Source organism: Coregonus clupeaformis, unplaced genomic scaffold, assembly GCF_020615455.1.
Source record: "Coregonus clupeaformis isolate EN_2021a unplaced genomic scaffold, ASM2061545v1 scaf1966, whole genome shotgun sequence".
Lineage (NCBI taxonomy): Eukaryota > Metazoa > Chordata > Actinopteri > Salmoniformes > Salmonidae > Coregonus > Coregonus clupeaformis.
In genome coordinates, this window is record NW_025535420.1 from 32,307 (window position 1) to 99,116 (window position 66,810).

At 43.8% G+C, this 66,810-nt stretch overlaps 2 protein-coding genes across 2 annotated transcripts; one reads left to right on the plus strand and one right to left on the minus strand.

Moving 5' to 3' along the window:
* Positions 1 to 8,900: 8,900 nt before the first annotated feature.
* Positions 8,901 to 22,115, minus strand: LOC121586629 (peptidyl-prolyl cis-trans isomerase FKBP9). The gene is made up of 10 exons (XM_041903509.2): positions 21,676 to 22,115; positions 20,769 to 20,914; positions 18,269 to 18,458; positions 14,333 to 14,478; positions 13,860 to 14,049; positions 13,314 to 13,459; positions 12,966 to 13,155; positions 11,266 to 11,411; positions 10,976 to 11,139; positions 8,901 to 10,552 (listed from the first exon to the last, which is right to left on the minus strand). Exons 1-10 carry the CDS (start codon positions 21,882 to 21,884, stop codon positions 10,376 to 10,378), a joined length of 1,704 nt encoding a protein of 567 aa, XP_041759443.1. The 5' UTR covers positions 21,885 to 22,115; the 3' UTR covers positions 8,901 to 10,375.
* An 895-nt stretch (positions 22,116 to 23,010) lies between these two features.
* LOC121585637 (cartilage-associated protein) lies at positions 23,011 to 35,521 on the plus strand. The gene is made up of 7 exons (XM_041901960.2): positions 23,011 to 23,613; positions 24,038 to 24,187; positions 31,595 to 31,766; positions 32,009 to 32,137; positions 32,369 to 32,514; positions 34,299 to 34,382; positions 35,029 to 35,521. The coding sequence occupies exons 1-7, from the start codon at positions 23,155 to 23,157 to the stop codon at positions 35,071 to 35,073; spliced, it is 1,185 nt and encodes a 394-aa protein (XP_041757894.1). The 5' UTR covers positions 23,011 to 23,154; the 3' UTR covers positions 35,074 to 35,521.
* The last annotated feature ends 31,289 nt before the right edge of the window (positions 35,522 to 66,810 follow it).

Consider the following 66,810-nt stretch of genomic DNA (forward strand, 5'->3'; position numbering starts at 1 on the left):
TCAGAAGTGTGTTATAATTGTGGACAGGTTGGTTACTTTGCCCGTGAGTGTAATGGGCCAGGAGGAAACACCAGAGGAAATTTCAGAGGAAGATACAGGGGCCAGTCAAAATCATTTGGAGGACCGGTGAACCCTTATAGGGGTCCGGAGCCAGGATTCTAGAGGTGCCCAGAAGATCCGAAAGGGGGGTGTCAGCTGGTAGCATCAGGACCGGAAAAAGATCCAACAATTGAGGGGAAAGTAAACAACCGACCATTGGAAGTGATGGCGGATAGCGGAGCTGCTTTCACCTGTGTTCGGCCTGAAGATGCTACACATCTCCCCATGTCCAATCAACTGATTCGGACAATCGGATTTGAGGGAGTGAAACAGCTGATTCCTCTAACGGAACCAATTGAGCTCGGCTATAAAAATCAGAACATTACAATACCCATACTGGTATAGGAACATACACCTATTGCATTGTTGGGAAGAGATGCATTGTGTAGATTGAATTGTACAATAATATGTACGCCAGACGGCTGTCTGGTAGAAATTCCAAAAGAAACGGTTACCTTTGAGAGCTATGGTTAAAGATACCGGGAATGGTCAACTCCATAGCAATCTTTCCTGGACACAGGAAGGCTTTGTAGCATTTGAAACGATCAAACAGAGGTTATAAGAGGCACCTGCACTCACACTACCAGACTACTCTAAGAATTTCTTGCTATATGTGTCTACTTCTACTGGAGGTAAATATGCATGTGCAGTTCTTTGTCAGCCGACAGGTACAGGGACGAATCCTCAACCTATTTCCTACTACTCTACTGCCTATTCAGAAGTAGAACTAGGGCTACCACTGTGCTACAGAGCAATGGTGGGAGTATATTCAATGTATGACAAAGCATCATCTGTTACGATGGGTTACCCAGTAACAATTCTTACCCATCATAGTCTCAGAAATCTTCTGAACTATGGAAAATATACATTGACTATGCCTAGGCTCAGAGACTATCATAGGCTCTTAGAGCAGGAAGATGTCACCCTAGTGAGGTGTGATAAGGTGAATCCAGCCGAGAATTTGCCAACTTCAGAGGATGGTGAGCCACATGATTGTGTTCAAGAAGCAGATACATATTTGAGGCTTAGATCAGATTTGCAAGCCCTTCCATTATGTGAGGCAGACCTGGAGTATTGGACTGATGGGTCTTGTTATCGTGTGGGAGATACATTGTGTGCTGGCTATGCAGTAGTTAAAGCCCAAGGAACTGGATTTGTTGTTGAAAAGGCTGAAGTAATACCACAGCCTGCGTCCGCACAACTTACTGAACTTGTGGGGCTAACAGAAGCGTGTTTGTTAGCAGAAGGAAAGCGAGTGACGATATATACTGACTCTGCATATGCACATAGTGTATGTCATTTGTTTGGAGCAGTGTGGAAAGGTCGAGGGTTTAAGAAAACGGATGGTTCTCCGATACAACATCACGCGCAAATAATGAAATTGTTGCATGCTATGATGAAGCCTAAAGAGATAGCGATAGCTAAGTGTGCAGCTCATAAAACAGATGTGTCAAAAGTCACACAAGGGAACAAAGCGGCTGATGAAGCTGCAAAAGCCGTCACAGGAGCGGAGAAATTGGGCAAGGTTTTTCTGGTCACGCATGGAGTGGACTTGGAAGACAAAATTACGCTTAAGGATGTGATTTTGATGCAGGAAGCTGCTTCTTCGATTGACAAACAGTTATGGCTAGACCGAGGTGCCGTCAAAGACCAGTAGCATCTTTGACGGCACCTCTAAGCAACGTCTTGGAGCAGTTTATCACCCACAAAGTCAAGGGATTTGTGAAAAAATGAAGTGTTTTGAAAAATCGCATTGTCAAAATTTGCCAGCATACGGGTCTAAACTGGATAGCGGCGCTTTCTTTAGCATTAATGGTGTGTCGCTCAAGTGAGTTGCGTGATCTACGTATGACACCCCATGAACTGGTCACAGGAAGAAGGATGCCTACGCCTTGTTTGCGAACAAGCGGAAAGGGTCCAAGTTTGGCTCTTTTGGAAGATGAAATGAGAGCGTATGTTACATATATGGGCAATTTTCATAAAAAGTTGTCCACATATGTTTCTGACAGGCAAAGAAAAGAAGAGGTGCAGGAGAAACTCGATGAGCAAAAAAGGAGTACAGTGCAACCTGGGGACAAGGTGTTCGTGAAGGTATTTAGAAGGAAGTGGTATAACGAACGTCGTGAGGGGCCATTTGAAGTTGTTCGTAGTACTGGAACGGCTGTCCAGGTTAAAGGGTCTCCAACGTGGTATCATTTGTCACATTGTGTTAAAGCGCCTAGAGAAGAGGTGCCACGCGCAGAGAGACAGGATGTTGAAGGCTCAAGAGAGCAGGATGAAGATAGGGAAGAACAGGCAGAAGGAGAGATTGTCCATGCTGTGGACAACGTTGATGATCATGTGTACACTTCTGATGATGCCAGAGATGACTCTGCAATGGATGGACAGGACAGGAGATTTGGGGACATTGATTGTCAATGCGTCCCAGAAACAACAGGGCATATTTCAGTGGAATGTGAAACCGCAGAGATCACCAAGGGCAACTCTGTTACAGGAGAAGCTGGTGATTCGGTTAGACAAAGTAGCCCCAGACCAGTTAGGAAAAAAGTCAGACCAAAACGTTACGAAAGCTAGGGTTGAAGTAACTCTAGGAAAGTCAGCTCAGCTCCCATGTCAGTGTACGAGAGAGAACAGTGGTGAAGGGAAATTTAGAGTTCAGTGGGAAGATAGCTATGGCAGGAGTTTAGATCTGTTAGGAGCAGTTGCATTGAGAAAGTATGCGTTGCTGAATGATAAAAGAAGACTGAAGATTGAGGGTGATTGCAGTCTCTATGTGTACAATTCCCAGCAGGAGGATCAAGGTGATTATAAATGTACTTTTTATAATCCACAGTTTGAAAGTGAGGGATTAGAGTCGGGACTGAGAGTTAATGTAGTGACACTAGTATTGATAGATGGAAATACAAGTAAAGAGCTCCAAGCTGTAGGGAAAATAGATGAATCAACAACAATGACATCAACACTTCAGCCTAATACAACAACAATGAGAAGCAATTCAACTCTTTTAACGTTGACAGTTATTAAAGCTATAAATGTATCACATTTGATTACAATGGCGCCTCGGAAAATCGCTCCAACACCAATTTTAGAAAAGACTGTGATTAGGGTTAGGATGGGTGGTACAGCTCATCTTCCTTGTAGATGTGAGAGACGGAGTGGGGGTGGTGACATTCCTCCCACGTGGAGAGATAATTATGGAGAAGAAGTGTTGTTATCAGGACCAGAGAAGTAGAAGCTGTGCCCCCTAGTCAAAGGAAATATATTTTGTACAACGATATGAAGTGGAAGAGGGTTATGAGTGATTGCTCACTTCTTTTGCGTAATACTACATGGGAAGATCAGGGAGAATATACTTGTACTTATTTAGAGCCAGCGTTCAAATTTGTTCCGGGTAAGAATTACTGGATAGAAGGCTATGTAACTCGTAAGGTGACGCTTATGATGAAAGATTTAAAGTCTGTTGAAGTTTCCACAGTCACCAAAGGAGTTCAGGAGCAGTATATTACAGTAGTCACTCCAAGAGTAAATAATACACAGAGGACATCTGCCACTTTGCCCTTGGAAATAATTAAGAGTGTTAATACATCAACTAAAGCCACTATTTTAACAGTAACTCTGAAAGAGATTAATGTTACGACGGCGATAACAAATTTCGGAAATGTGACACAGACACCAACAACAACTTTTCTGAAATTAAAGGATGTAGTAAATGTGACTCAGAAGTCTATGATACAGATGGAGATTGGTGTAAATGGTAGTAAGGACAGTGTTGAAATAGGAGAGCAGATGGTAGCAGAGAATGATGAAGATTCATCTGAAATAGTGCAGAATTCTATCCCGGAGGTACAGGATGAGTTCTTTAATTTTGATGGAACACCAGAAGATATATCTGATCAATACCGCTCGTTAGGGAAGAGAGAAACTAAATGGAAGGCATATGGATTTGATTCTTCTGTTTTGCAAATTACAGATGGATGGGCAGGTAGGAATCTATGGTTCCAGCAGTTAACTCATTCTGTAAGATCAGTGAGGAAACGGGAGGGTCCATGTCTGTTGAGAATTCCAGCACCAGGCACATGGGGTTCAATTTTAGAGACGGTGGCTCAACCTCTATCAACTGCGTGTCAATCTTATGCTTTATCATGGCTGTTGTATCAGCAACAATCATTAACAGATATAATTATGTCTTTGTCGAAGCACTTGTTTAGGCCTAGGTTTAATTGTTCTTGGTTAAATTAATTACCCTATGTGAATTTGTTAGATTGGAAGGAAAATAAGTTAACAGCGATTCCTGAAGCACTGGAGGTAAAACCTGTGAGGGCTAAAAGCTGTTTTTGTTCAAATAAAACATATGATGGACCGGGTATGTTTATGGGAATATCAGATTGTGATGATTATATGATGACTTTGGGTAAGCATGAACATAAGGTTAGTGATGACACATATAAAGTAACTTTTTCTGTTCCATTTAGTAAGAAGAGCAGGACTTTGATGGTAAAAGATCAGCTTTTGCCTGGCAATGTGACTATAGGGAATTTCGAGATATTTGGTGGGTTTGTGGTGATAAAGCCTATATATTCTTACCCTATGGATGGACAGGATGTTGTTACATGTCGACGTTGAAGCTTCCATATGAGGTTTATACCTTTCAAAAGGGGGAAGCACCGGACACAGCTCAATCTGATTCTAGGTCTGGAAATAGGGTGAAAAGGGAAATGGCGCAATTTCATAATCTGGAATCCTACCATTGGAGGATAAGTCTAGGAGAGAAGTGGGGACTTGGACTTTTTCCATGGTATGGTGTAACATTTTTGGCAGATCACATTGATAATATTACCTATACTTTGCAGGGTTTTGCAAACGAAACGATACAAGGGTTTAACCTTCTGTCAAATACTCAAAGAAGTCACAGACTGATGCTGTTGAAACATGACATGGCTCTTGACTATATTTTAGCCAAACAGGGTGGCTTATGTGTGGCTATGAACTTGACGGGGGACGATTGTTATACTTTGATCCCCGATAGTTCCGATAATATCACTAGTGTTATAGATGCATTGAAGAGTATAAGGGATGCGTTTGGTCGATCTGAAGGAGCTGGATGGTCAGCGAAGGCTTGGTTGCAAGATCAGTTAGGCCCAGTGGGAGCAGTGATAGTTCAGATTTTAGTAGCAGCTCTTGTAGCGCTGTGTGTGATGTTTTGCTTTTGTACTTTGTTATTGACTTTTGTGAAGGCTATGATATTGAGATGGGTTGGAGTTGTGATGCCTGGAGACAACACTCAGATGCCGTTGTTAACTGTTACTGATCTAGATGGGGATAAACAAGTGGGACTGGATGGAGTATTGATGGATAGATATCCATTTTGAATATCTGATTGTTCGATCATTTTTCACATTTCTTTGCATATTATTGTGATATTTAGTATTTTCTTATGAATCAAAGGGGGGAAATGGAATGTGATTCATTTTATATATCATTTTATATATCATTTTTGATATTGATGTTTTAATTTGCATGTGTTGCTTTGCAAAAGATACTGGTTGGTGTTTTCTTTTCTTCCAGAAGCATAGGGGAATGTGTAGAGTGGGATTCAAATACTCAAACATGGACAATATGAATGGACTGGAGAAAGTTGAACAAGGAAGGTGTGGAGATGTTCAGATTCCATCATTGACGTTGCATTGAAAGTCGACACTGCTGAGGAGCTGCAGTGTAGTGGACTACATTCCAGTGTTTGCACTGATATGAATACATATCTGCATGTGTAATACATAATTTGTGTCATATTCTTTCTGAATTAATTTTTTGAAGAATGATGTTTTCTGTGGTTGGGTACATGTGGGGACCTCAGATGTTTTTGTTTTTTTCGTGGATGCTTAGGGATATTGGGTCTAGGCAGGGACAGAGAGAATCCACAGGAGTGTCCGATGGGTCGACCAGCCTAAATGTGGATGGGTTTTTGATTGTATTTTGTTTTCTGAGGTTTTCATGTGTATTCAATTGCATCATAGCTTAAAATGCATTGATAAAGATTTATAAATTGATCTGGAGTACTTAGGTGGTCGCCTGGGGCAGAGGGGCCGTGAGAGAATTTTCCTGTCTTGATTGATTGATGGATATTTGGAATGAAAGCTGCCAGACAGGTTTTTCGCTCTCACACTCCATGAAAATGTGTCTACACAAAAATGTGTTTACTCTCCATAAATTGTGTTTTATTGCTAAAGTTACTCAAGAAGCCTGATGTAATAAAAATTGTTATTTGTCATAATCCTATTCTTTTTGTTTTCGAGACTTAATTAGTCTCGAAGGGGGGAAATACAGTGGGGGAAAAAAGTATTTAGTCAGCCACCAATTGTGCAAGTTCTCCCACTTAAAAAGATGAGAGAGGCCTGTAATTTTCATCATAGGTACACGTCAACTATGACAGACAAATTGAGAGAAAAAAATTACAGAAAATCACATTGTAGGATTTTTCATGAATTTATTTGCAAATTATGGTGGAAAATAAGTATTTGGTCACCTACAAACAAGCAAGATTTCTGGCTCTCACAGACCTGTAACAACTTCTTTAAGAGGCTTCTCTGTCCTCCACTCGTTACCTGTATTAATGGCACCTGTTTGAACTTGTTATCAGTATAAAAGACACCTGTCCACAACCTCAAACAGTCACACTCCAAACTCCACTATGGCCAAGACCAAAGAGCTGTCAAAGGACACCAGAAACAAAATTGTAGACCTGCACCAGGCTGTGAAGACTGAATCTGCAATAGGTAAGCAGCTTGGTTTGAAGAAATCAAATGTGGGAGCAATTATTAGGAAATGGAAGACATACAAGACCACTGATAATCTCCCTCGATCTGGGGCTCCACGCAAGAACTCACCCCGTGGGGTCAAAATGATCACAAGAACGGTGAGCAAAAATCCCAGAACCACACGGGATAGTGAATGACCTGCAGAGAGCTGGGACCAAAGTAACAAAGCCTACCATCAGTAACACACTACGCCGCCAGGGACTCAAATCCTGCAGTGCCAGACGTGTCCCCCTGCTTAAGCCAGTACATGTCCAGGCCCGTCTGAAGTTTGCTAGAGTGCATTTGGATGATCCAGAAGAGGATTGGGAGAATGTCATATGGTCAGATGAAACCAAAATAGAACTTTTTGGTAAAAACTCAACTCGTCGTGTTTGGAGGACAAAGAATGCTGAGTTGCATCCAAAGAACACCATACCTACTGTGAAGCATGGGGGTGGAAACGTCTTGCTTTGGGGCTGTTTTTCTGCAAAGGGACCAGGACGACTGATCCGTGTAAAGGAAAGAATGAATGGGGCCATGTATCGTGAGATATTGAGTGAAAACCTCCTTCCATCAGCAAGGGCATTGAAGATGAAACGTGGCTGGGTCTTTCAGCATGACAATGATCCCAAACACACCGTCCGGGCAACGAAGGAGTGGCTTCGTAAGAAGCATTTCAAGGTCCTGGAGTGGCCTAGCCAGTCTCCAGATCTCAACCCCATAGAAAATCTTTGGAGGGAGTTGAAAGTCCATGTTGACCAGCGACAGCCCCAAAACATCACTGCTCTAGAGGAGATCTGCATGGAGGAATGGGCCAAAATACCAGCAACAGTGTGTGAAAACCTTGTGAAGACTTACAGAAAACGTTTGACCTGTGTCATTGCCAACAAAGGGTATATAACAAAGTATTGAGAAACTTTTGTTATTGACCAAATACTTATTTTCCACCATAATTTGCAAATAAATTCATAAAAAATCCTACAATGTGATTTTCTGGATTTTTTTTTTCCTCATTCCTCAAAAAATTATAATTTTGTCTGTCATAGTTGACGTGTACCTATGATGAAAATTACAGGCCTCTCTCATCTTTTTAAGTGGGAGAACTTGCACAATTGGTGGCTGACTAAATACTTTTTTTCCCCACTGTATGTAGTATCTGAACAATTTATAATTTTGGCTGAGGTTTGCAAATGGTGTGTTAGATTAACTTTACTCTGCTTTGCTGAAATATCTGGAAAGCATTACTATAGGGGCCCCCTGAAACAGAGGACACTTGGATATGTGGAGGCCAGGGATTGGTCTATCCAAAACACCCATCTTATGTTACATAGGATATATACCAGGTTTTGAACAAAGGACGGGGAGAATAATCATATTTGAGATTGGGTTAGTTGTTCTCCAGATTCTGCAGAAATCTGTAAATTGATGCTGAAATCCTTGATGTAATAAAAGTTATAATCAAGTACAGTGTCAGCGGATTCCTTGTCATCACAGCATATCAGCATCGTTGTTTCGACACCACAAAAGCAACAGTGTAATGTTCGGAATCAGTCTTATGTTAGGTGAACTGTTGGACACACCTTTGGTCTAATAATTTTCACATCTCCTAACTGTTCCCTTTCAATTGCTACCATGGTTATATATATGCTTTCCATATTTATTTTGTAAGAAACATTTCAATTTCGCCCTAACCATATAGGCCAATAAACATGGATATGCCTCGGCCCTAAACTATGTGCGTGCACGTGCAGGCGGGCTTGCGTGAAAGACTCCAAGGTTGTTATACATTCCAAACTTAGAAAAATACGGTTTCTGTTCTGGTGTTTCTGTTCTTGTTTCGTATCTTCACTTCAAACCGGCAGTTTTTTCCCTCTCTTTTTATCTCATTATTCCTCCGTTCTCCCTCCCTTCCTGTTCCCCCCTGGCTGTTTTATCTTTTATTCCGGCCACGCATTTCCCACCATATGCAAGCCACACACACATTGTACCTAAAGAGAGACAGACAGGTCTTGTTGGAATGTGCATTTATTCAAATGCACCTTAGAAACGTCACACATTTACAGCATTATCATTAATTACTCTCACCAAACAGAGGCATCAGATATAAAACAAACTCAACTGTTGTAAACACACACACGTACGCAGCTCACACACCTCACCAACGCCGGTGCAGGTGAGATGTGTGCGTGTGCAGAGCATAGCGTAATTGGAACACAATCTATTGGTGGAAAAACAATGTGAACTACCTGATAGTGGCACTAACATGTAGGTAAATGTTGCATAGGAGACACAGTGTTGTGAGTGGGCAGCTGAATGTCTACAGATGTGTAGTACTGTACTGTGATTGGCTTAGACAGCAGAGAATACAGGAAGTGTTTGTACACATGAAAACAAGGAATAGAAACAGTTTTAGCACCTGAATCATCGGCAAACCTTTACTAAAACACACACATTAGCTGGATAGTACAAATTTCCATAGATGGTACTGTATAAACAATTCTGCAATCACCTAACTGTGCATCTATCATGGTGTTTGTTATTCCAATAAATAACAGTATTTTAATAGTACTGTAATTGTGCTCTATAAGATATGTTGGTAAAGAGTTATGGCAGTTTGTGATGTTGGTGGGACAGAAGATTTTAAATTAAAACAGTTTGACTGGAGATAGAACAATGACTTACTATTAAACATGAGGGATAGGAGATCCATGGATCATCTTTAAAAAGTAGAGAGTTTATATCACATAAAAAATTGTCAGGCACTTCTCTCACAGATGATAAACGTATTAAAAAAGGCAACACCGACAAAATAAAAAAAACACCATCTGAACAGTAACTCAATTATAAAAGAATAAACAAATCAGTGATGCCAGAGAAGGTGAACAAAGGTACATCATCATCAACAACAGAAACAGGTCAGGCTCCTCTAATAAAATGTGTCCTCCAGTAACGTTACTCTCAACAGCACACATTTTTGTTGTAGCCCCGGATAAACTCACCATATTAAACTCATCCAGGGCTTGATGATTAGTTGACACATTGTATCAGATGAGTTTGTCCAAGGCTTCAACAAAAATGTATGCTGTTGGGGGTACTTAAGGCCTGGAGTTTTGAAACACTGCTCTAATAACACAAACGTGGGACTTTGTCCCAATGCTCTTACATTGCTCATCTCCTCAAATGTTCTTCCTCATGCTTTCCTACTCTCCTCTCTCATTCCCTCCCCATGCCAACACCAGACTATTCTGGTCACAGAAGACTGGACAGGTCAAAGCTAACTAAAGCACCCTTTGATACTCACTCTTTGGTTTTCTCTAGACATCTGACCAGCTCTAATTCTATACATCTGACCCTGTGCCATCTCACCCCGCCACCCTCCAACAATATAATCCCTCTCACACACACACACACCCTCCTTGTCTTATATTGCCATCATATAAGCCCCCTCATACACACGCATACACACACACACCGCTCCTCTCTTATAGCTCGTCGTGTGTGGTCTCGTCGGCCTTCAGTTTGAACTCGTCCTCTGTGATCTTTCCGTCTCCATTACGGTCCTGGTTAGAAAACATGTTCTCGATGATGCGATATGCGTCGAACCCAGGTGCCAGACGGCCTTTACCCTCATTCACCTGACGCAGGATGTAGTCTGAGAACTGGACAGAGGGATGGGGGAGGGAGGGAGGGAGGGAGGGAAAGGGGTGGGTCGGTGTAGAGAGAGGCAGGGAGAATTGGGAATTTGTTAGTCAGTTGCCTCAGTTAATCAACTTGATTGTCTCCTCTCTTCCTGAACTGATCGAAATGAACTGGATGGGTGAAATACAAAACATATTCCTTCTGTAGGCTTCTCTTCCACCATATTTGCTTTCACTTGTCTTGTGTTTATAGATCAGTGCAGATGAAGGAGAGGAGACAATGAGAGGAGGCTATTTCAGACTACTGAGATGCAGCCATACGCTGTCCAGTTGTCTTCAATCAGAGCAGATGAAGGAGAGGAGGTGAGATGCAGGAGGATCCACAGTGTCATGTGTATGTCTATTAGTGTGTAGCTGAGGGCAGGGTTAAGCTGTGATGCGTACCTCTGAGGCCAACACCTGTAGGTCCTTGTCGGCGTCCATCTCAGTGAAGAGGTCAGCTGATACGTCCTCGTTCCAGATGAACATGTAGCCATCGGGAAGTCCCGCCTCCATCTCAATCATCTCAATGTCGAAGATCAGGACAGCACTGGCCGGCACTTCACCATCTATAACACACCATTGGACGTGAATGGGTTCATAACAGCTAGTGCACTAGTTTGTGTGTGTGCTTGTCTGTGCCTCTGTCTGTGTCTGTGTGTGTGTGTTTGTATGTGGGCGTGTGTGTAACTCACCCACTCCCCTCTCTCCGTAGCCCAGATGAGGAGGTATGACCAGGTGTCTTCTCTCTCCAACACACATCTCCTTCAGCCCCTCCTCCATCCCTGGAACCACCTGGTTGGCTCCCAGCACAATGTTATACGTCTTCCCATAGTTATACCTGGAGAGAGCAATAGTTACAGTGGGGAGAACAAGTATTTGATACACTGCCGATTTTGCAGGTTTTCCTACCTACAAAGCATGTAGAGGTCTGTAATTTTTATCATAGGTACACTTCAACTGTGAGAGACTGAATCTAAAACAAAAATCCAGAAAATCACATTGTATGATTAAGTAATTAATTTGCATTTTATTGCATGACATAAGTATTTGATACATCAGAAAAGCAGAACTTAATATTTGGTACAGAAACCTTTGTTTGCAATTACAGAGATCATACGTTTCCTGTAGGTCTTGACCAGGTTTACACACACTGCAGCAGGGATTTTGGCCCACTCCTCCATACAGACCTTCTCCAGATCCTTCAGGTTTCGGGGCTGTCGCTGGGCAATACGGACTTTCAGCTCCCTCCAAAGATTTTCTATTGGGTTCTGGTCTGGAGACTGGCTAGGCCACTCCAGGACCTTGAGATGCTTCTTACAGAGCCACTCCTTAGTTGCCCTGGCTGTGTGTTTCAGGTCGTTGTCATGCTGGAAGACCCAGCCACGACCCATCTTCAATGCTCTTACTGAGGGAAGGAGGTTGTTGGCCAAGATCTCGCGATACATGGCCCCATCCATCCTCCCCTCAATACAGTGCAGTCGTCCTGTCCCCTTTGCAGAAAAGCTTCCCCAAAGAATGATGTTTCCACCTCCATGCTTCACGGTTGGGATGGTGTTCTTGGGGTTGTACTCATCCTTCTTCCTCCTCCAAACACGGCGAGTGGAGTTTAGACCAAAAAGCTCTATTTTTGTCTCATCAGACCACATGACCTTCTCCCATTCCTCCTCTGGATCATCCAGATGGTCATTGGCGAACTTCAGACGGGCCTGGACATGCGCTGGCTTGAGCAGGGAGACCTTGCGTGCACTGCAGGATTTTAATCCATGACGGTGTAGTGTGTTACTAATGGTTTTCTTTGAGACTGTGGTCCCAGCTCTCTTCAGATCATTGACCAGGTCCTGCCGTGTAGTTCTGGGCTGATCCTTCACCTTCCTCATGATCATTGATGCCCCACGAGGTGAGATATTGCATGGAGCCCCAGACCGAGGTTGATTGACCGTCATCTTGAACTTCTTCCATTTTCTAATAATTGCGCCAACAGTTGTTGCCTTCTCACCAAGCTGCTTGCCTATTGTCCTGTAGCCCATCCCAGCCTTGTGCAGGTCTGAGTGAAGAACAGGAGGGCTTCTTAAAGAAAAACTAACAGGTCTGTGAGAGCCGGAATTCTTACTGGTTGGTAGGTGATCAAATACTTATGTCATACAATAAAATGCAAATTCATTACTTAAAAATCATACAATGTGATTTTCTGGATTTTTGTTTTAGATTCCGTCTCTCACAGTTGAAGTGTACCTATGATAAAAATTACAGACCTCTACATGCTTTGTAAGTAGGAAAACCTGCAAAATCGGCAGTGTATAAAATACTTATTCTCCTCACTGTAGAAGTGTGTGTGTGTGTGTGTGTGTAGAAGTGTGTGTGTGTGTGTGTGTGTGTGTGTCTTCATACTCACGTGGAGTCGATGAAGGATCCATCCATGAGCGAAGCGTTGTAGTGGTATTTAACAAAGTCTCCTTTCTTAGCCAGCATCTCACACACCTCTGGTTTATAGTTGGTAGTGATCACCACTGTGTCTGATGGGTTGTGGAAATCTATGATATGGATATCAAACACCAAGACAGCAGAACCTGGGATCTTAGTACCTGGTGGGGGAGAGGAGGAGGAGGAGGGAAGGGAGAAAAAAGAGGAAGAGATGATGAAATCACCTTTCTATAAACGATGGTACACTGAAAACCTCAACACACACGCACACACACACACACACACACACACACACAAACACACTATTTTATAAACATACCTGTGCCCTCCTCTCCGTATCCGAGGTGAGGTGGGATAGTGATGCGTCTTTTCTCTCCAATGCAGACTCCGATCAGACCCTCGTCCATCCCACCAATCACATAGCCCTTACCCACGTAGGTGTCATATGTATGGTTACGGGAGTAGCTGTGGAATACAACAGAGGACAATAATCATATGTACAGAATTAAATACGTTACAAACAGCTGCCAACACAAAACATTTGCCTACTCAGGAATTCTTCATTTGACATTTCTAAATCTAACTCTAAGTTCTAGATTCTAGATTCTACACCCTATTCAGTCTGAACTTACATTTACTAGTTTTCAAGTAAGATAAGAGTGCCATTTTTATTTTACTGTTTGGATTCATTCAGTAAATCTTGAGAAACTCGTTTGTCTATCTAGTTTAGTTTACGGTTCTACTGCCACCTTGAGGACAAAGAATTACAGATAAAGGGAAAACAATGCCCAAAGGCATAAGGAATCATTTTTTATATACACATTTATGAAGTCACACACACACACTCTGTCTCTCTCTTCCTCACCTGGAGTCGAAGAAGGTCCCATCCAGTAGTGATCCGTTATAGTGGTATCTGATGAAGTCCCCAGCAACACTCTTCCTGTGGCAGGGTTGAGGTATGTCCTGGTTGGTGATACTGACGCCGTCTTTAGGGTTATGGAGGTCTAGGAGGACTACATCAAATACCAGGGAGGCCTGCTGTGGGATATCACTACCTAGAGAGGGAGAGAGGGATGAGATGGAGGGATGGATGGAAAGAAGGGGAGGAGAGATTAGATAGGAGGGATACACTGATTACATCTCTAGGGTTATGGAAGTTCAGTAGGACCATGTCAAATACCAGGGATATCACTACCTAGAGAGAGAGAGAGAGAGATCAAGGGAAAGAGGGATCAAGGGAGAGAAGGTTACACTGATGATGCCATCTCTGGTCCAATAGTACTAGAGAGGCCTGGACTGGGATAACACTCAGAAAGAACTCCAGCAGCACCTACTAACCATCGCCGTTTGATCCGTATCCTAGCGACGGGGGCATGGTGATGATGCGTTTCTCCCCGACACACATGCCCAGAAGCCCCTGATCCATGCCAGCGATCAGCCAGCCAATCCCCACGTAGGTGTCATAGGTACGCATACGGGTGTGGCTACAGGAGAGGGAGAGGGGGAAAGAGAGTTGAAGGGAGAGAGGAGGGAAATGGGGAGAGAATGAGAAAATACTTATTAGAGGACTACAAACACAGCAGACATTTATTCATTGGAAATCGTCCAAATGTAACCCTCCTCTCCTCTATCATCTCCCTCCTTGCAGGGCCTCTCTTCATCCCTCTCCCTGTGTGTAGATGTCTTAGTAGTGTGTAGTGTGTGTTAGTAGTGTGTAGTGTGTAGTGTGTGTTAGTAGTTGTAGTGTGTGTTTGTAGTGTGTGTTAGTAGTGTGTAGTGTGTGTTAGTAGTGTGTAGTGTGTGTTAGTAGTGTGTAGTGTGTGTTAGTAGTGTGTAGTGTGTGTTAGTAGTTGTAGTGTGTGTTAGTAGTGTGTAGTGTGTGTTAGTAGTTGTAGTGTGTGTTAGTAGTTGTAGTGTGTGTTAGTAGTGTGTAGTGTGTGTTAGTAGTGTGTAGTGTGTGTTAGTTGTTGTAGTGTGTGTTAGTAGTGTGTAGTGTGTGTTAGTAGTTGTAGTGTGTTAGCAGTTGTAGTGTGTGTTAGTAGTGTGTAGTGTGTGTTAGTAGTTGTAGTGTGTGTTAGTTGTTGTAGTGTGTGTTAGTAGTGTGTAGTGTGTGTTAGTAGTGTGTAGTGTGTGTTAGTAGTGTGTAGTGTGTGTTAGTAGTTGTAGTGTGTGTTAGTAGTGTGTAGTGTGTGTTAGTAGTGTGTAGTGTGTGTTAGTAGTGTGTAGTGTGTGTTAGTAGTTGTAGTGTGTGTTAGTAGTGTGTAGTGTGTGTTAGTAGTGTGTAGTGTGTGTTAGTAGTGTGTGTTAGTGGTTGTAGTGTGTGTTAGTAGTGTGTGTTAGTGGTTGTAGTGTGTGTTAGTAGTTGTAGTGTGTGTTAGTAGTGTGTAGTGTGTGTTAGAAGTGTGTAGTGTGTGTAGTGTGTGTTAGTAGTGTGTAGTGTGTGTTAGAAGTGTGTAGTGTGTGTAGTGTGTGTTAGTAGTGTGTAGTGTGTTAGAAGTGTGTAGTGTGTGTTAGTAGTGTGTAGTGTGTGTTAGTAGTGTGTAGTGTGTGTTAGTAGTTGTAGTGTGTGTTAGTAGTGTGTAGTGTGTGTTAGTAGTGTGTAGTGTGTGTTAGTAGTTGTAGTGTGTGTTAGTAGTGTGTAGTGTGTGTTAGTAATTGTAGTATGTGTTAGTAGTGTGTAGTGTGTGTTAGTAGTGTGTAGTGTGTGTAGTGTGTAGTGTGTGTTAGTAGTTGTAGTGTGTGTTAGTAGTTGTAGTGTGTGTTAGTAGTGTGTGTAGTGTGTGTTAGTTGTTGTAGTGTGTGTTAGTAGTGTGTAGTGTGTGTTAGTAGTTGTAGTGTGTTAGCAGTTGTAGTGTGTGTTAGTAGTGTGTAGTGTGTGTTAGTAGTGTGTAGTGTGTGTTAGTAGTTGTAGTGTGTGTTAGTAGTGTGTAGTGTGTGTTAGTAGTGTGTAGTGTGTGTTAGTAGTGTGTGTTAGTGGTTGTAGTGTGTGTTAGTAGTGTGTGTTAGTGGTTGTAGTGTGTGTTAGTAGTTGTAGTGTGTGTTAGTAGTGTGTAGTGTGTGTTAGAAGTGTGTAGTGTGTGTAGTGTGTGTTAGTAGTGTGTAGTGTGTGTTAGAAGTGTGTAGTGTGTGTAGTGTGTGTTAGTAGTGTGTAGTGTGTTAGAAGTGTGTAGTGTGTGTTAGTAGTGTGTAGTGTGTGTTAGTAGTGTGTAGTGTGTGTTAGTAGTTGTAGTGTGTGTTAGTAGTGTGTAGTGTGTGTTAGTAGTGTGTAGTGTGTGTTAGTAGTTGTAGTGTGTGTTAGTAGTGTGTAGTGTGTGTTAGTAATTGTAGTATGTGTTAGTAGTGTGTAGTGTGTGTTAGTAGTGTGTAGTGTGTGTTAGTAGTTGTAGTGTGTGTTAGTAGTGTGTAGTGTGTGTTAGTAATTGTAGTATGTGTTAGTAGTGTGTAGTGTGTGTTAGTAGTGTGTAGTGTGTGTTAGTGGTTGTAGTGTGTGTTAGTAGTGTGTAGTGTGTGTTAGTAGTGTGTAGTGTGTGTTAGTAGTGTGCGTTAGTAGTGTGTAGTGTGTGTTAGTAGTTGTAGTGTGTTAGCAGTTGTAGTGTGTAGTGTGTGTTAGTAGTGTGTAGTGTGTGTTAGTAGTGTGTAGTGTGTGTTAGTAGTGTGTAGTGTGTGTTAGAAGTGTGTAGTGTGTGTTAGTAGTGTGTAGTGTGTGTTAGTAGTGTGTAGTGTGTGTTAGTAGTGTGTAGTGTGTGTTAGTAGTGTGTAGTGTGTGTTAGTGGTTGTAGTGTGTGTTAGTAGTGTGTAGTGTGTGTTAGTAGTGTGTAGTGTGTGTTAGTGGTTGTAGTGTGTGTTAGTAGTGTGTAGTGTGTGTTAGTAGTGTGTAGTGTGTGTTAGTAGTGTGCGTTAGTAGTGTGTAGTGTGTTTTAGTAGTTGTAGTGTGTTAGCAGTTGTAGTGTGTAGTGTGTGTTAGTAGTGTGTAGTGTGTGTTAGTAGTGTGTAGTGTGTGTTAGTAGTGTGTAGTGTGTGTTAGAAGTGTGTAGTGTGTGTTAGTAGTGTGTAGTGTGTGTTAGTAGTGTGTAGTGTGTGTTAGAAGTGTGTAGTGTGTGTTAGTAGTGTGTAGTGTGTGTTAGTAGTTGTAGTGTGTGTTAGTAGTTGTAGTGTGTGTTAGTAGTGTGTAGTGTGTGTTAGTAGTGTGTGTTAGTAGTTGTAGTGTGTGTTAGTAGTGTGTAGTGTGTGTTAGTAGTGTGTGTTAGTAGTTGTAGTGTGTGTTAGTAGTGTGTAGTGTGTGTTAGTAGTGTGTAGTGTGTGTTAGTAGTGTGTAGTGTGTGTTAGTAGTGTGTAGTGTGTGTTAGTAGTGTGTAGTGTGTGTTAGTAGTGTGTAGTGTGTGTTAGTAGTTGTAGTGTGTGTTAGTAGTTGTAGTGTGTGTTAGTAGTGTGTAGTGTGTGTTAGTAGTGTGTGTTAGTAGTTGTAGTGTGTGTTAGTAGTTGTAGTGTGTGTTAGAAGTGTGTAGTGTGTGTTAGTAGTGTGTAGTGTGTGTTAGTAGTGTGTAGTGTGTGTTAGAAGTGTGTAGTGTGTGTTAGTAGTTGTAGTGTGTGTTAGTAGTGTGTAGTGTGTGTTAGTAGTGTGTAGTGTGTGTTAGTAGTGTGTAGTGTGTGTTAGTAGTGTGTAGTGTGTGTTAGTAGTTGTAGTGTGTGTTAGTAGTTGTAGTGTGTGTTAGTAGTGTGTAGTGTGTGTTAGTAGTGTGTAGTGTGTGTTAGTAGTGTGTGTTAGTAGTTGTAGTGTGTGTTAGTAGTGTGTAGTGTGTGTTAGTAGTGTGTGTTAGTAGTTGTAGTGTGTGTTAGTAGTGTGTAGTGTGTGTTAGTAGTGTGTAGTGTGTGTTAGTAGTGTGTGTTAGTAGTGTGTAGTGTGTGTTAGCAGTTGTAGTGTGTGTTAGTAGTGTGTAGTGTGTGTTAGCAGTTGTAGTGTGTGTTAGTAGTGTGTAGTGTGTGTTAGTAGTTGTAGTGTGTGTTAGTAGTGTGTAGTGTGTGTTAGTAGTGTGTAGTGTGTGTTAGTAGTTGTAGTGTGTGTTAGTAGTTGTAGTGTGTGTTAGTAGTGTGTAGTGTGTGTTAGTAGTGTGTAGTGTGTGTTAGTAGTGTGTGTTAGTAGTGTGTAGTGTGTGTTAGTAGTGTGTAGTGTGTGTTAGTAGTTGTAGTGTGTGTTAGTAGTGTGTAGTGTGTGTTAGTAGTGTGTAGTGTGTGTTAGTTGTGGTTTGTTCATTGACAACTTATCTCATGTCTCACCTGGAGTCGAACAATGTTCCGTCCAGCAGTGTTCCGTTGTAATGGTAACGTACGTAGTCCGACACCTCTACCTTCCTAGAGCAGTTCTCAGGGGTGTAGTAGGTCTTACTCTGAACCCCATCGTCAGGGTTCCACACGTCCAACAACAGAACATCAAAATGGAGGATCGCGTCTGAAGGGATGACATCACCTGGAGGAGTAAGGGAGGATGACATTAGTTACACTCGTTCATTCTCTCATCCTGTCTCTCTCCACTTTCTTTCTCTCATTGTTAGACTAGACAGATGAACATGGAATTATCTCTTTGAAGAAGGCAATTAATCAGAGATTATAAACCATATAGGCCACAGACATTGTCATGAGGGAGGGAAGATGAGAGGAGGGGAAGAGGAAGGGAGGAGGGGAGAAGGAGGGGTAGGGAAGTTGAGGGTGGCTGTGATTAAATCCATACTGGTGAGTTGGCAGTTGTACTCTCTGCTGGCAGAGACTGTGGCCATGTCCGAATAACCCATCCTAGTGTACTACATACTTAAACTGCATACTCATTTCGGTGTTTGATCTAGTAGAATTCACTCGTCTTTTCCGACTCAGGTGTTTGTCAACAGCTGATAATTAGATAAATTGACGTGCTGTACTAAAAGGAAAGAATGGCGGGAGTCAACGCCATCACGCATTAGATGACGCATTCGGAGTACTATTTTTGAAATTTCACATACTATAACACTATCTGTTTTTAGTATGCTAGTATGGGTATTCGGACACGGCCTGTTTCTCCCTCCATCTCCCTGACACACTCTTCCTTTCTCCCTCTCTTTTCCACATACAAATCTATAAAGTAGACACCTACATTTATCTGTCCATACATGCCACCCCCTCTCTCTCTTTCTCTCTTCCTTTCTCTCTCTCTATCTCACTTGCTCTCTCTCTCTTTACCAGTCTCTACATGCCAAGTAAGGCCACACATTCCTGTTTTAATCTCACCTCATGTAAAATCAACCAGTCTGCTTGGTGACCTCTTTATTCATACTAACACACACTAATACACACACACTCATTTCGGTGTTTGATCTAGTAGAATTCACTCGTCTTTTCCGACTCAGGTGTTTGTCAACAGCTGATAATTAGATAAATTGATGCGCTGTACTAAAATGAAAGAATGGCGGGAGTCAACGCCATCACGCATTAGATGACGCATTCGGAGTACTATTTTTGAAATTTTGAGGAAGGCCCTCAAAATTGTCATAGACTCCAGCCACCCTAGTACGGTAATAGACTGTTCTCTCTGCTACCGCACGGCAAGCGGGACCGGAGTGCCAAGTCTAGGTCCAAAAGACTTCTCAACAGCTTCTACCCCCAAGCCATAAGACTCCTGAACAGCTAATCATGGCTACCCGGACTATTTGCACTGCCCCCCCACCCCATCCTTTTTACGCTGCTGCTACTCTGTTAATTATTTATGCATAGTCACTTTAACTCTACCCACATGTACATATTACTTCAACTACCTCAACTAGCCGGTGCCCCCGCACATTGACTCTGCACCGGTACCCCCCTGTATATATAGCCTCCCTACTGTTATTTTATTTTACTTCTGCTCTTTTTTTCTCAACACTTTTTTTTGTTGTTGTTTTATTTTTACTTTTTTTGTTAAAAATAAATGCACTGTTGGTTAAGGGCTGTAAGTAAGCATTTCACTGTAATGTCTGCACCTGTTGTATTCGGCGCATGTGACCAATACAATTTGATTTGATTTGATTTGACACACACAAACTAATACACACACACATACTAAAGCACAAACACACTCCTAATGCTGTGCATGTAACTGTGGGTAATGCCGGCAAAGCCACAGGTCTGGGCTGTGTTGTCTGTCTCACTGTGAATGAACGGCACTCCTACAACACTAAAGCAGAGTTCACCTCTATGTGTCAGTTCAAGAGGGTCAACAGATTAATCTGTCTACAATAAGGGTTTGTTCATGTCAAAACTCAGGCCACCATGCAGCGTACAGTAACATTAACAAGCAGCACTTCCTGGTCTGTGATGTCACTGTGACCTAATTTAACATAGACCACCCACTTCCTATCAAGCTTGCATTAATGCTTGGTGTTTATGAACACATCAGAACAGTAAACACCAGCTTCTACACACACACACACAGACCTACAAACACACAAACACACACAGATCCAACCGCCCACACACACTGCTACCTGTGCAGCTGAGCTATTAATCAAACAGACAAGAGACAACAATGTATACAACCATGTTATAAGCTATGTTACAGGCTATGTTATAAACTATGTTATTAGCTATTTTTATGTTATACGCAAAACACACAGGTTACAGGTAGAACTGGTAAGTATAATATAGTTATTGATTGGTTATAGGGGAGGAGTTGAGATGTCTTTGCTCCCAAACCTCAATTATAAGCTAAAACTCCATTATAAACTGTATATTCATGTTATAAGCTATGTTATAAACTATGTTATGAGCTTACCGTATCCTTCCTTCCCGTAGGCCAGTTGTGGGGGGATCTTGACCAGTCGTCTCTCGTTGACACACATACCCACCAGAGCTCTGTCCATCCCTTCAATCAGCTGCTTCTTACCCACATACACATTGTAGGTGCTGCTGCGATCATAGCTGCAATACACACACATTATGGGAGCTGCCAACATCTCAACCAAAATAAGACAGAAAGAAAGACAAGAAACAAGGAAAAAAACGTCATTCATTAATGTATTCATTCATGTATTCATTCACTCACTCACTTCACTGATTCACTCACTCTGTCATTCAGTCATGTATCTCTCTGTCCAGACAGTAGTACTTGGTTGGCTGTGGTGAGACTGTGGTTAACATGCCGCATCACTAGGCCTAGCCTACTACACTGGCCAACTGCGTCTCAGTTCTGCCACGCACATTAACTAATGGGCCTACTGGTCTCCTTCTCCTTCTGCCCAAGGGTTTACATTAATGAATGTTTTTTACGTGATAACTCTGCTGGCCATGCGTGACATACACTCACACACCAGTAGGTTATAGGCTACCTGTGTGTGCACGCCCTAGAGCAGGACAGGAAGGCCTATATGTGTACATCCTTGCAGTATGTTAACGGGCCACATATTATCACCCAGTGTATTTAGTAGCAGAATATAACTGTTTTATCTGTATTATAAATATATTTTCAGTAATTATTTAGTTCAGACTTGGAGACTGCAGGCAGTCTCTCTCTCTCTCAGTGAACGGGGGCTCTCTTTCTCGCTCTGCTTGCGTGGCTGTTTGGGCCGACCGCTAATAAAACGCACACTTTAGTTTATTGACGTGCACGCTACTCTCTGCAACAACAACTGCATGCAGGAACTACAGGAGTGGAGAAGAGTGGAAAATAAAAACTTTCTTACCTGGAGTCAAATTTCTTTCCATCGGGGAACATGCCGTTATAATGGTAACGGACATAATCCCCTACTTTCACGGCGCGCACGCACTGCTCCGGCACGAAAGTTTTCTCAATCACGATGTCATCTAACGGTACCGGAGGGGCGTCACAGGCGGCGAACGCCACCAGAACCGCCAGATATATCATCCCGTGCACGCACTGGTTCATCTTCATACGCCTCTCCTTTACCGACAAAAAGTAGGGTGGATAATAGTAACTTGTAATGGTTGTTATCGCTCTCTTTCTATTTTTCCCGGATTGTTCCGGTTCCTCTGGTCTTCTTCGTCCAGTTATTTTCTCCTTCCCTTGATCCCTGTCTGTTCGGGATTGAATGGAATGGGAGGATTTGGGTACCACGTATGGCGCAGGCGCAGTAGCGCACAGCAGATGTGTAGACGTGGAAACGCCAAACGGAGGGCCTATAGTCACAGCTTGAGACCAAATAAACTACATCACCACCGCAAGACCCCCACAAGACCAACAAACACAAACTACTACTGTAGAATTGGCCTAGTTTCCATTCATTCACACATGTAGCCTATAGGCTACAGTCTATAGGGCTATTACGCAAGGCTTGGCTATGGGGTGGTGGTGGGACAGTGTCTGAGTTTATTTCAGGGGGTGTTTCTGTGTGTCTCTCTCTCTCTCTGGAATGTCTCGACGTGGCAGGACAGGGGGAAGGCTGTAGGCTACAGAGACAATCCTAATTTGTGGGTGATAGGCCTATACACGAATATACACGTTTTATTGAATATAACCAACACTTTTATAAAACATACATAGCCGAACATAAATATAAAAAATAGAATTTTTTTTAAATAGACATACACAGCAGACTTTAAACTGCAGACTCTCTCCAAAGTCTACTACAGAACAAGCAGTTTCACTAGGCTACTTCTCATTGTCGCTGCGTCAGATTAATCACATTACATTGGGGGGCCAGTATGAAAAATATACAAATAATGTATGCACTAACTGTAAGTCGCTCTGGATAAGAGCGTCTGCTAAATGACTAAAATGTAAATGTAAATGTGTGGCCATTTGGCATCTGGTTTGGAGTGCCACCAATGGAAAACACTCCTTAACTTGATCTGTAACTTTGCCAATAATTTACATGTAGTTTGATGTAAACTAGTGCATTTACACTAAATTGATGTAAGCTAGTGCAGTGTAAACTAGTGCAGTGGTCTGGTTTTCCCAACCCGTGTTACTCGCAGATATCTCTAGAACAGCACTGATTTAGGGGGAGGTGCACCGAGCCCCGGTGGTTCGCCACCCCCTCACCCCGTCACCCTGCCCAGAGTAGCCAGGGGAGGGAGAGTTGTGTCCGGATACGTGGTGGGGGTAGAGGCGGTCCCTGTCCCACCCACACACTGCACAGAGAGCAGAATAGAGTAGAGACGTTGTTTAGCCCAGCCGTCCCACCTCTACCCAGAAACTAAAGATGGCAACCTCCAGCACTCCGCTAATCTCTCTGCTTCTATTCGCGGTTTCCGTTACAATAGTCTTCTGTCAATACGAGAAATACAGCTTCAGGAGTTTTCCGCGTCATGAACTAATGCCGTTAGACTCCGCGTATAAATACGCGCTGGACCAGTACACCGGAGAGAAATGGCAGGAGACAGTTGACTATCTCGAGGTCTCTCTCCGGTTGTACCGGCTGCTCAGGGACAGCGAGGCCTTCTGCAACCTCAACTGCAGCTCTGTGCGGCTGGACAACGAGGAGAAGTTTACCGACTTCCCGGAGCTGCGTGTGTTCGGTAACGTTATGAAGAGGGCGCAGTGTTTGAAGCGGTGCAAACAGGGGCTGCCTGCCTTCAGACAGACCATGCCCAGCCGCGACACCGTGGAGGAATTCGAGAAACGGGAACCCTATAAATACCTGCAGTTCGCCTACTTCAAAGTGAGTTAAATCAATTTGAGAGAGAGTGAAATCAGTGCTGCTCTCAGCAGTATTTATTTTGTATTTAACCTTTATTTTCAATGGAGCTGGAGAGGGTTGATCAAAATCTCTGGACGAGCTGCCTGTCTTTCAAAACAAATATAGCTGAATGCATTTGGTATATAAAGAAGTACTTGTATTTTAGATAAAATACATTGTGTGTGTTTTCAATAACTTTTAGAACTGTGTAATTAACAGGCACTCCTCTGCACTCTGTTATACTACTGTACTCTATTGAGTAATGTGTTCTCTCGCGGGGTTGTGAGGCCATCATACGTGCCACGACATGGGGGGAGGGGTTAAGCTAAGGAAGAGGGTCCTGTGCTTTTGTTCACTTTATATGAGTAGCCTGTGTGTGTGTATAACTGTCTCCTCTCTCCTCCAGTCTGATAACCTGGCCAAGGCAGTGTCTGCAGCCCACACCTTCCTCCTGAAGCACCCTGATGATGAGATGATGCAGAGGAACATGGCCTACTACAGGAGTCTACCTGGGGCTGAGGAACACCTCACAGACCTGGAGACCAAGTCCTACGAGGTACACACTCACTTGCGTACACACACGTACACTTGCATACACACATGTGCAAACACGCACGTGCACATCAAGAATAAACTGGTCTAATTCTCTCCATGGGTGGGGTTAGAGGTGGTTAGGGGACCAGACTGAAGTCACAGGAGGATGTAAAGGCTTTCAGAGCTCTAAGACTAAACATGTACAGTTGAAGTGGGAAGTTTACATACACTTAGGTTTGAGTAATTAAAACTCGTTTTTCAACCACTCCACAAATTTCTTTTTTTACAAACTATAGTTTTGGCAAGTCGGTTAGGACATCTACTTTGTGCATGACACAAGTAATTTTTCCAACAATTGTTTACAGACAGATTATTTCACTTATAATTCACCGTATCACAATTCCAGTAGGTCAGAAGTTTACATACACTAAGTTGACTGTGCCTTTAAACAGCTTGGAAAATTCCAGAAAATGATGTCATGGCAATTGAATCAATTGGAGGTGTACATGTGGATGTATTTCAAGGCCTACCTTCAAACTCAGTGCCTCTTTGCTTGACATCATGGGAAAATCTAAAGAAATCAGCCAAGACCTCAGAAAAATTATTGTAGACCTCCACAAGTCTGGTTCATCCTTGGGAGAAATTTCCAAACGCCTGAAGGTACCACGTTCATCTGTACAAACAATAGTACGCAAGTATAAACACCATGGTACCACGCAGCCGTCATACCGCTCAGGAAGGAGACGTGTTCTGTATCCTAGAGATGAACGTACTTTGGTGAGAAAAGTGCAAATCAATCCCAGAACAACAGCAAAGGACCTTGTGAAGATGCTGGAGGAAACAGGTACAAAAGTATCTATATCCACAGTAAAACAAGTCGACATAAGCTGAAAGGTCGCTCAGCAAGGAAGAAGCCACTGCTCCAAAACCGCCATAAAAAGCCAGACTACTGTTTGCAACTGCACATGTGGACAAAGATCGTACTTTTTGGAGAAATGTCCTCTGGTCTGATGAAACAAAAATAGAACTGTTTGGCCATAATGACCTTCGTTATGTTTGGAGGAAAAGGGGGTTGCTTGCAAGCCGAAGAACACCATCAACCGTGAAGGACAGGGGTGGCAGCATCAGGCTGTGGGGGTGCTTTGCTGCAGGACGGACTGGTGCACTTCACAAAATAGATGGCATCATGAGGAAGGAAAATTATGTGGATATATTGAAGCAACATCTCAAGACATCAGTCAGGAAGTTAAAGCTTGGTCGCAAATGAGTCTTCCAAATGGACAATGAGCCCAAGCATACTTCCAAAGTTGTGGCAAAATGGCTTAAGGACAACAAAGTCAAGGTATTGGAGTGGCCATCACAAAGGCCTGACCTCAATCCTATAGAACATTTGTGGAGGCCTACATTGAGCAAGGAGGCCTACAAACCTGATTAAGTTACACCAGCTCTGTCAGGAGGAATGTGCCAAAATTCACCCAACTTATTGTGGGAAGCTTGTGGAAGGCTACCCGAAACGTTTGACCCAAGTTAAACAATTTAAAGGCAATGCTACCAAATACTAATTGAGTGTATGTAAACTTCTGACCCACTGGGTGTCATGATTAAACTGGATTTGAACCCAAATGCAGACAACTACACCGAGCCAGAGAAGGTTTAACAGGTTTATTTACAATGTTCAATTTGTCCAGGTTTCCAATAATAGGGGAAGAGCAAGTCCAGGTTACAGGGAGGGTAACAGATCCAGGTCAGAGGCAGGTGTGGTACCGTAATGTCCTAGTGTCCGTGGTGAGTCCAAAAGGGAGGTCCGGTAGTGGAAAGCAGGATGGTGGTGGCAGGAGTGAAGCGGAGGCAGGAGTCAGGTTCCAATAATCTGTGGCACAGGAGAAAAGTAAATAGAACAGGCCAAAAAACACAAAGAGCGAAAACAAACAGGTTGAGTCGGCAGCGAGACTAACATGGTCGTCTTGACTATGATCTGACGTTGAGTGGCAAGTTTGACTGGGTCTTAAAGGCTGAGGTGATTATGGTAATGAGCTGCAGCTGGAACCCTGACTCCCACACACCAGACTTCACTCCTGCAATCAAGGACAGACAGAGGGGGAGGGAAGAGCAGAGAGAGAGCTACCTAGCAGCAGTAGGCCTAACAGTACCCCCCTCTCACGGACGCCACCTGGCGGCCGACAGGGTTTATCGGGATGTAACCGATGAAATTCACGGACCAGAGCAGGATCCACAATGAAGCTCCTGGGCACCCAGGAACGTTCCTCAGGACCATAACCCTCCCAATCCACCAGGTACTGGAAACCACGACCCGGCGGCGAACATCCAGAAGTCGCCGGACAGTGTAGACAGGACCCCCACCCCACGATCCTGGGCGGAGGAGGGGACGAGAGGGCGGGCACAGAGGGCTGACAGACACAGGCTTGATCTGGGACACATGAAAAGTGGAATGAACCCGTAGGGAGGCAGGAAGCTGTAGTTTAACCGGCGCAGGGGGTTAACAATAGACAGTATCTTGAACGGTCCTATAAAACGCAGCGCCATCTTCTTAGATTCTACTTTCAATGGAAGATCACGTGACTTAAGCCATACCTCTTGACCAGGAGAGTAACCGGGAGCCTGGGACCGGTGACGGTTGGCTTGCCTCTGCATGTACGACGAAGCTCGGGACAGAGCTACCCTGGCCTTCCTCCAGACCTTGAAGCAGCGGCGCATGTGGGACTGCACCGAGGGTACCGCCAGTTCCCTCTCTTGAGAAGAGAACAGGGGAGGTTGATAACCCAGAGCACACAGAAAGGGAGACAAACCAGAGGAAGCGTTAGTCAAGGTGTTATGAGCATATTCCACCCAGGGGAGCATGGAGCTCCAAGACCCAGGGTTAGACCCTGTGACACAGCGGAGAGTGGTCTCCATCTCCTGGTTCGCTCTCTCGGTTTGCCCGTTGGTCTGGGGGTGATATCCAGAGGACAGGCTGGATGTGATGCCCAAAGCTTTACAGAAAGCTTTCCATACCTGGGAGACAAACTGGGGACCCCTGTCAGAGACAATATCAGTGGGCAGACCATGAGAGCGGAACACATGTTCACCAAAATATCAGCCGTCTCTCTGGCAGTGGGCAGTTTAGGTAGGGCCCAAAAATGAGCAAACTTAGAAAAACGATCAATCACAGTAAGAATGACAGTCTTTCCAGACGAGGGGGAAGTCCAGTGACAAAATCCAAAGCAATGTGGGACCAGGGCCGGCTGGGTATTGGCAGAGGTCGTAGATGACCAGCGCTGGCCTGGGTGGAGTTCTTACTTCGTGCACATACCGTACAAGCAGCAATGAAGGCTCGAGTGTCCGCCTCCATCCTGGGCCACCAGAACTTCCGTCGCACAAAGTCAAGGGTCCGAGTAACTCCAGGGTGACAGGTAAGGGGAGACGAGTGAGCCCACTGAAGTACCTGGGAGCGAACAGACTCAGGGACAAACAACCGGTTAGGAGGACCGCTCCCAGGGTCAGCTTGATGATGTTGAGCCTGTCTAACAATCCCTTCGATGTCACATATAATGGCCGCAATACTGCAGGTAGGAGGCAAGATGGGTTCAGGGTTACTACCAGTATCAACAGCAGAATGAACATGAGACAGGGCGTCAGGCTTGACGTTGCGTGACCCAGGACGGTAAGACAGAGAAAAATTGAATCTCCCAAAAAATTATGCCCACCTGGCTTGACGGGGATTGAGCTGCTTAGCTGACTGGATGTATGCCAGATTCTTGTGATCCGTCCAAACGATGAAGGGTTGTTCCGCCCCCTCCAACCAATGCCGCCACTCCTCGAGAGCCAGCTTAACGGCGAGCAGTTCACGATTGCCAACATCATAATTCCTCTCTGCCTGAGAAAGCTTCCGTGAAAGAAAAGCGCAGGGATGCAGTTTGTTATCTTCAGGAGAACGTTGTGACAACACCGCACCTACCCCAGTGTCGGATGCATCCACCTCCACGACAAACTGGCGGTCTGGGTCTGGGCTGCATCAGAATGGGAGCCGAGGCGAAGCGATGTTTCAGTTCTTCGAACGCTGATTCGGCCCCTTCATTCCAAGCGAACGGTAGTGAGATGGAGGTGAGAGTGGTGAGTGGTGCCGCAATGCGGCTGTAGTCCTTGATGAACCTCCTGTAGAAGTTCGCAAACCCCAGGAATCGTTGAAGTTGTTTGCGGGTGGAGGGGGCTGGCCAGTCCGTGACTGCAGAGATCTTAGCTGGGTCCATCCGCAACTCCCCCTGAGCTATTATGTAACCCAAAAAAGAGGTCTCAGACACATGAAATTCACATTTCTCCATCTTCACAAATAGTTTGTTCTCCAACAACCTTTGCAACACCTGGCGCACATGCAGTTCATGTTCCTGGGAGGACTCTGAGAAAATCAGGATATCATCCAGATAGACAAAAACAAAACGATTCAACATGTCCCGAAGGACATCATTCACGAGTGCCTGAAAAACAGCAGGGGCATTAGACAAACCAAAATGCATGACCAGATATTCAAAATGTCCCAAGGGTGTGTTGAAGGCAGTCTTCCATTCATCACCTTTACGAATGCGCACCAGGTGATACGCATTTCGTAGATCCAGTTTCGTAAAGATGGCAGCACCATGAAGGAGGGGAAAAGCAGAATTAATCAAAGGCAGAGAATACTTGTTCTTAATGGTGATGTTGTTAAGTCCACGGTAATCAATACAGGGTCTGAGGGTCTTATCCTTCTTTCCAACAAAAAAGAATCCCGCTCCTACAGGTGACGAGGAAGGACGAATAATACCTGCCGCCAAGGAGTCCCGCATGTAGTTCTCCATAGCCTCCGTCTCCGGGCAGGAGAGATTGTACAGGCGACTGTTGGGGAGAGGGGCTCCTGGCTGGAGGTCAATGGCGCAGTCGTATGGCCGGTGAGGTGGAAGAGAAGTAGCCCTGTGTTTGCAGAAAACGGATGCCAGGTCATGATACACGTCAGGAACAGCAGAGAGATCCATGGACTCCAGTGGAGGTTGAGGCACAGTGCTGGCAGGGGTCTGAGCAGAACACAAACAGTTCACATGACAAAATGTGCTCCATGAAACAATTCTACCTGTCACCCAATCAATGTGTGGATTCTGTCTTATGAGCCAGGGGATACCAAGGACCAGGGGGGTCTGTGGGCAGTCAATTATGTGAAATTGAATGCTCTCCTGATGATTACCCGACACTGAGACAAACAGGGACAGTCTGATGAGTAATACGGGTCAACAATTGTCCATTTAGACCCTTAGCCTGCAGCGGACGGTCCATAGGAACAGTCTCTAACTCCATTTGTTGAGCCAACTCTCGATCCAAAAAGCTTTCATCGGCACCAGAGTCAACCAGCGCACTAACAGGGAAATCCTGGACCTGCCACTGGAGGGATGCCTGGAGCAGAATGCGGGGAGAAGAGGAAGAATCCGCTGTTCGGCTCACCAAAACCTCTCCCATTAATGATGAGCCGGCCCTTTTCCTGGACGAACTGGGCAGGAAGGAACGAAATGACCAGCTTCTCCACAATACAGGCAGGCCCGAACCTGAATACGACGTACACGCTCCTCTGAGGACAACCGTGCACGACCCACCTCCATGGCGTCGGGTTCAGTGCTCCTAGTATCGACTCGGGAAGACTCGGCCCTCTCCGTAGGGAAGAGGCGGGGAGGAGTTGGTTGACGACAGACAGGTTGCTTGGAACTAACACTCCTCTCCCGGCGGCGCTCCCGAATCCGATTATCCAACCGGATGGTGAGTGAAATAAGGTTATCCAGCGTAGGCGATTCATCATATGACACCAATTCATCCTTCAAAGTCTCAGACAAAGCATTAATGAACACTCCTTGTAATGCCTCGTCATTCCAACCACTCACTGCCGCTAACGTCCGAAACTCCACTGCCATCTCCGCCACACTGCGAGACCCCTGCCGAAGAGACAACAACCGTTTAGCAGCCTCCTTGCCCCGTACGGGGTGGTCGAAAACCTTCCTCATCTCAGTGGTGAAGGCAACGTAAGCGTTGCAAATGTCCGACTGACTCTCCCAGACCGCGGATCTCCAGGAACGAGCGGAACCGCTAGTAGAGTTGATAAGGTAGGCAATACGGGCTCTCTGAGGCGTAGGTGAGGGGCTGTTGTTCAAAGACTAGCGAGCATTGAGTCAAAAAATCACCACAGGTTCCCATGTTCCCGTCATAGCGCTCTGGAGCAGGAACAAAAGGCTCTCTGATCTGGGCTGGAGGAGCAGTTTGTATGCCATGAACGAGGGGTGCATTATTAATTTGGGTAGTAAGGACAGACACTTGATGGGTGAGTAATTGAATCTGATTAAACAGCATCTGACTGTTCTCAGAAATAGTCTTAAACAAAGTATCATGTTGGCCAAGTAAAATGCCCTGATTGGCTATGGCAGTCCGAATTTGAGTGCACTCTGGGTTAGTATCCGAGCTACAGTCTGCTGGGTTCATCATGGTCAGATCATACTGTCATGATTAAACTGGATTTGAACCCAAATGCAGACAACTACACCGAGCCAGAGAAGGTTTAACAGGTTTATTTACAATGTTCAATTTGTCCAGGTTTCCAATAATAGGGGAAGAGCAAGTCCAGGTTACAGGGAGGGTAACAGATCCAGGTCAGAGCAGGTGTGGTACCGTAATGTCCTAGTGTCCGTGGTGAGTCCAAAAGGGAGGTCCGGTAGTGGAAAGCAGGATGGTGGTGGCAGGAGTGAAGCGGAGGCAGGAGTCAGGTTCCAATAATCTGTGGCACAGGAGAAAAGTAAATAGAACAGGCCAAAAAACACAAAGAGCGAAAACAAACAGGTTGAGTCGGCAGCGAGACTAACATGGTCGTCTTGACTATGATCTGACGATGAGTGGCAAGTTTGACCGGGTCTTAAAGGCTGAGGTGATTATGGTAATGATCTGCAGCTGGAACCCTGACTCCCGCACACCAGACTTCACTCCTGCAATCAAGGACAGACAGAGGGGAGGGGAAGAGCAGAGAGAGAGCTACCTAGCAGCAGTAGGCCTAACACTGGGAATATGATTAAATAAATAAAAGCTGAAATAAACCATTCTCTCTACTATTATTCGGACATTTCACGTTCTTAAAATAAAGTGGTGATCCTAACTGACCTAAGACACGGAATTTTTACTAGGATTAAATGTCAGGAATTGTTAAAAACAGAGTTTAAATGTATTTGGCTAAGGTGTATGTAAACTTCCGACTTCAACTGTACCTTAGCCACTTTCTCAAAAGGATAATTGGCTGAGGTCTCAGTTGGGCTGGGTTAGGGAGCTCTGAAGTGCTGCACAGATACAGGTTCTGCTCTGGTGAAATAAATCTGGTCTAATCTAGATAACATTTATGTTGTGTTTCTGTATCAATGTGTGTGTGTTGTTGTTCCAGACGTTGTTTGTGCGAGCAGTGCGGGCGTATAACGGTGATAACTACCGTACCTCAGTGTCAGACATGGAGCTGGCTCTCAGGGATTTCTTCAAGGTCTACGACGAATGTCTGGCTGCTTCAGAAGGAGCCAGGGAGGTTAAAGACTTCAAAGACTTCTACCCCTCCATTGCTGGTGAGTCTATCTTTCTTTCAACCTCTCCATCTCAGGCTAGCCTATCCCTCCATGTCTTTTACCAGTCCAACACAGAGATTTTTACCTGTCCAAAGGTTGATTTAGACCAATAGATTTTAGTTTGGGCAGTGTTGATTTATGATTTCTGTTGATCATCTTGAACAGGTCACTCATGATGATAAATCCCCCCCCCCGACACCTCTTCTATCTCTCCCATTCCTCCTCCCCCCTCTCCCTCCCAGACCACTACACAGAGGTGTTGGAGAGGAAGGTGAGGTGTGAGGCAGAGCTGACTCCTGTGGTTGGAGGATTCATCGTAGAGAAGTTTGTAGCAACCATGTACCACTACCTACAGTTCGCCTATTACAAACGTGAGTGTCATATTACTGCATTGCTATTACATATACAACTGTTATAACTGTTATTATTACACATGCATGTGTTATATCAGTCTTATGACACGAGTGAGTACGTTACTACATTATTATTACAAACATGTATATTTAGGACTTCTGTGTTCTATGTGGTTATACACACACACACACACACACACACACACACACACACACACACACACACTGACTCTGTCATTGCCCCCCCAGTGAATGACCTGAAGAACGCGGTTCCCTGTGTAACCAGCTACATGTTGTTTGACCCCAGTGATGAGGTGATGAAGAACAACGTGGTGTATTACCAGTACCACAGAGACAAATACGGACTCAGCGACGAAGATTTCCTACCTAGATCGGTAAGACACACACACATACAGTGAGGGAAAAAAGTATTTGATCCCCTACTGATTTTGTACGTTTGCCCACTGACAAAGAAATTATCAGTCTATAATTTTAATGGTAGGTTTATTTGAACAGTGAGAGACAGAATAACAACAAAAAAATCCAGAAAAACGCATGTCAAAAATGTTATAAATTGTTTTGCATTTTAATGAGGGAAATAAGTATTTGACCCCCTCTCAATCAGAAAGATTTCTGGCTCCCAGGTGTCTTTTATACAGGTAACGAGCTGAGATTAGGAACACACTCTTAAAGGGAGTGCTCCTAATCTCAGTTTGTTACCTGTATAAAAGACCTCTCCACAGAAGCAAGCAATCAATCAGATTCCAAACTCTCCACCATGGCCAAGACCAAAGAGCTCTCCAAGGATGTCAGGGACAAGATTGTAAACGTACACAAGGCTGGAATGGGCTACAAAACCATCGCCAAGCAGCTTGGTGAGAAGGTGACAACAGTTGGTGCGATTATTTGCAAATGGAAGAAACACAAAATAACTGTCAATCTCCCTCGGCCTTGGGCTCCATGCAAGATCTCACCTCGTGGAGTTGCAATGATCATGAGAACGGTGAGGAATCAGCCCAGAACTACACGGGAGGATCTTGTCAATGATCACAAGGCAGCTGGGACCATAGTCACCAAGAAAACAATTGGTAACACACTACGCCGTGAAGGACTGAAATCCTGCAGCGCCCGCAAGGTCCCCCTGCTCAAGAAAGCACATATACAGGGCTGTCTGAAGTTTGCCAATGAACATCTGAATGATTCAGAGGAGAACTGGGTGAAAGTGTTGTGGTCAGATGAGACCAAAATCGAGCTCTTTGGCATCAACTCAACTCGCCGTGTTTGGAGGAGGAGGAATGCTGCCTATGACCCCAAGAACACCATCCCCACAGTCAAACATGGAGGTGGAAACATTATGCTTTGGGGGTGTTTTTCTGCTAAGGGGACAGGACAACTTCACCGCATCAAAGGGACGATGGACGGGGCCATGTACCGTCAAATCTTGGGTGAGAACCTCCTTCCCTCAGCCAGGGCATTGAAAATGGGTCGTAGATGGGTATTCCAGCATGACAATGACCCAAAACACACGGCCAAGGCAACAAAGGAGTGGCTCAAGAAGAAGCACATTAAGGTCCTGGAGTGGCCTAGCCAGTCTCCAGACCTTCATCCCATAGAAAATCCGTGGAGGGAGCTGAAGGTTCGAGTTGCCAATGACTTGGAGAAGATCTGCAAAGAGGAGTGGAACAAAATCCCTCCTGAGATGTGTGCAAACCTGGTGGCCAACTACAAGAAACGTCTGACCTTTGTGATTGCCAACAAGTGTTTTGCCACCAAGTACTAAGTCATGTTTTGCAGAGGTGTCAAATACTTATTTCCCTCATTAAAATGCAAATCAATTTATAACATTTTTAACATGCGTTTTTCAGGATTTCTTTGTTTTTATTCTGTCTCTCATTGTTCAAATAAACCTACCATTAAAATTATAGACTGATCATGTCTTTGTCAGTGGGCAAACGTACAAAATCAGCAGGGGATCAAATACTTTTTTCCCTCACTGTATCATACAGACATATTTCAGCACACACGCACACACACATACTGCATGCGTGTCCAGTATCTCCGCATGCAGGTTATTTGGCCCATGTCATTGATTGTTGTTTTAACCAGTTGACTGAATGCTGAGGTCTTCATCTGGGTTTGTTTGTCGATGTTGATCTGACGTGTTTTGTGTGTGTTTTAGGAGGCAGTACGGTACTTGAACCAGACCACCATGCAGCTAGAGATGCTGGAGTTCTCCAGACAACACCTAGCGAGCGATGACGAGGTACGTGTGTGTGTGAGAGAGAGAGTGTGTGTGTCTCCATTTGTGTCTCTAGTGTCACTATAGTTGGGTCTTACAGTACATGTGTCCAGAAGTGGGTCTTGGTTCTTAGCAGGGCTCTCTGTGTAACCTTTCTGTAAACTAGTGAAAACCCCCAGATTCTTCTCAGATCACATGACCTGTGTCCAGCAGTACAATGTGACCAGTGTTTACCAGACTGCCGTATCCGACCTCACCACAGGGAGGCGCTGATCACTCACATGCTGCTCACTCACAACAACATAGATGTAGTACCAGAGTTGTTAACTTGGGGGCAGCATGACTCGTCTCTAGATAAGAGTGGCCAATCCTCCTCCTGGAGAACCACTCTACTGCAGGATTTTGCGCCAGCCCAACTCTAACACACTAATCAGCTGTTCATCAGGACCTTGATTAGCTAAATCAGGTGTGTTAGAGCAGGTCTGGAACTGAAACCTGTACACCCAGTAGTTCCCCAGGACTGGAACTGGAGACCCAATTGGTGGCTCTGTCTGATCAGAGTGTAGTTAGTCTTTATTTACACTGCATATCCATCAGGAAACCATAGAGAATGGTTCCCCCTGGTTACAGTCTTCAGGTTCAATACTAACTCTGTGATGTGTGTGTACAGGGGGAAGTGATGGAGTTTCTAGATGAGTTCCTGGATGGAAAATAAAGAAGGAAAAAAAGATATAGAGAAAGAAAGAAAAGTCTGAACTAAATGACAGAAACAAGCGACGGCAGGTTTTCCCAGCATGCCGCCGGGCCTTGGCTCCTCCCACTGGGTCGTATTTATTCGGAGGTTCCGGAGGCTCTGATTGGCTAAAAGTAGTTGGATAATTTTATGTGCATTTAATATGACCTTTTAAATAATGTTTTTTTTAATAGTTCTGGATCATGTGCACTAACATGTACAGTGCAGAGGTACGGACAGTGATTGATATTGTGGTATTAAATTGGTGATGATAATGATAAAAATAATAATGTGGCCATTCTCTGTTATGTATGTTCACTCCCCTCTGTCTATTGTCCATGTTTTTAATCAAACTGTTCACTGTCTTACAAGGAAAGATATAAAGATATTCACATGGTTCTTTAACAATAAAATCACATGGTGAAACCAAGCCCTCTTTAGTGATCATTGCTTTCTGTTTAGTATGATGTTATTAAAGTCATAGTGACAGAGAATAGAGGAGAATAGAAAGCTTGACTACACACACACACAAATGTAATCTGTTAGAGTTACTATTTACCTGTCCCAAAATGTAATCAGTAAAGTAATTTTTTGATTACCCAAACTAAGTAACGTAATCAGATTATTTCCAGTTACTTTTGGATTACTTTCCCATTAAGAGGCGTTAGAAGAAGACAAAAATAATCCATCAAACACATTTGGTGTGTCATAGTGGTCTCCGACTTGTGGTCAGAGTCGCTCAGGTGGAACAAACTTAAACTTGCTACTTTTTCAATGCGGAATTGAATGTCATTGAAAAAACAGAAAGGTATCATCTGAATGTATAAGTAATCCAATAAGTAATCATTCCGTTTTTTTAAAGTACTGTATATGTAATCTGATTACAACATGTTTTCTGGTAATGTAACTGATTACAGTTACCGTTTTTTTGTAATCAGTTACTCCACAACAGTGCTTCTCAATTATTTTCTGTTACGCCCCCCCTAGGAAGAAGTAAACATTTCGCGCCCCCCAACTCTCCGCCGCGACTGTAAATAGTATAATTTGTCTATAAAATTGTTATAAGTACACCTCTGCATAACATTGTATCCTTATTAACATTAAAGAAAACAAAAAAAGAAAGAAATATAGATCAACTTACAACAAAGAATAACTTTATTAACATTGTTTTTTAGTCTGTAACAGAAAATACTTAAAGTGCATCAATTTGCCTGAAATTAAAAAACAATTTAAAATCCTTATTTAAACTGTAAATATTTTTTGACCATCTGATACTGAAAAAATTAAATAAAATATAATCAGTAAATAATAATAAATTCAAATTGATCAGCAACATTAACTCAGGAGCACAATATATTAAACACTTTGACCTATAAAACAAAAATGAATAAAACAATTTGTGCTGATTTTTTAAAAATCAAAATGAGGAAGTCAGGATTAATGGCTACAATGAGCACGTTTTGCAGTGCACAGCTTTTCGAAGCAGGGTTTGAAGCATGATACTGCAACTCTCAGCTCCTGCTGAATGTTTAGCTGGGACCTGTACTTGGTCTTCAGTGCAGCAACAGCAGAGAAGCCAGTCTCACAAAGATAAGATGTTGCAAAAGGAAAAAGAATGCCCATGGCCCTCTGCCCTAAGAGTGGATACTGCCTCTCTACACTCAGCCAGAATTCACTCAGTGTCTGTGATGTGAACCTCATTCTCAATGTGGAGTCAGACGTCATATCAATGAACTGGTCCTCTGCAGAGCTGAAACCAGTTGGAGCTGGTGCATTGAATGGATCTCTCACCCAGTCATATTGGGAACTGTTTTCAGGGAAGTACTTTTTAAAGAATCCCATCAGTGATGAAATATGCTCCTTAATATATGGAATCACTGAGGTGGCATCATAGTCAGTAGTGTCAACAAATTCATGCAGGGTCTCAAATGAATCAGTATTTCCTTCATCAAGTTGCCTGCCCCACATTGCAAGCTTTCGAGTGAAAGAGCTGATCTTGTCTGTGACCTGAGGGAGGTGTTTATCTTTCCCTTGAAGCTGTAGATTTAGTTCATTTAGCTTTCCAAATATATCACTCAGGTAGGCCAGCTTTGCCAGGAAGTTCTCATCACTAAATTTTTCTGCGAGGTCATACTTGTGCTCCTGCTCCGAAAACATTCTTATCTGCTCTCTGAGCTCAAAAACTCAGGACAATACTTTTCCTCGTGACAGCCACCTTGCTTCACTGTGAAACAGCACAGCTTGATGTTCAGCTCCCATCTCCTCACAGATAGCAGAGAAGACTCTTGTTTTTAGTGGTCTGGTCTTTATAAAATTGACTACACCTACAATGTCAGTCATAACCTCACTTAATTCAGAGGAAAGGTGCCTTGATGCCAGTGCTTCTCTGTGTATAACACAGTGTGTCCACTCAGCATTAGGTGAGGCCTTCTTGATGAGTGCCCGAAGTCCTTTTCTCATCCCTGCCATGGTCTGTGCACCATCACTGCAAACACCAATGCAGTTCTCCCACTTTAGCCCATTCTCAGTCAGGAAGCAGTTCAGCATTTTGAATAGCTCTTCAGCTGTGGCTCTGTCTCTGACATATTTACAAAAAAGTAGATCCTCACACAGGGAGTTTGTCATGTCAAAACGTACATAAGCGATAAACAAACAGTCTTTGTTGCTGTCAGTTGCTTCATCGAACTGTAAGGCAAAACGTTTGTCTTTGAGTTTATCTACCAGCTGTTCTTTAAGATCGTTAGCAATGTCATTTATACGTCTGGCGACAGTATCATTGGACAGAGGGATAGTTTTTTATTTTTGCAGCACTTGCGTCATCCAGCATGACAGAGACCATGTCTAATGCTGCAGGCAGTATCAGCTCCTCTGCTATGGAGTTTTTTTTGTTGCACTGAGCAATTTGGTACGCCACCTTATATGATGCTAACAGTGCTCGCTGGTTCACTGAAGTAGCATTCACAAAGCGGGACGATTGTTGGCAATATTCTGCACGTTTTCGCTGAAAAAACTCAAGCGGCTTAAGCGTGATTGGGGTGTAATGTCTTTAAGTGACGCCTTAATATATTTGGCTTCATGCTGTCCGCTGCCAACATTTTTAGACACAGTAAACATACCGGTCTTTCCTCGTCTCCCACCGTAGTCACTGTGAAGCCAAGCGCTACATACGCTTCGTCATATTTCCTCGTCTTAGCTTTCGGGAGACTTACGTTTGTCTCATTATCTCCGTCTCTCTCCGCCTTTCTTTTCATCCCTGTTAAATATTTTTCCATGGTGTCTCTTAAGGGTTTGTTATCTGCACTTCATATCTCCTGCTCTGTGCTGTGTGCTCTTGTTCGGTGCAAAAAAAACCTACTCCCTGCGGCAAAAAAAAAGCATGTTCCACGGGGTCACACGCGCCCCCTATTCTGTCTCTCACTGTTCAAATAAACCTACCATTAAAATTATAGACTGATCATGTCTTTGTCAGTGGGCAAAAGTACAAAATCAGCAGGGGATCAAATACTTTTTTCCCTCACTGTATGGCAAAGCTATTCTTCATAGTGCCAGTGAATTGAAGTTGAACATCGCATCAGTTTAATTAGGCCTATGTGCAATAAAAAGTATTGTGCCTATAGCTTATTTAATGAAACCCTGGCTGGCTGTTTATGTCCTAGGTCAGGGCTCTCCAGCCCTGGTCCTGGAGAGCTACCTTCCTGTAGGTTTTCGGTCCAACCACAGTTGTAAGTAACCTGATTCAGTTGATCAACCAGCTATTTATTGAATCAGATGAGCTAGATTAGGGTTGGAGTGAAAACCTACAGGATGGTAGCTCTCCACGAACAGGGTTGGAGAGCACTGTCCTAGGCAATAGATCGCAAAGCAGCATCCCCGCTAATGGCAAGTTCACTTTCTCATCAATAAATACAGTCAAGTGCAAATACGATTCAGCAGCTCAAATCAGCAGGATGGGGGGCATTGTTATTAGGAAGGACGTCTACCATTTGGTATTTGGTATTTTATTAGGATCCCCATTAGCTGTTGCAAAAGCAGCAGCTACTCTTCCTGGGGTCCACACAAAACATGAAACATGACATAGTACAGAACATTAATAGACAAGAACATCTCAAGGACAGAATTACATACATTTTTTAAAGGCACATGTAGCCTACATATCAATACATATACACAAACTATCTAGGTCAAATAGGGGAGAGGCGTTGTGCCACGAGGTGTTGCTTTATCTGTTTTTTGAAACCAGGTTTGCTGTTTATTTGAGCAATATGAGATGGAACGGAGTTCCATGCAATAATGGCTCTACAGTGAGGGAAAAAAGTATTTGATCCCCTGCTGATTTTGTACGTTTGCCCACTGACAAAGAAATGATCAGTCTATAATTTTAATGGTAGGTTTACTTGAACAGTGAGAGACAGAATAACAACAAAAAAATCCAGAAAAACGCATGTCAAAAATGTTATAAATTGTTTTGCATTTTAATGAGGGAAATAAGTATTTGACCCCCTCTCAATCAGAAAGATTTCTGGCTCCCAGGTGTCTTTTATACAGGTAACGAGCTGAGATTAGGAGCACACTCTTAAAGGGAGTGCTCCTAATCTCATCTTGTTACCTGTATGAAAGACACCTGTCCACAGAAGCAATCAATCAATCAGATTCCAAACTCTCCACCATGGCCAAGACCAAAGAGCTCTCCAAGGATGTCAAGGACAAGATTGTAGACCTACACAAGGCTGGAATGGGCTACAAAACCATTGCCAAGCAGCTTGGTGAGAAGGTGACAACAGTTGGTGCGATTATTCGCAAATGGAAGAAACACAAAATAACTGTCAATCTCCCTCGGCCTGGGGCTCCATGCAAGATCTCACATCGTGGAGTTGCAATGATCATGAGAACGGTGAGGAATCAGCCCAGAACTACACGGGAGGATCTTGTCAATGATCTCAAGGCAGCTGGGACCATAGTCACCAAGAAAACAATTGGTAACACACTACGCCGTGAAGGACTGAAATCCTGCAGCGCCCGCAAGGTCCCCCTGCTCAAGAAAGCACATATACATGCCCGTATGAAGTTTGCCAATGAACATCTGAATGATTCAGAGGAGAACTGGGTGAAAGTGTTGTGGTCAGATGAGACCAAAATCGAGCTCTTTGGCATCAACTCAACTCGCCGTGTTTGGAGGAGGAGGAATGCTGCCTATGACCCCAAGAACACCATCCCCACCGTCAAACATGGAGGTGGAAACATTATGCTTTGGGGGTGTTTTTCTGCTAAGGGGACAGGACAACTTTACCACATCAAAGGGACGATGGACAGGGCCATGTACCGTCAAATCTTGGGTGAGAACCTCCTTCCCTCAGCCAGGGCATTGAAAATGGGTCGTGAATGGGTATTCCAGCATGACAATGACCCAAAGCACATGGCCAAGGCAACAAAGGAGTGGCTCAAGAAGAAGCACATTAAGGTCCTGGAGGGGCCTAGACAGTCTCCAGACCTTAATCCCATAGAAAATCGGTGGAGGGAGCTGAAGGTTGAGTTGCCAAACGTCAGCCTTGAAACCTTAATGACTTGGAGAAGATCTGCAAAGAGGAGTGGGAAAAAATCCCTCCTGAAATGTGTGCAAACCTGGTGGCCAACTACAAGAAATGTTTGACCTCTGTGATTGCCAACAAGGGTTTTGCCACCAAGTACTAAGTCATGTTTTGCAGAGGGGTCAAATACTTATTTCCCTCATTAAAATGCAAACCAATTTATAACATTTTTTGACATACGTTTTTCTGGTTTTTTTTGTTGTTATTCTGTCTCTCACTGTTCAAATAAACCTACCATTAAAATTATAGACGGATAATTTCTTTGTCAGTGGGCAAACGTACAAAATCAGCAGGGGATCAAATACTTTTTTCCCTCACTGTATATAATACTGTACGCTTTCTTGAATTTGTTCTGGATTTGGGGACTGTGAAAAGACCCCTGGTGGCATGTCTGGTGGGGTAAGTGTGTGTGTCAGAGCTGTGCGTAAGTTGATAATGCAAACAATTTGGGATTTTCAACACATTAATGTTTCTTATAAAAAGAAGAAGTGATGCAGTCAGTCTCTCCTCAACTCTTAGCCAAGAGAGACTGGCATGCATAGTATTTACAGTGCCTTCCAAAAGTATTTATCCCTCTTGGCATTTTTCCTATTTTGTTGCATTACAACCTGTAATTTAAATTGATTTTTATTTGGATTTCATGTAATGGACATACACAAAATAGTCAAAATTGGTGAAGTGAAATGAAAAAAATAACTTGTTTAAAAAAACTATAACAAATAAATATGGATAAGTGGTGCGTGCATATGTATTCACCCCCTTTGCTATGAACCCCTAAATAAGATCTGGTGCAACCAATTACCTTCAGAAGTCACATAATTAGTTAAATAAAGTCCACCTGTGTGCAATCTAAGTGTCACATGATCTGTCACATGATCTCAGTATATATACACCTGTTCTGAAAGGCCCCAGAGTCTGCAACACCACTAAGCAAGGGGCACCACCAAGCAAGCTGTCACGTCTCCTCCCGTTGCTCCCCTCCGGCGCTCTGATTCGCCGGTCTACTGAGCCACCGGTCTGAGCACACCACCTCGGCAACACCGGAATGGAAACCCAACGCACCCTAATCACTTCCAGCACACCTGCACCTCATCATCACATCACCACCCCTATATAGCCCTGGACTGTTCAGTGTTGTGTTGTGTGTGATTGTTAGTGTCTTGTTGTGTACTCGCTCTCTGTTGTTCTCTTGCTCAGTGTTAAGTAAACCTTTACATAGTTGATTCCTGCGTCTGCGTCCTACCTCTTCGTATCCTCAGTACTCGTCACACAAGCGGCACCATGAAGACCAAGGAGCTCTCCAAACAGGACAGGGACAAAGTTGTGGAGAAGTACAGATCAGGGTTGGGTTATAAAAAAATATCAGAAACTTTGAACATCCCACGGAGCACCATTAAATCCATTATTAAAAAATTGAAAGAATATGGCACCACAACAAACCTGCCAAGAGAGGGCCGCCCACCAAAACTCACGGATCAGGCAAGGAAGGCATTAATCAGGGAGGCAACAAAGAGACCAAAGATAACCCTGAAGGAGCTGCAAAGCTCCACAGAGCTAGGCTTTACGGAAGAGTGGCCAGAAAAAAGCCATTGCTTAAAGAAAAAAATAAGCAAACACGTATGTGGGAGAATCCCCAAACATATGGAAGAAGGTACTCTGGTCAGATGAGACTAAAATTGAGCTTTTTGGCCATGAAAGAAATGCTATGTCTGGCGCAAACCAAACACCTCTCATCACCACGGGAACACCATCCCCACAGTGAAGCATGGTGGTGGCAGCATGCTGTGGGGATGTTTTTGCTGTGGGGGGCGAATAGTTATGCACACTCAAGTTCTCTGTTTTTTTGTCTTATTTCTTGTTTGTTTCACAAAAAAAATTATTTTGCATCTTCAAAGTGGTAGGCATGTTGTGTAAATCAAATTATAAAAACCTAATCCAAGTTTGCTAATCCAAGTTTATCATTTAAAAAGGCTAATTGATCATTAGAAAACCCTTTTGCAATTATTTTAGCACAGCTGAAAACTGTTGTGCTGATTAAAGAAGCAATAAAACTGGCCTTGAGACTAGTTGAGTATCTGGAGCATCAGCAATTGTGGGTTTGATTACAGAATCAAAATGGCCAGAAACAAATAACTTTCTTCTGAAACTCATCAGTCTATTCTTGTTCTGAGAAATGAAGGCTATTCCATGTGAGAAATTGCCAAGAAACTGAAGATCTCATACAACGCTGTGTACTACTCCCTTCACAGAACAGCGCAAACTGTCTCTAACCAGAATATAAAGAGGAGTGGGAGGCCCTGGTGCACAACTGAGCAAGAGGACAAATACATTAGAGTGTCTAGTTTGAGAAACAGACGCCTCACAGGTCCTCAACTGGCAGCTTCATTAAATAGTACCCGCAAAACACCAGTCTCAACATCAACAGTGAAGAGGCGACTCCGGGATGCTGAGCTTCTAGGCAGAGTTGCAAAGAAAAAGCCATATCTCAGACTGGCCAATAAAAATAAAAGATTAAGATGGGCAAAAGAACGCAGACAATGGACAGAAGAAGATTGGAAAAAAGTGTTATGGACAGACGAATCGAAGATTGAGGTGTTCGGATCACAAAGAAGAACATTTGTGAGACACAGACCAAATTAAAAGATGCTGGAGGAGTGCTTGATGCCATCTGTCAAGCATGGTGGAGACAATGTGACGGTCTGGGGGTGCTTTGGTGGTGGTAAAGTGGGAGATTTGTACAGGGTAAAAGGGATCTTGAAGAAGGAAGGCTATCACTCCATTTTGCAACGCCATGCCATACCCTGTGGACAGCGCTTGATTGGAGCCAATTTCCTCCAACAACAGGACAATGACCCAAAGCACAGCTCCAAACTATGCAATAACTATTTAGGGAAGAAGCAGTCAGCTGGTATTCTGTCTATAATGGAGTGGCCAGCACAGTCACCGGATCTCAACCCTATTGAGCTGTTGTGGGAGCAGTTCGACCATATGGTACGTAAGAAGTGCCCATCAAGCCAATCCAACTTGTGGGAGGTGCTTCAGGAAGCATGGGGTGAAATCTCTTCAGATGACCTCAAAAAATGGACAACTAGAATGCCAAAGAATGTCTGCAATGCTGTAATTGCTGCAAATGGAGGATTCTTTGACGAAAGCAAAGTTTGAAGGACACAATTATTATTTCAATTAAAAATCATTATTTCTAACCTTGTCAATGACTACATTTCTTATGCATTTTGCTATATTTCCTATTCAAACTCATTTCATGTATGTTTTCATGGAAAACAAGGACATTTCTAATTGACCCCAAACTTTTGAACGGTAGTGTATATATACAGTTGAAGTCGGAAGTTTACATACACTTAGGTTGGAGTCATTAAAAGTCGTTTTTCAACATCTCCACAAATTTATTTTTAACAAACTATAGTTTTGGCAAGTTGGTTAGGACATCTACTTTGTGCATCACAAAAGTAATTTTTCCAACAATTGTTTACAGACAGATTATTGAACTTATAATTCACCATATCACAATTCCAGTGGGTCAGAAGTTTACATACACTAAGTTGACTGTGCCATTAAACAGCTTGGAAAATTCCAGAAAATGATGTCATGGCTTTAGAAGCTTCTGATAGGCTAATTGACATAATATGAATCAATTGGAGGTGTACCTGTGGATGTATTTCAAGGCCTACCTTCAAACTCAGTGCCTCTTTGCTTGACATCATGGGAAAATCAAAAGAAATCAGCCAAGACCTCAGAAAAATAATTGTAGACCTCTACAAGTCTGGTTCATCCTTGGGAGCAATTTCCAAACGCCTGTAGGTAACACGTTAATCTGTACAAACAATAGTACGCAAGTATAAACACCATGGGACCACACAGCCGTCATACCACTCAGGAAGGAGACGCGTTCTGTATCCTAGAGAATAACATACAGTGGGGCAAAAAAGTATTTAGTCAGCCACCAATTGTGCAAGTTCTCCCACTTAAAAAGATGAGAGAGGCCTGTAATTTTCATCATAGGTACACGTCAACTATGACAGACAAATTGAGAAAAAAATCCAGAAAATCCCATTGTAGGATTTTTAATGAATTTATTTGCAAATTATGGTGGAAAATAAGTATTTGGTCACCTACAAACAAGCAAGATTTCTGGCTCTCACAGACCTGTAACTTCTTCTTTAAGAGGCTCCTCTGTCCTCCACTCGTTACCTGTATTAATGGCACCTGTTTGAACTTGTTATCAGTATAAAAGACACCTGTCCACAACCTCAAACAGTCACACTCCAAACTTCACAATGGCCAAGACCAAAGAGCTGTCAAAGGACACCAGAAACAAAATTGTAGACCTGCACCAGGCTGGGAAGACTGAATCTGCAACAGGTAAGCAGCTTGGTTTGAAGAAATCAACTGTGGGAGCAATTATTAGGAAATGGAAGACATACAAGACCACTGATAATCTCCCTCGATCTGGGGCTCCATGCAAGATCTCACCCCGTGGGGTCAAAATGATCACAAGAACGGTGAGCAAAAATCCCAGAACCACACGGGGGACCTAGTGAATGACCTGCTGAGAGCTGGGACCAAAGTAACAAAGCCAACCATCAGTAACACACTACGCCGCCAGGGACTCAAATCCTGCAGTGCGAGACGTGTCCCCCTGCTTAAGCCAGTACATGTCCAGGCCCGTCTGAAGTGCATTTGGATGATCCAGAAGAGGATTGGGAGAATGTCATATGGTCAGATGAAACCAAAATATAACTTTTTGGTAAAAACTCAACTCGTCATGTTTGGAGGACAAAGAATGCTGAGTTGCATCCAAAGAACACCATACCTACTGTGAAGCATGGGGTTGGAAACATCATGCTTTGGGGCTGTTTTTCTGCAAAGGGACCAGGACGACTGATCCGTGTAAAGGAAAGAATGAATGGGGCCATGTATCGTGAGATTTTTGAGTGAAACCCTCCTTCCATCAGCAAGGGCATTGAAGATGAAACGTGGCTGGGTCTTTCAGCATGACAATGATCCCAAACACACCGCCCGGGCAACGAAGGAGTGGCTTCGTAAGAAGCATTTCAAGGTCCTGGAGTGGCCTAGCCAGTCTCCAGATCTCAACCCCATAGAAAATCTTTGGAGGGAGTTGAAAGTCTGTGTTGCCCAGCGACAGCCCCAAAACATCACTGCTCTAGAGGAGATCTGCATGGAGGAATGGGCCAAAATACCAGCAACAGTGTGTGAAAACCTTGTGAAGACTTACAGAAAACGTTTGACCTGTGTCATTGCCAACAAAGGGTATATAACAAAGTATTGAGAAACTTTTGTTATTGACCAAATACTTATTTTCCACCATCATATGCCAATAAATTCATTAAAAATCCTACAATGTGATTTTCTGGAATTTTTTTCTAATTTTGTCTGTCATAGTTGACGTGTACCTATGATGAAAATTACAGGCCTCTCTCATCTTTTAAGTGGGAGAACTTGCACAATTGGTGGCTGACTAAATACTTTTTTTCCCCACTGTACTTTGGTGAGAAAAGTGCAAATCAATCCCAGAACAACAGCAAATGACCTTGTGAAGATGCTGGAGGAAACAGGTACAAAAGTATCTATATCCACAGTAAAACGAGTCATATATCGACATAACCTGAAAGGTCGCTCAGCAAGGAAGAAGCCACTCCTCCAAAACCGCCATAAAAAAGCCAGACTACGGTTTGCAACTGCACATGGGGACAAAGATCGTACTTTTTGGAGAAATGTCCTCTGGTCTGATTAAACAAAAATAGAACTGTTTGGCCATAATGACCATCGTTATGTTTGGAGGATAAAGGGGGTTGCTTGCAAGCCGAAGAACACCATCTCAACCGTGAAGCACGGGGGTGGCAGCATCATGCTGTGGGGGTGCTTTGCTGCAGGACGGACTTGTGCACTTCACAAAATAGATGGCATCATGAGGAAGGAAAATTATGTGGATATATTGAAGCAACATCTCAAGACATCAGTCAGGAAGTTAAAGCTTGGTCGCAAATGGGTCTTCCAAATGGACAATGAGCCCAATCATACTTCCAAAGTTGTGGGAAAATGGCTTAAGGACAACAAAGTCAAGGTATTGGAGTGGCCATCACAAAGCCCTGACCTCAATTCTATAGAACATTTGTGGGCAGAACTGAAAAAGCGTGTGCGAGCAAGGAGGCCTACAAACCTGATTCAGTTACACCAGCTCTGTCAGGAGTAATGTGCCAAAATTCACCCAACTTATTGTGGGAAGCTTGTGGAAGGCTACCCGAAACGTTTGACCCAAGTTAAACAATTTAAAGGCAATGTTACCAAATACTAATTGAGTGTACGTAAACTTCTGACCCACTAGGAATATGATGAAAGAAATAAAAGCTGAAATAAACCATTCTCTCTATTATTATTCTGACATTTCACATTCTTAAAATAAAGTGGTGATCCTAACTGACCTAAGACAGGGAATATTTACTAGGATTAAATGTCAGGAATTGGGAAAAACTGAGTTTAAATGTATTTGGCTAAGGTGTATGTAAACTTCCGACTTCAACTGTGTATATACCAGTCAAAAGATTGGACACACCTACTCATTCAAGGGTTTTTCTTTCTTTTTACTATTTTTACATTGTAGAATAATAGTGAAGACATCAAAACTATGAAATAACACATATGGAATCATGTAGTAACCAATAAAGTGTTAAACAAATCCAAATATATTTTATATTTGAGAATATTCACATGGCCACCCGTTGCCTTGATGACAGCTTTGCACACTCTTGGCATTCTCTCAACCAGCTTCACCTGGAATGCTTTTCCAACAGTCTTGAAGGAGTTCCCGCATATGCTGAGCACTTGTTGGCTGCTTTTCCTTCACTCATCCCAAACCATCTCAATTGGGTTGAGGTCGGGGGATTGTGGAGGCCAGGTCATCTGGTGCAGCACTCCATCACTCTCCTTCTTGGTAAAATAGCACTTACACAGCCTGGAGGTGTGTTGGGTCATTGTCCTGTTGAAAAACATATGATAGTCCCACTAAGCCCAAACCAGATGGAATGGCGTATCACTGTAGAATGCTGTGGTAGCCATGCTGGTTAAGTGTGCCTTGAATTTTAAAAAAATCACAGACAGTGTCACCAGCAATGCACCCCCACACCATAACACCTCCTCCTCCATGCTTTACGGTGGGAAATACACATGTGGAGATCATCCGTTCACCCACACCGCGTCTCACAAAGACACAGCGGTTGGAACCAAAAATCTCAAATTTGGACTCCAGACCAAAGGACAAATTTCCACCAGTCTAATGTCCGTTGCTCGTGTTTCTTGGCCAAAGCAGGTCTCTTCTTCTTATTGGTGTCCTTTAGTAGTGGTTTCTTTGCAGCAATTCGACCATGAAGGCCTGATTCACACAGTCCCCTCTGAACAGTTGATGTTGAGATGTGTCTGTTACTTGAACTCTGTGAAGCATTTATTTGGGCTGCAATTTCTGAGGCTGGTAACTCTAATGAACTGATCCTCTGCAGCAGAGTTAACTCTGGGTCTTCCATTCCTGTCGCGGTCCTCATGAGAACCAGGTTCATCATAGCACTTGATGGTTTTTGCAACTGCACTTGAAGAAACTTTAAAAGTTCTTGAAATTTTCCGTATTGATTGACCTTCAAGTCTTAAAGTAATGATGGACTGTCGTTTCTCTTTGCTTATTTGAGCTGTTCTTGCCGTAATATGGACCTTGTCACAACACAACTGATTGGCTCAAACGCATCAAGGCGGAAATAAATTCCACAAATTAACTTTTAAGAAGGCACACCTGTTATTTGAAATGCATTCCAGGTGACTACCTCATGAAGCTGGTTGAGAGAATGCCAAGAGTGTGCAAAGCTGTCATCAAGGCTATTTGAAGAATCTCAAATATAAAATCTATTTAGATTTGTTTAACGCTTTTATGGTTACTACATGATTCCATATGTGTTATTTCATAGTTTTGATGTCTTCACTATTATTCTACAACGTAGAAAATAGTAAAAATAAAGAAAACCCCTGGAATGAGTAGGTGTGTCCAAACTTTTGACTGGTACTGTATATATATATACAGTGGGGAGAACAAGTATTTGATACACTGTCGATTTTGCAGGTTTTCCTACTTACAAAGCATGTAGAGGTCTGTAATTGTCACGTTCGTTCATGAACGGGTCAGACCAAGGCGCAGCGTGATATGCATACATGTTTATTAGACTTATAAACACAACGATAAAACAAGAAACGTGAAGTCCAAGGTACACAAACAACATACCTAACACGGAACAAGATCCCACAACCCACTAGTGCCAATAGGCTGCCTAAGTATGGTCCCCAATCAGAGACAACGAGCGACAGCTGCCTCTGATTGGGAACCACACCGGCCAACATAGATCTAGACGATCTAGATCTAAACCTAGAAAATACAACATAGAACATACCACACAGAAAATACACACCCTGACTCAACAAATACGAGTCCCCAGAGTCAGGGCGTGACAGTAATTTCTATCATAGGTACACTTCAACTGTGAGAGACGGAATCTAAAACAAAAATCCAGAAAATCACATTGTATGATTTTTAAGTAATTAATTTGCATTTTATTGCATGAATAAGTATTTGATACATCAGAAAAGCAGAACTTATTATTTGGTACAGAAACCTTTGTTTGCAATTACGAGGTGAGATCTTGCATGGAGCCCCAGACCGAGAGTGATTGCCGTCATCTTGAACTTCTTCAATTTTCTAATAATTGCGCCAACAGTTGTTGCCTTCTCACCAAGCTGCTTGCCTATTGTCCTGTAGCCCATCCCAGCCTTGTGCAGGTCTACAATTTTATCCCTGGTCCTTACACAGCTCTCTGGTCTTGGCCATTGTGGAGAGGTTGGAGTCTGTTTGATTGAGTGTGTGGACAGGTGTCTTTTATACAGGTAACGAGTTCAAACAGGTGCAGTTAATACAGGTAATGAGTGGAGAACAGGAGGACTTCTTAAAGAAAAACTAACAGGTCTGTGAGAGCCGGAATTCTTACTGGTTGGTAGGTGATCAAATACTTATATCATGCAATAAAATGCAAATTAATTACTTAAAAATCATACAATGTAATTTTAGATTCCGTCTCTCACAGTTGAAGTGTACCTATGATAAAAATTACAGACCTCTACATGCTTTGTAAGTAGGAAAACCTGCAAAATCGGCAGTGTATCAAATGCTTGTTCTCCCCACTGTACTGTCTTCTATAATATTCTACTGTATCTTAGTTCATGCCGCTCTGTCATTGCTCGTCCATATATGTATATATTTTTAATTCCATTCCTTACTTAGATTTGTGTGTATTTGGTATATTTTGTGAAATTGTTAGATATTACTTGTTAGATATTACTGCACTGTCGGAGCTAGAAGCACAAGCATTTTGCTACACCTGCAATAACATCTGCTAAACACGTGTATGTGACAAATACAATTTAAATTTGATTTGATTTGATAATCAAATCACCTATACTTAGTCTAATACAGTGACAACTAAAAGATACCAAAAACAATTTAGTCCAATCAGCGTAAGCTGAATATGATGTGGCTGTCCATAGTTCTGATTTATTTCTGTGTGTGAGTGCATTCGTGCAAGTAGAAAAAACATATTGACTCACCCTACTTGTAGAGAAACACCAATGACATCCTCCTCTCTTTCATGTTGACGAAACGGTTTATGACTCTGTCATACAATACACACTTTTAGTTTTTGTTGTCCTAGGCTACCTGGCTTAAATGCTTGCTCGCCAGCCTAACTTCCTTTGATGGGCAACGTTAGCTAATTAACAATTAGCCTTCTACATCAAGCTACATATTGAACTTCCATCCTCTCAGGCCAGGGGAACAGTGTATGAATTTATGGTTGGATCAGAATCACCGTTATAATCATTGGCCAGTATGGAGAATTAAGTAATGTCCAAATCCCTATCTCCATCCATGACTAATTTAGGAAAGGACCAATTTTAGCTAGCTAGCTAGCCACCAGAGGACAACAACACAACGAGATGCAACAATTCAAGCATGATGTATTGCTCTTGATGTGATGTGATTTGAGTGAAGCCAAATCCAAAATGTCTTCCCTTCACACTTTATTTTGGTGCGCCAGGACCATTCACAGTTGAGCTCACTCAGTTTAGCTCAACACTGATTGGCTATTATTTTATATTTCTTTAATCAAGGGAGGCCAAATGCTCGCTGGCTTCCTTTGCATTCAACGCTATGGGCAGCAACAGTGTCATACTATTTTTGACCAGACAGCATCAGATAGATGGGCTACACATACAGAGACAGAGGGGCGCTATTTTGCTCGCTCGGATGCTTTCTCCGGTGAGATACATTCAGCCTCTTGCGAATTAAAAGACAATTATGAAAAACAGAGAGACGAAGGATAAATTATTTGATTATTTATATATTTTATCTTGGTCCATTTTTGGGGTTACCATGGCTTCCCCTTGGTATCCATGAAAACACACCACTGATTCTTGGAATGGAAAACATTCTCAAGAGATTCCAAAATAAAACTGAATTAGATCACTTGCCAAACACCAGGTTTACTCTGCAAAAAAAAACAGTATGGTATAGGAATTATTTGGGAAGATCAGTTATATTACCCCTGGGAGGGCAGTAAGTACTTGTACCCTAGTAACTGTAATGTGTATATCCTGACAATGAGAAAGGATAAGTACCATCAGAAAATAACAGATTTTGTGTACCATGATGATCTGATTTAGAAGGTCTTACTCCCACCACCACCAGTAGTTCTAAAATGTCTTGAGGTCACTGACTATAACTGTGACTCCATACAGCAGATAGTCAAGCTTGAGAAAAGTACACAAAGAGACAGCCACTGGGATGGTGATGTGTCCCAATCTCTCACCATATCTACTAAAATAAAAGTAGGCATACCAATGATTGCTTCAGTTTATTTTGATGTAAGTGTCACAGCCGAGAAAAGCTACAAGGAAGGTGACTGAAACCATTGACTACTCTCTTACGGTGATCGCTCACGTCCGCCCCCAACCATTCCAGCATGGTGACCATGTCAGGGAAGCAGTGTATTCAACATTCCCTTCACAACACAAATGTCCAAGTTATATACCAATGGTGAGGTCTATACCACCACAGTGTCTGGAACGTCCTATGGTGTGCAGGTAGGGGCCATACGGGCTGTGACAGAGCACTGCCAGCCTCTCCCCAACGCCCAGCCCTGTGCCCAGCCCTCAGCCCTCAACCCAATGCCCAGCCCTGTGCCCAGCCCTCAGCCCTCGACCCAACGCCCAGCCCTGTGCCCAGCCCTCAGCCCTCGACCCAACGCCCAGCCCTGTGCCCATCCCTCAACTCAACCCAACGCTCAGCCCTGTGCCCAGCCCTCAGCCCTCAACCCAACACTCAGCCCTATGCCCAGTCCTCAGCCCTCAACCCAATGCTCAGCCCTGTGCCAGTCCTGCTGCTCCTGCAGCGTAATGCATAAGCAGCAGAGCACCATAGGAGTTAAAGCATCATAGGAGTTGTGAAGCATAATAGGAGTTGTCTGAGCACCAATAATGTTTCTAATAATCTCTATTGTTTTGATCAAACTATGTATTTTAGATCTTGTGAAGGAAAAACCTGCAATGCTTTGTTTTACTGTACATGAAATGTAATGTTTTTTTATTTGTAATAAAGGTGGGTCATGGCACACATATACACACAAACACTTAGGCCTGACAGAGCTGCCCCATAGAGGTATTTCTACTGGACAGGAGGGGAGAAGGGTGAGACGAGAGGGGAGGCGGATGGGGGAGATGGGGGAGATGAGGGGGTGCGAGTCCATTTGATGAAACCGGATCGGGCCTGGGCCAAAGCAGATCGGAGGGCGGGAGGGAGAGGGGGAGATAGAGAGAGAAACCTGAGTGGAGGAAGGGAGTGACAGAAAGTGAGAGACTTGGAGAGAAAGAGAGAGAGTGGAGGAATCAGGAGAGAGAGACTGAGAGAGAGAGAGAGCTAAGCGGAGGAGAGGGTAGCAGCCAGAAAAAAAGTAATGTTTGAACATGGAGTCTCAGTGCCATTTATCACACAGTGGTGAGAAAAACCCACTGGGGAACATTCTCTCTCTCGCCCTTACTCTGTCGCTCTCTCTCCACTATCCCCCCTCTCTTTCTCTGTCTTCATCCTCTCTCCGTCTCTTTTCCTCTGTCCCTCCCTGTCTCTCTCTCTTTTCCTGCCCTTCTGCCTCTTTCTCTAACTGTTTCTAAAGGAACGTTGCAGACGTGGAAGGGGTGGGTGTACAGACATCAGAGAGCCAGCTAGAGGTCAGAGTTCATAGTTCAGACCAGGTCACTGTTAAATTCTGATTGTGAGGAGTCGTAGGTTGTAGATCGTAGGTCACAGAGAGACCATTGGATGTGAGACACACTCATACTTACTTAGTCAACCACATGTACACGCACAAATACACACACACACACACGCAAGATGAGATCAAGATGAGATAGAAAGTGACCATCTCATTATCAAGAGGCAGCCAAGGTCGAGAAGAGCAAGGAAACTAGCCATGTACATATCTTTATGTTAGAAAACTAGCCATGTACATACAGTGGGGAGAACAAGTATTTGATACACTGCCGGTTTTGCAGGTTTTCCTACTTACAAAGCATGTAGAGGTCTGTAATTTTTATCATAGGTACACTTCAACTGTGAGAGACGGAATCAAAAAAATCCAGAAAATTACATTGTATGATTTTTAAGTAATTAATTTGCATTTTATTGCATGATATAAGTATTTGATCACCTGCCAACCAGTAAGAATTCCGGCTCTCACAGACCTGTTAGTTTTTCTTTAAGAAGCCCTCCTGTTCTCCACTCATTGCCTGTATTAACTGCACCTGTTTGAACTCGTTACCTGTATAAAAGACACCTGTCCACACACTCAATCAAACAGACTCCAACCTCTCCACAATGGCCAAGACCAGAGAGCTGTGTAAGGACATCAGGGATAAAATTGTAGACCTGCACAAGGCTGGGATGGGCTACAGGACAATAGGCAAGCAGCTTGGTGAGAAGGCAACAACTGTTGGTGCAATTATTAGAAAATGGAAGAAGTTCAAGATGACGGTCAGTCACCCTCGGTCTGGGGCTCCATGCAAGATCTCACCTCGTGGGGCATCAATGATCATGAGGAAGGTGAGGGATCAGCCCAGAACTACACGGCAGGACCTGGTCAATGACCTGAAGAGAGCTGGGACCACAGTCTCAAAGAAAACCATTAGTAACACACTACGCCGTCATGGATTAAAATTCTGCAGCGCACGCAAGGTCCCCCTGCTCAAGCCAGCGCATGTCCAGGCCCGTCTGAAGTTTGCCAATGACCATCTGGATGATCCTAAGGAGGAATGGGAGAAGGTCATGTGGTCTGATGAGACAAAAATAGAGCTTTTTGGTCTAAACTCCACTCGCTGTGTTTGGAGGAAGAAGAAGGATGAGTACAACCCCAAGAACACCATTCCAACCGTGAAGCATGGAGGTGGAAACATCATTCTTTGGGGATGCTTTTCTGCAAAGGGGACAGGACGACTGCACCTTATTGAGGGGAGGATGGATGGGGCCATGCATCGCGAGATCTTGGCCAACAACCTCCTTCCCTCAGTAAGAGCATTGAAGATGGGTCGTGGCTGGGTCTTCCAGCATGACAACGACCAGAAACACACAGCCAGGGCAACTAAGGAGTGGCTCCGTAAGAAGCATCTCAAGGTCCTGGAGTGGCCTAGCCAGTCTCCAGACCTGAACCCAATAGAAAATCTTTGGAGGGAGCTGAAAGTCCGTATTGCCCAGCGACAGCCCCGGAACCTGAAGGATCTGGAGAAGGTCTGTATGGAGGAGTGGGCCAAAATCCCTGCTGCTTTTTTTAAGTGTGTGCAAACCTGGTCAAGACCTACAGGAAACATATGATCTCTGTAATTGCAAACAAAGGTTTCTGTACCAAATATTAAGTTCTGCTTTTCTGATGTATCAAATACTTATGTCATGCAATAAAATGCAAATTAATTACTTTAAAATCATACAATGTGATTTTCTGGATTATTTTTTTAGATTCCGTCTCTCACAGTTGAAGTGTACCTATGATAGAAATTACAGACCTCTACATGCTTTGTAAGTAGGAAAACCTGCAAAATCGGCAGTGTATCGAATACTTGTTCTCCCCACTGTATCTTTATGTTAGAAAACTAGCCATGTACATATCATTATGTTAGAAAACTAGCCATGTACATATCTTTATGTTAGAAAACTAGCCATGTACATATCATTATGTTAGAAAACTAGCCATGTACATATCTTTATGTTAGAAAACTAGCCATGTACATATCTTCATGTTAGAAAACTAGCCATGTACATATCATTATGTTAGAAAACTAGCCATGTACATATCTTTATGTTAGAAAACTAGCCATGTACATATCTTTATGTTAGAAAACTAGCCATGTACATATCTTCATGTTAGAAAACTAGCCATGTACATATCTTTATGTTAGAAAACTAGCCATGTACATATCTTCATGTTAGAAAACTAGCCATGTACATATCATTATGTTAGAAAACTAGCCATGTACATATCTTTATGTTAGAAAACTAGCCATGTACATATCTTTATGTTAGAAAACTAGCCATGTACATATCTTCATGTTAGAAAACTAGCCATGTACATATCTTCATGTTAGAAAACTAGCCATGTACATATTGTCTCATTCTTTTCCATTGTTTGAAAAGTGCACGCACTCTCACACACACACACACACACACACACACACACACACACACACACACCGTTTAGCATCACAAAATGATAGATTTATGAGTTTATTATTATGACCAGTAGAACACACACAAACACACTTCATCCTGACAACACACTAACACTGTTCAATGGAACCAATATCTAGAAACGGATGGACTAGACAGAGATGATGTAATAAAGAGACCAGGAAGCAGTAGAGTTCACCCTGTAAGGACATCTGAGCAGTTTCTGTCAATAATAATTATATTACAAAACCATATGGGCTGCTGGGCACCCAGCCATCCTAGGTAAGGATCTGAATTTATCAATCAATGAGTCAAATACTGTCATGAAGGTACAGAGAGTGTGGTATTTGGTTATTTTACTCTTACAGAACAGCACTTAAAGCCTCATTACAGAAAAACATCCTCATTTACATACCCCCTTTCTCTCTTCTGTCTCCACCACCAACATCACTCTTCAAAACACAGTTTACAAAAAACAAGACATTTAATACTGAATAGTATACAGATACTTTTTACAACTTCAGTCAGAACACTATGGCCGTCATTTCCCCCACAAACAATGAAAAGAACCGTAACATTGATAGATGGGATGGTATGGCACTTTATCCAAGGCCAGGTCTGAATGCCGCAAGTAGCAATTGTGTATGTATTATGTGTTTTGTGCTGTTAGCTTATTTAACCTCCAGTCAAATAATCGTCTCCTTCTGTCATGGACATGGTTAAAGAAGCTACAACAAATCCTAAATCACGATGCAGTATAAACTTTGATAATAATTTGGTGGGTGATTATATTTGTCCTATTTGTGTATTAGAAAAGTTGTTTTGTTGCATATCCCAACTCTCCCTGAGACACCCTCGGAGAGTGGGGTCACGGCCAGGGTCTGCCAATATCTACGTCGACCCTGGAGCAATTTGGATTAATTGCCTTGCTCAAGGGCACATAAACAGATTTTGCACCTTGTCGGCTCAGGATTCAAACTAGCAACCTTTCAGTTACTGGCCCAACGCTCAAACCATCTCTGTAGTCTTTGTCAGAAACATCTGAAACATTTATTCAAATGAATAAAAAAGTTAACATATTAATCAAGCCCACATGCTAGCGTATGCAGATACCCTCGTATATTAGTTCACACAACATCCTCCATTTCAACTCTGCATTGATAAAGATTTTAGAAATTGCTGACTAACTTAGAGATCAAAATGAAGAAAAACACTTCTGTGTGTAGCAGGTCTTTGTCTGTTTCTCTGTCTCTCTGTCTGTCTGTCTGACTGTTCGTCCGCCCGTTTGTCCGTCTGTCTGCCTGTGTTGTCATGGTAGCGTCAGTTCGTCTGATGTTCTGATCACTCGGCGGCGTCTCCCAATGCAGTCTGGAAACCTTCAAACATGTCACACAGCCGACCAGCAGATCACACCGGTGTGAGACACACATATACACACGCACACACACGCGCACACAAACATGCACGTACACACACACACGTGTGCACACACACACCAGATTATGCCCCTAGCCCCCCGTCTCTGTCTCTGAGCTGAGTCTGCAGTCTGGACTCCTACTCTAAATATCTCACCAGCTGTCTATGTCAAAACCAACACTCACACACACACGCACAAACGCACACACACGCACGCACACACATGTGCACAAATGTTTTACATTTTAGTCATTTAGCAGACACACACACACACACACACACTCTATCTAGACAAGTCTCTATATGTTTGATCCCCCCCTCTCCCCTTCCCTCTCCCCACGTTCCTCTCCTCTCTCCTCTCTACCTTGCACTGACTGTCTGATAATATATCTCACCTCTTGTTAACCCCCAGAAATGTACAAACATTCATCCATACAAAAATGTACATTTTATACACACCATAATATGGTGCCAGTCTAAAGCGTTGTTCACATTGGCAGTTTGAAGTGACTCAAATCCCATTTTTTTGCATATCCGATTTCAATCTGTTATTTTTCCTGCAGTCTGAACAGACAAAAAGCACATTGAATCGGATATTTCAAGCCACATTTCAAAGAACCTTTGTAGGTGGTTTGAAGTCAGATACAAATCTGTCACCATGCGACGTGTCTGAACAGTCAAATCTGATTTATTTGCCCTCAAGTAGTTTTTAGACTGTTATTTGGCATATCTTGTTGCTTGCTAGCTATTCTGTTGACAGTTTGACAAGAACAACTTCACATTCATAATCTCCAGCACCACCTCAACATCAACATACTGTATGTGAAAATGGCGTGTTTCTTGGTTTTGTAGAAAAAAAGATAGAGAAGATAAGTGTTTCCAATGACATCATCAACCAATGCCTACTCATCATTGTAACCATAATTGGTTAAAATCACACGATGCACACCGATGATGTCATTGGAAACACTTATCTTCTGCTATCTTTTTTACTACAAAACATAGAAATGCGCAATTTTCGTATATGTTAATGTTGGGGTGGTGCTGGAGATGAATATGAAGTTGATTTTTTACAAACAAATTAGTGAATGTGCTAGAAAAGCTAAACAGCTACCTATCTAGCTAGTTGACTGCTGTGGCTGGCCAAAAATGACTCAGTTTGAGGCTTTACAAGTGTTTTAACACTATGTCTTCAAAGCAACTGGGAAACGTCCATGGCAGGCATTGTTGTCACACTAGCTTGCTACATAACTTCTGAGTGATAAGAAGCACGAGCACCACCACCAATCAGCCTACACCACTGCTCACTCACCGGTCGTAACTGTGACAACTAGCGTAGCCATGTCAGCAAATGACTGCTGTCTGAACACACACAAATCCGATATGGTCACTTGTAACTTGCTGTTTCGACAGCCAGTATTCCAAAACGGATTTGAAAAACATAACTGATTTGAGCATTAAGGCCTGCAGTGTGAACAAGGCTTTAGTGTTCCCTTACATACAACAATGGTTAATTCTATGGTTTATTCTATGGTTTATTCTATGAATTATTAAACTATATCTGTAATATCTATTCTATTATTTTCTACTTCCTGTCTTTAGCCTAGGTTGAAGATACCCAGGTTAGGAAAATGAAATAATCAGATTTATGCCGCGTTTAAATGGTAAGAGGTAGACGGTAGATGGCATTGTTTTCAATGAGAGCACGACAGTAAATGCCGTTGAGGCTGGCAGTGAATGCTGTCAGCCATCATGGTAGACGGGGCTTGCCGCCAAAGTTCAAATCTTTAAACTTTTGCAGTCTGCCGTAGCGTTGTTTTCTACCGGATGTTGATTTGCACTGATTGTTTACTGAAATCACCATAGCAACTCATACCGTTGTTTTTGCCGTCACCCTCTTTCTTGCTTTCTTGTCCCGCTATGCCGACAGGTATGACGGTTTTTGCGTCCCTTGTCTAAACGCAGCATTACTGGACCAGAGCCGTTGATAACTAGCATCGCTGGTCCCTTTGTTTAAAATTCTTCCACATTTATGCAAAGAGTTATGGGATATTAGAATCCTCTTGTCTTAACCTTGGTTATCTTCAACCAAGTCTTTAGGTGGTGTCAGAGGGGGTCTGGATGTTGGAACAGCTACTTGGTCATATTCATTAGGGCACAGTGTAAGAAGAACGTTTTGTAATGGAAAACGAAAACTAGCGTTTCTTATAGGACAGGTTCAGGTAATCCTTCCCTGTTTCAGTCAATTTTTTTTTGATTTGGTGCCTAATGAATAGGACCCTGAATGCATCCATTCAAATCAGGGTGCCAACTCTGACAGCAATTTCAAATGCTGATGTCATGGTGAGAAACAAGGTATCCTTACTATCATGCACAAGGTTACACAACTACATAGTAACATAGAGCCCTAATAATACAACATAACATGGTTAAATTGTCTCACACAAGAACATTGAAATCAACATAACATCAAAGACAGTAATAACATGGTAATAACACAGTAACAACATGGTAATTACACAATAATAACAGTAATAAACAGGCATGATTCTGAACCACAACGTCCCAGAGCTCTGGAGGAGGAGTCCCTATTTGTTCATCACCAGAGTTGAAAACTCCTGCTAGCGTTAGCATAGCATAGCCACTCATCTCATTCCCTCGTCCCTCTACCCGACCCTAACAACCAACCCTCAAACCTTCCTCAGCCTCAACCATCACAGTCAAATACCCTCACCCGTCAACTCATTCTTCTGTGTCTGCAGGTGTAGTGTGTGGCTGTTCAACTCACACCCCCCAAATACCCTAACCCACATCACCCCACCCTCATCACCCCTCCCTCCACTCTCTCTGCAGCCCCACTGTCTCTCTCTCTCTCTTAGACCTTCTGTTGCATCTCTATCTGTTGTCCATGTCTGCTGTGACTCTGACCCTTCCCGTTCATCTCGTACATCGAGCTCTTCTGCTGTTTCCGCCTGTAACACCACACCCCGACGGCGGCTGCCAGGGCAACCGTGCACACAGCAATGACAATGGCTGCCACCGTGGGCCCCCTGCCAGAGGAGGGAGGAGGGGGAGGAGGGCATTCCTCCTCATCTCCGGTACACCCTGTCTCCCCTGTCTCACCTTCCCTCTCCCCCTCCTCCCCCTCCCTCTCCCCGCTGTGTCGAGTCAGGTTTAGCTCGGCTGCACGTTCCTCCTCGTCGATGACATCATCAGTCCACGCCGTGGGGGCAGGGCCGTGCTCCATGAAGGGGTGCACATGATCCGTGGTTTCCCAGGAGTCTGTGTGAGAAGGCCTGGCTGCGTTTCCGGGGGCGACGTCGTCCAGTGATGATGTCAGAGAGGGCGTGGTGTAGTCGGCTGAATGGGAATCTGAGGGTGTGGCCTCAGGGGAGAGGGGTGAGTTGGGTGAGGCTGTAGGGCTGAGTCCTCCCACCCAACCCTGGTCCTGATCCTGCTCTACAGGGTCCGCCTCCTGCGTGGGGGACAGGGGGACCTGGGGGACGCCCGTGAATGGGATGGGACGACTCATCTCCACCTCATTGGGCCGGTCCGTCACCCCGACAACCACAAGACCCTCCTCTTCCTCTTCTCGCACCTCAGGCTCCACCCCTTCCTCTGTGGAGCCACCTCCCACTTTATCAGTGTCGGTCTCCTCCTGACTGACAGGGTAGCCGTCCAACCAGGTCTCGTCTGTGCTGGCTGTGGGTTCTCCTCCAGCCGCCTCCTGGGTTATGTTCTGAGGCTCGCCTGTTGTCATGCCAATGGGAGGGACTACATGGCCATCTTCATGGTCGTCGTGGTCATGGTCATCATGGCCATGGTCATCCCGATCGTCATGGTCGTAACGGTTAGGGTCATTACGGTCATCTTCATGTTCACTCTGGTCTTCATGGTCATCAAGGTGATCATGGTCATGGACATGGTCTTGGTCGTCATGGTCATCGTGGTGATCGCTAGGATCTACGTGGTCATGATCATCATCGTCATGGTGATCAGTTACATCATCGTGGTCATGGTCTTCATGGTCATCATGTTCACCGTGGCTGTGATAGTGAATGCGGTCATCCTCCTCGTGTTCACCCATGTTGTAATGCTCATCGTGTCCGTCATCATACCGACCCCCCTTCTCATGGTCATCCTCCTTGTGTTCTCCTTGGTCCTCACGGTGGGCCTCTTCACTGTAGCTTTCATGGTCGTCATGTTCATGGCCATCATGGGCGTCATGATCATCGTGGTCAAGGTGTTCAACGATATGGTCTTCACCGTCAAAAACTTGTTCAGAACTTTCATCGTGGTCAGGATCTGGTTGATCATCATGATCATATTCACGGTCAATATGTTCATGGTCAACATCATCTTCGTGGTCATCATGGTCATTGTGGTCAATTGGTTGTTGGAAGTGACCCTCATGGCTGTCATAATCCTTTGTCTCCTCTGGTTGGCTGTTGTCTTCCTTGCTCTCCTCTGATTTGCTGCCGGAGGCCCTGACACGATTGTCTCCCTCAAGGGGTGTGTCCTGTGTGACTGGCGGGTGGGTGGGTTCCACATGTCCCGCCTCCTGGAAGGCCTCTGAGGGGAACCAGAACAGGTGCTTCTGGGAAAGCAGGGAGACGGGCGCCTCAGTTGCCTCCGACATGCCCATCTCCTCCTCCTGCCCCTCCTCCTGTTTCTCCTCGTCGACGGGATGGTCTGTTGAGTCTTCCAGCTCCTCTCCTCCAGTTACCAGTCCTTCCCCCACCTCCTCCTCCTGCTGCTCCTCCTCTCCCACAGACAGCTCCTCTCCTCCCTGCGCTTCCTTCTTTCCTCCTGTCTCCTCCTCCTGCTCCTCTACTCCTGTCACGCTGAAGCTGGCCTCCTGCTGCTCCTGATCCCTGTGCTCCTCTTCTCCTGTGTTCTCCTCCTCATTTACATATGCTGTCTCCTCTTGCACCTCCTCCTCTACCGGTTCCTCCTCTGTGTCCTCCTCCTCAGTAGGGGTGTCGTAGGAGAGGTGGTGATCGTCATCAGTGAACTTATCTTCATAGTCAATGTTGGCCTCTGTCTTGTCTGTAGATACAGAGAGGGAAAGAGAGAGAAAGAAGGGGCGGGGGGGGGGGAGAGAATCAGCCACAAGCACTTGGTTTCTTGCACGTTAACATCCGAAACTTCCTCCCTACGTTTGAGTTATTCACTGCGTTAGCACACTCCGCCAACCCTGATGTTCTAGCAGTGTCTGAATCCTGGCTTAGGAAGGCCACCAAAAATTCAGAAACTTCCATCCCCAACTACAACAGATTCCGTCTCGATAGAACTGCCAAAGGGGGTGGGATTGCAATCTACTGTAGAGATAGCCTGCAGAGCTCTATCGTACTATCTAGGTCTGTGCCCAAACAGTTTGAGCTTCTACTTCTAAAAATCCACCTTTCCAGAAATAAGTCTCTCACTGTTGCCGCTTGCTACAGACCCCCCTCAGCCCCGAGCTGTGCCCTGGACACCATATGTGAACTGATTGCCCCCCATCTATCCTCAGAGTTCGTACTGCTTGGTGACCTAAACTGGGATATGCTTAACACCCCGGCCAACCTAAAATCTAAACTAGATGCCCTCAATCTCACACAAATTATCAACGAACCTACCAGGTACAACCCAAAATCTGTAAACGTGAGCACCCTCATAGATATCCTCCTGACAAATTTACCCTCTAAATACACCTCCGCTGTCTTCAACCAGGATCTCAGCGATCACTGCCTTATTGCCTGCGTCCGTAATGGGTCCGCGGTCAAATGACCACCCCACATCACTGTCAAACGCTCCCTAAAACACTTTAGCGAGCAGGCCTTTCTAATTGACCTGGCCCGGGTATCCTGGATGGATATTGACCTCATTCCGTCAGTAGAGGATGCCTGGTTGTTCTTTAAAAGTGCTTTCCTCTCAATCTTAAATAAGCATGCCCCAGTCAAGAAATTCAGAACTAAGAACAGATATAGCCCCTGGTTCTCCTCAGACTTGACTGCCCTTGACCAGCACAAAAACATCCTGTGGTGTACTGCATTAGCATCGAACAGCCCCCGCGATATGTAACTTTTCAGGGAAGTCAGGAACCAATATACACAATCAGTTAGAAAAGCAAAGGCTAGCTTTTTCAAACAGAAATTTGCATCCTGTAGCACTAACTCCAAAAAGTTTTGGGACACTGTAAGGTCCATGGAGAATAAGAGCACCTCCTCCCAACTGCCCACTGCACTGAGGCTAGGAAACACTGTCACCACCGATAAATCTACAATAATCGAGAATTTCAACAAGCATTTTGCTACGGCTGGCCATGCTTTCCACCTGGCTACCACTACCCCGGCTACCAGCTCTGCACCCTCTGCCTGCAACTTGCCCATGCCCCCCCGCTTCTCCTTTACACAAATTCAGACAGCTGATGTTCCGAAAGAGCTGAAAAATCTGGACCCCTACAAATCAGCTGGGCTAGACAATCTGGACCCTTTCTTTCTAAAATTAGCCGCCGAAATTGTCGCAACCCCTATTACTAGCCTGTTCAACCTCTCTTTCGTAACGTCTGAGATCCCCAGAGATTGGAAAGCTGCTGCGGTCATCCCCCTCTTCAAAGGGGGTGACACTCTAGATCCAAACTGTTACAGACCTATATCCATCTTGCCCTGCCTTTCGAAAGTTTTTGAAAGCCAAGTTAACAAACAGATCACCGATCATTTCGAATCCCACCGTACCTTCTCCGCTATGCAATCCGGTTTCCGAGCTGGTCATGGGTGCACCTCAGCCACGCTCAAGGTCCTAAACGATATTATAACCGCGATCGATAAAAGACAGTACTGCGCAGCCGTCTTCATCGACCTGGCCAAGGCTTTCGACTCTGTCAACCACTGCATTCTTATTGGCAGAATAAATAGCCTTGGTTTCTCAAATGACTGCCTCGCCTGGTTCACCAACTACTTCTCAGATAGAGTTCAATGTGTCAAATCGGAGGGCCTGTTGTCTGGACCTTTGGCAGTCTATATAGGGGTGCCACAGGGTTCAATTATCGGGCCGACTCTATTCTCTGTGTATATCAATGATGTTGCTCTTGCTGCTGGTGACGCTCGGATCCACCTCTATGCGGACGACACCATTTTGTATACATCTGGCCCTTCATTGGACACTGTGTTAACAAACCTCCAAACGAGCTTCAACGCCATACAACACTCCTTCCGTAGCCTCCAACTGCTCTTAAACACTAGTAAAACTAAATGCATGCTTTTCAATCGAACGCTGCTTGCACCCGCCCACCCGACTAGAATCACTACTCTCGGCGGGTCTGACCTTGAGTATGTGGACAACTACAAATACCTAGGTGTCTGGTTAGACTGTAAACTCTCCTTCCAGACTCACATTAAGCATCACCAATCAAAAGTTAGATCTAGAATCAGCTTCCTATTTCGCAACAAAGCCTCCTTCACTCATGCTGCCAAACATGCCCTCGTAAAACTGACTATCCTACCAATCCTTGACTTCGGCGATGTCATTTACAAAATAGCCTCCAACACTCTACTCAGCAAATTGGATGTAGTCTATCACAGTGCCATCCGTTTTGTCTCCAAAGCCCCATATACTACCCACCATTATGACCTGTACGCTCTTGTTGGCTGGCCCTCACTACATATTTGTCGCCAAACCCACTGGCTCCAGGTCATATATAAATCACTGCTAGGCAAATCCCCGTCTTATCTTAGCTCACTGGTCACCATAGCCACACCCACCCATAGTATGCGCTCCAGCAGGTATATCTCACTGGTCATCCCCAAAGCCAACACCTCCTTTGGCTGCCATTCCTTCCAGTTCTCTGCTGCCAATGACTGGCACGAACTGCAAAAATCTCTGAAGCTGGAGACTCTTATCTCCCTCCCTGCACCTGTACACAGCCCATCTGTAATTAGCCCATCCAACTACCTCATCCCCATATTGTTATATATTTTGCTAATTTGCACCCCAGTATCTCTATTTGCACATCATCTTCTATCATTCCAGTGTTAATACGAAATTGTAACTATTTTGCACTATGGCCTATTTATTGCCTTACCTCCATAATTTACTACATTCGCACACACTGTATATATATTTTCTGTTGTATTTCTGACTTTATGTTTTGTTTACCCCATATGTAAATCTGTGTTGTTGTTTTTATCGCACTGCTTTGCTTTATCTTGGCCAGGTCGCAGTTGTAAATGAGAACGTGTTCTCAACTGGCTTACCTGGTTAAATAAAGGTGAAAAAAATAAAATGTAAATAAAATGTAAATAAAAAGCACACACATACCCAGCATGCAGCGTGCACACACACAGTATAGAGCAGGGGTGTCAAACGTCCGGCCCGCGGGCCGGATCAGGCCCGCAAACGGATTTAATCCGGCCCGCGAGATGATTTTGTAAAGTATAAAAATGAGCTGCAATTTTTCAATAAAAGAAACTGCTGTTCCAATTGTGTCCACTGGATGGCGCAATAGCAATTGTGTTAAGCAAGCAAACTGTTTATACCGGGGCAGAGCAAATAGGTCAAGCAAGTGCAGCCAGTCCGGATGAGCTACTTTGTTTTGCCCGCGATATTTATTACGGCTTCTACTTTTAACATTATGTGCTTTGGCACCCTCATTGCCCCAATATGTCTCTGTCAAAAAAGAGAAAAGTGGACGCAGAGTGCAGAGTGTTCCAAGAAAAATTGTCATCCTTCTATTTATTCACGGAATTGAATGGAAAAGCTGTATGTTTGGTGTGTTCACAGCATGTTGCAGTGCTGAAAGAATATAACCTTCGTCGCCACTATGTGAGTCTTCATGCCGACAAATATGACAACTTTCAAGGACAGCGGAGAAGAGAGAAGGTGAATGAACTGTTGGTGGGTCTGAAGAAACAGCAGTCTGTGTTTACTCACAGCCGAGACATCAGTGACGCTGCAGTGAAAGCTAGCTACCTCATTGCTAATGAAATCGCAGTGGCTTCAAAACCATTTAGTGAGGGTGAATTTGTAAAAACATGCATGATGAAGGCAGCAGAGATTGTGTGCCCTGAAAAGCACCAGGCTTTTGCAAATATCAGCCTGACAAGAAACACAGTTGCAGACAGGATTTCCGATCTTTCAGTGGATTTGGACAGCCAGTTGAAGCAAAAAGTAAAGTCATTTATGTCACGATCGTCGTATTGAATAGACCAAGGCGCAGCGTGATGAACGAACATGGTTAACTTTATTATCTTTAGTGATAATAGAAACAACAATCAACAAATCAACAAAACAACAAACGACTCGTAACGTCCTCGGTAACAATGACCAAACCAACTGGAACAAGAACCCACAAACACAAAGGGAAAACAGACAATTTAAATATGGCTCCCAATCAGAGACAACCAACGACAGCTGACACTCGTTGCCTCTGATTGGGAGTCACTCTAGCCAACATAGAAATAAACACAACAGAATGAACACACCCTGGCTCAACATATAGAGTCCCAGAGCCAGGGTGTGACAATTTATTGCGTTTTCGGTTGCAATTGATGAAAGCACGGACATTACAGATGTTGCACAACTGGCCATTTTCATCCGCGGAGTTGATGACACATTGACCGTCACCGAGGAGTTCGTGGAGTTGGTGCCAATGACAGATACAACGACAGCAACTGATATTTTCACTGCACTCGTCGGCGCGCTGGACAGGGTCGGAGTGGACTGGTCCTGCTCTGTCAGCCTGGCTACAAATGGTGCGCCCTCAATTATCGGGAAAAAATCAGCGTTGTGACAAAGTTCAGAGAGAAAGTGCAATCTGCAAATGGAGGACGTGATTTTTGGACTTTTCACTGTATTTTGCACCAGGAGGCTTTGTGTTGCAAGTCATTAAAGATGGATAACGTCATGAAT

Coding starts and splice junctions, on each gene's coding strand:
- LOC121586629 (XM_041903509.2), bottom strand. CDS start 21,884: ATGAAGATGAACCAGTGCGTGCACGGGATGATATATCTGGCGGTTCTG. Junction 13,460..13,859: donor GGGACCTTCTTCGACTCCAG/GTGAGGAAGAGA, acceptor TGTATTCCACAG/CTACTCCCGTAACCATACAT. Junction 11,412..12,965: donor GGATCCTTCATCGACTCCAC/GTGAGTATGAAG, acceptor TGCTCTCTCCAG/GTATAACTATGGGAAGACGT.
- LOC121585637 (XM_041901960.2), top strand. CDS start 23,155: ATGGCAACCTCCAGCACTCCGCTAATCTCTCTGCTTCTATTCGCGGTT. Junction 31,767..32,008: donor CTTCTACCCCTCCATTGCTG/GTGAGTCTATCT, acceptor TCTCCCTCCCAG/ACCACTACACAGAGGTGTTG. Junction 34,383..35,028: donor ACCTAGCGAGCGATGACGAG/GTACGTGTGTGT, acceptor GTGTGTGTACAG/GGGGAAGTGATGGAGTTTCT.